The 72,089-nt window shown below is 44.7% G+C and overlaps 2 protein-coding genes across 2 annotated transcripts; both read right to left on the reverse strand.

Moving 5' to 3' along the window:
* Window positions 1-8,514: 8,514 nt before the first annotated feature.
* Window positions 8,515-49,277, reverse strand: Piwil4 (piwi like RNA-mediated gene silencing 4). Its single transcript, XM_055615601.1, has 20 exons — window positions 49,182-49,277; window positions 48,177-48,243; window positions 45,558-45,689; window positions 43,364-43,578; window positions 39,283-39,404; window positions 37,558-37,638; window positions 36,667-36,864; window positions 35,162-35,273; window positions 29,743-29,866; window positions 27,955-28,072; window positions 25,288-25,399; window positions 23,554-23,738; window positions 21,296-21,368; window positions 18,813-19,013; window positions 17,124-17,227; window positions 14,650-14,720; window positions 13,226-13,379; window positions 11,353-11,481; window positions 9,625-9,772; window positions 8,515-9,040 (listed from the first exon to the last, which is right to left on the reverse strand). The coding sequence occupies exons 1-20, from the start codon at window positions 49,266-49,268 to the stop codon at window positions 8,924-8,926; spliced, it is 2,550 nt and encodes an 849-aa protein (XP_055471576.1). The 5' UTR covers window positions 49,269-49,277; the 3' UTR covers window positions 8,515-8,923.
* A 6,627-nt stretch (window positions 49,278-55,904) lies between these two features.
* Window positions 55,905-59,637, reverse strand: Fut4 (fucosyltransferase 4). Its single transcript, XM_055615401.1, has one exon. It carries the CDS (start codon window positions 59,519-59,521, stop codon window positions 58,220-58,222), a length of 1,302 nt encoding a protein of 433 aa, XP_055471376.1. The 5' UTR covers window positions 59,522-59,637; the 3' UTR covers window positions 55,905-58,219.
* Window positions 59,638-72,089: the final 12,452 nt, after the last annotated feature.

Raw genomic sequence — 72,089 nt, forward strand, 5'->3', positions numbered from 1 at the left:
AAAGAAGGGGAGGAGGGATCAGGGCTCTTGTCAAGCTCACTGTGGCAGAGCCCGAATGGAGGCCAGCCGGCCTGCACTCTCGCTGCAGAGCTCCTGTGCTTACCTCACTCTACAGTGAGCTTTCTACTCCCTTTTCCTGACAAAGTTTTGTTACTTTCCACATTTTTTTTTACTCTACACATTCTTAAAAATTATATACCGATGTTCAAAATTTCAGAAAGATTAATAAAAGTGTTCTAGTAGTTTCACATTTTGACTCTCGCTGAACATTACGTTTTTCATTTTTATTGTGCCTCCTGTGTCTCATTAATTTACTCTTATCATTGTGTATGTGTGGGTGCGGGTGGGCGTGGCAGGGGCGTGCATGAGGAAGCAGGAGATCACTCTGTGGGGTGGTTCACTCCTTTCATCCTTCCGTGAGGTCTGGGGATCAGACTTAGGTCTTCAGGCAGTGGCAGGAGCCTCTCCCCGAAAGCCATCTTGCCTTCCCTGTGCCTGCTTTTAAAATTCACTAGTTTTGCTAAAACTTTGTTCTCCTGGTCCATCTCTTCCCCATCTATGTGGTAAGGCATTTGCGGTTAGGGAGACAAATGAAGTAAAGCACCCATATAGGAACACACAGAGCTGAGTCAGCAGGGCTCGGTGTCTGCCTTCACCTGTTTGGAAGCTTCCACAGTCAAAAATTATCACACATGCACACACAAATTGGAATTCTTGGGTCATGTTTCTGCTGGATTTAATTTTTTTTATTATTATTATTTTTCGGTAGGGTATGACTTTACCTTTATTGCTATTAAGTTTTCTCTTTTTTAATTAATTAATTTATTTATTATGTATATTCTATCCTGCCTGCATGTGTACTTGCACTCCAGACAAAGGCACCAGATCTCATTATAGATGGTTGTGAGCCACCATGTGGTTGCTGGGAATTGAACTCAGCTCCTCTGGAAGAACAACCAGCGCTCTTAACCTCTGAACCATCTCTCCAGCTCCTTTGTATGTTTTCTTAATGATTCTTTTTTTTTTTTTTCTCATTAAGTGCTTAGCTATGGGCTGGGCTTGATCAATCAATTGATTGTTCAGTGGTAGAATGCTTGCCTGGCATGCTAGGGGCCCCGAGTTCAGTTTCCAGGAGTTCCAGGAGAAAAACAGTTTAAATAACTTTCAATTTTACTTTTTAATCCACACATTTAAGGCCACACATTCCCCTGTAAATATTAATTGCACTTTAATGTTACAAACCTTACAGTGTGTAACACATATTTTAATTTTTAAGAAACTTCCAGTTGCCTACTGCTATTTCCAAAGATGTCACTATTTGCAATTAGTGGATATTAACTTTCTCCCCTCGTTAAATCATGTGGCATAATTCCTTTAAAAATTATCTCTATAGGGCCAGTGAAATGGCTCAGCTAAGCCTGAGTTCAGTCCACAGGACCTGCAAGGTGGAAGGAAAAGATCAACTTCCACAAGTTGTCTTCTGACCTCCACACACTCTCACACACACACACACACACACACACACACACACACACACACACAATGGCCTCAACAAAAATTATTTATATTATTATATATAATTTGTTTTTAAGATTTTTTTTTGGGGGGGGGAGGTGCCACAAGGATTCACACTGACACAGGCTGGCCTTGAACTCTTGATTCCCCTGTCTCAGCCTCCCAAGGCTGGAATTGCAGACACACACCACTATGCTAAGCATGATTATATCTTTTTGATCACCTTTTAAGATGCTCATGTTAAAGTCTCCCTGTTTTGCTGTGTAGGAGGAAATACTAAGCTTGCCTTTGTAATGCTGTGTGTGTGTCTTACGCTTGCATTTCAGGTCACTCTAATGCATTCATGCTTGCTCATGAGTTTTACATCATTTTTGGATTTTTTTTGTTTGATACTTTTAGAAATATGATATCCCTATTTTTGCTTTTATTTTATTTGACATTAATATACCTGCTACATATTTATTTCAGCTAATTTAAAGTATAAATTTTCTTATTTTTAAATTTATCTTTCTGAGTATGAGTGTATGCTTGTGTGAGTTTGTATGTGCCACATAAATGCAGGAGCCAGAGGAGCCCAGAAGGAGGCATCAGATCCCTTGGAACTGGATTTACAGATAGTGTAAGACACCATGTGCATGCTGGGAACCAACCGCTGAGCCATCCCTCTTTTTCTTAGAAACTTTCTGTTTTATATTTTAGATATATTACATACAGGCAACACAAAAGTTCTGTTTTTTAAAGATACAATCTCATAGCTTTAATAATAATAGCTAGCTAACTTTTTATAATGATGTCCTTCACTGTCTTTTTCCTACCTTACATGGCATTTTCTACTTACGTTCATTTTTCTTCCTCCTTTACTCTTCTTCTGCCCTCTACCAAATGGTCTGTATCCTGCTAATTAAAATACGATAAGCATTAGCCTAAACCTGTCTCTGTACTTTTGAGTTGCTGTACAATAAACCACAGCCAAAATTTTTGTAACGTAGCAGGATTTCAGCCAATTACAGATCTCTGAGCTTCAGCCAATCACAAACAGCCATTAGGGTTAGTAAGACACAGAGCTGATTGGGTAGTTGCTCTGATTCTATTTTGCCCACCACTGCTGACTGCTGAGGGGAGGTCTTGCAACCTAAGTGTGTAAGGTTGTTTTGTTCTCTTTTTCCTTCCCACTGAGTTCAACTACATAGTCTTTCTTTAAGAGATGATAGCAGGGGCTGGAGAGATGATTCAGCAGTTTCCACCCATATGGCAGCTCACCTCATCTGGTGCCCTCTTCTGGCCTCAGCACGTGCCCAGCAAGCATGCGGTACACAGAAATACATGCCAGCAAAATACCCGTGCACATCATAATAAAGTTAAAATGATAACATAAAATTAAAACTTTACCTTCTAATCATCTAATCAAGCATAGCATTACTATCTCTAGCCTCTTTCCTAACAAGAGCAAAATTTTCCTCAAATGTGCTGTTACTGTTGCTGTGTTGATAGCTAACCTTTGGTTAGGAGCTGATACAATTTAGCTTGACAAAGCGCGTACTGACTGAGATCTCTCGGTGAGCTTATTCTCTCTCCTACAGCAGCGCACTCTTTAGAAGACTTCTCAACAGCCAAGCAGCGCGCCGTTATTATACTTGAAGTTTTGAATCGCTCCTTCTTGAAAGACGAGATAGCTTCACACAGAGCACTAGCTTCGTCGATCTTTTCTCTCTGGATTTTAAAGCCGTTAGCCTTTTCACTACATAGCACGTGACCGCTTCTCTGCAGGCCTCACGTGTCTGTTTCTGTTCTAACGTCTGAGTACAGTACTCAGTAGGCTTGTGCTGCCTTGAGAACGACCCCCGCCGGCTCGAGGCTGTGTGTTCAACTCCAGATGGTGAAACTATTTAGGAAGGATTAGCAGGCCTGTAGGACTGGTGTGTCACGGGATGGGCTTTGAGCCACTCCCAGGAAGCTCTCTTTCTGCTTCCTGTTTATGGCTCAAGAGGTCAGCTTGCACCTGTCCCCACCACAGTCTCCACCTTGCTCTCATGAGCACTAACCCCTGAAACCGTAAACCAATAATTACTTCTCTTAATAAGTTGTCCTGTCTCATCACAGAGATAGAAAAAAAATTAGGCAACGCTCTATGCTATTTTTACTATGACCATACATTCCAAGAAGACTTGTAGGTATTGTATCTTTGAGCTTGTCCCACATTCGACTCATTCTCTCAAATCTCAGTGTCTAACTGACACTATCTTTGGACTGCTTTCAAGTTTTAGATTAGTTTTCATAAACTCAAAGGGATTTGTGATCATTTGAATATACAAGCTTGAAATGCAGGTAGTTTAAAAAAAGCACCATAATATTTGAAAGCACACAGAAAATAAAAAACAAAGAGTTATGGTTTTTATGAAGGCTTCGTATTAGTTGGCTTTTAAAAACAAACAAAAACATAAATGACCAATAAGCATTTTCAATTTATTTTTAGTTACTGATTCAATACACATGAAACTAATGCCAAGCAACAACAGGAATACTTTTTGGTTAGGTGGAATGTGCAAATTTTACGATAATGCCACCCTGAGAACAGAATACCAGAGATGTTTAGGGGAGAAATCGGGAATGTCTGTTAACAGCTTTTTAGGTGTTAGAAAGTTTTGGGGCTGGAGAGATGGCTCAGCAGTTGAGAGCACTGACTGCTCTTGCAAAGGCCCCCGGTTCAGTCCCAACTTTGTAATTTTCTGCAACTCCAGTTCCAGAAAATCCAATGTCCCCTTCCGGCCTCCGTGGGCACTGCACCCACATGGTGCACAGATGGGCATGCGGGTAAAACAACTCGCATATAAAAATACTAATAAAGATTATTTTTTTAAGTGTTAGAATTTTTTGGCTCAGAAATTTTTTCTTTTAGAAACCTAACCTAACGAAGCCATACCAAAACACACGGGGAGAAACTGTATGCCATGTTTTCAGAGCAGGGAACAATTTAAAACACAATAAAAACAGAGAAAGTATTTGTCACATCTACACAGTAAACTATTAGTCACTAAAACATGCCTACAGAAAAGTTATAATCAAATAGAAAAATATTCATACTATGTAACCTTATGTGGAAAATAAGGTTCCTGAAACTACATGCACAGTACCTGTAAAGGACTAAAGTGAAACATATGCAAGCTTCGGCCATGCTTACCTCTTGCTGGCACCAATATTGGTAACTTTTTTCTGTATTTTCCACATATTGTATAACGTCTATCTATAACTTTCATAATTTAAAGTTAAATATTACACAAAACAAACAAACAAAATCAATACACAGTACACGGCAAAGATCTTCATTTTCTCTTTATTTCATCCATCTCTTTACTGGAAACGAGTCTTCTCTTCACCCTTCCAGGAGCAGCTGGTGGCTTTTTCTTGGCCAGTGTGCACTGGGTCAAATCAGAATGCCAACCACGGTTAATGTGAGCAACGAAGCCCTGACGTTTGGTAACGAGCCTCAAGAGCAGTTGACATTTTGTGTTTGAGAGCCTGAAGTGTACTAAGAAGGATTACAAGTAAATTTTCCCATGGGAAATTGCTATACCAAAACCCATCATTTAAAAGATTATACACACACAGTTTCTTTTAGATTTCATGTTTTGATTGGTAGACATTTTACTAAAAGTACTTTTTATTACTAAACAGAAGTTTGGCTTCAAGAGGAGAATTGTGTTGGCTTAGGTCTCCCAAGCAGCAGACACCAAGATAGAAACAGAAGCCTAAGACTCAATGGGGTGAGGTCACAGGAAGGGGACAGGTGGAGGAGACCTTGCTCAAGTACTAAGAGTCAGCACCCACCTGCCACCACCCTGCTCAAGTACTAAGAGTCAGCACCCACCTGCCACCAGTAAAGGAGGAGTGCTAGAAAGAGCCAGAAATTCGAGCACATCCCGGAGAGAGACTTGGCCATGTTCAAGAGGAGTCAGGGTCGTGTGATGGTGGGCTATCCCTCCAGGCAGAAACAGTCCAAATTTATTGCCTCTGCTATGCTCAGCCGAAGGCAACCAACACATGGAAAGAGCCACGGTCACAAGATGCTGTTGTAGCGGATCCTGAAGCCGGAACATTGAAATGCTGTCAGTCATGTTCGTTTTTATTGGAAAATGAGACTTGACTGCTGCTCCTCCATGGCACCCACAGAAACGTGCTTAAAGTACACTTTACTCCACCTCCTTCCAGCCCCCATGAAAGTGAACCTCCCCTCCCCCAACCCTGTCCAGAAACAGCCAGTTGACTATGCCGTGGTAGGGTTTGAACTGTCCTCCACAGGCATATGCGCGTCACCCCTCCTTCCGGCTGGTGGCGCTGTTGTAAAGGGCTGTGGAACCGTTAGGAGGTGGGGCCTAGCTGAAGAAAGTGGGCCGCGGGAGAGGCAGGCTTTCCTGTCCTGCCTCTGCTTCTGATCCGTGGCTGCAGTGAACCGGAACAAACCCTCCCTCTCTTAAGTGGCTTAGCATCAAGCACTTGGTCACTGCAATGTGAAGAGAAACTGATAAATAGCTTTTCAAAAATCCAAAAGACAGGAACAAAGAAAAACAACCCCTCCCCCCCCAAAAAAAAAACCCCAAAATGGGGCACTTTAAGCAGGATTATGCGATTCAGAGTCCAGCACAGTGCCTGGCATACAAATCTGCTGATTTAAATTGTGTCATTCTGATTTAATCCACTAACGTGGTCCTCGTCATTAAAGCCAGCTGCACTAGGTTTGACATCTGTCATTCTTACAATAACTCTACAAAATGGGCATGGGAATTTTACAAGATTCCCCGATGCTTGGTATGGTTATGTACCGGAGTTTTCATAGCTACCAAGTGGTAGTTCCAGGGCTCAGCCTCAGACCCAGGACTGTACTGAAGCTGGGCTCGTGCTTTCTTTCTCTTTGTATCTGGTAGTTTTAACAAGAAGCTATTTATCGTAGGCTATAGGAGGCAGTTACAAAGCAGGAGAGAGAATGGAACTTAGATAGTCTAGGCCAACGGTCCTTAAGCCAGGAGGCATATTTGTACATGGTGTTTTTAAACATTAAACCTGGTGTTAAAAACTTTTAGCTAGCAGGCTTCGTCCATTATCAGTGAAATCACTGAGTATGGCGGGGAGGTGGGTCTGGGTCACATAGCTAAGTGGTAAAAATGTTTGCCTAACGCATTTGAGGCCCTGAATTCAACGTCAATACTGAAGGGAAAACAGCAAAAATTTGTTTCTAAGGTTAAGTTCTGTCTCCCATAGTGCTCTCCACTCCTCATGGTGTAGACAGGGTAAAAGGGCCCCAGGAGAGAAGAGAAGAGAAACCTCCATGTCGCCCAGCCTGTTGGAATCTGAATTCAAGTGAAGGTTTCTTAATCCAAGGCTGCCCTCTGGCATTGGGCCTCGCTAGGGAAATTCTGGTCAAAGGCCAGTGTATGTGCGCCCCCTGGTGAATTCAATCAGAAAGGCATCCTTGACAGGGGCCGAGCTGGTCAGACAAGGGCTGGTTAGGCAAGACCCCTGCATTGGTGAATCAAAGCGTTGGAGGCAAATTAATACAAGGCATCTGGTTAGATGGACTTCTATATCACCTTTGCTGGTTCATTCTGTCAACTGGACACAAACTAGAGTCACCTTGGAATCAGAAATCTCAATTAAGACATTACCAGATTAGCCAGCACTTTCTTGATTAATGATTGATATGAAAGTGACCAGAGAGAGAGAGAGAGAGAGAGAGAGAGAGAGAGAGAGAAAGTGACCAGCCCACCCCGGGATAATCAACTGCAAGCCGGCAGAGCCAACGGCTTGCTCAAGCTTGCTTTTTTATTCTGCTCAGGACCACCTGCCATTGAGAGCAAGCCAACAAGCTGTGTTCTTCCGTGGTTTCTGTTGAGACCATGTTTCAAGGCATAGAAGGAAGACAGTGGGAGAGGGAGGGAGAGAGAACAAAAAAGAATGTTTTCAGTTCAGCATGACAAGACTGTGTCCCTCATGTACTCAGCTCCTCCTCAGGCCTAAAGAAGACCTGCCTCCCTCCCGCTGCAGCCTTCCCCATGACCTTTCCTCTGCAGGCAGAATTTGGAAGTGATCTTTCCTTGTTTAAAATCTTTCTCTTGCCTCCATCCATATTCTTGTTCTTGGGGCATTCCACTGTGGACTGGTGAACAGGGGAAGCTCCAGCAGAGGAGGAGTGCTGGAGGAAAGGGAAGACTCAGCAGAGGGGGAGTGCTGGAGAGAAGGGGGGACTCAGCAAGGAAGAGGTGAGTGGTGACCAAGGAGAATACCAAGGGCAAATGCTGTCACGGGACTTTTGGCTGTAAACACTGTGCAAAGTGGGAGCCCACGACGATTTTGACTGAAGCAGACTTGACGTTAGTGATTGTGGTAAAATTCTTAGGTGGAGGGATTGTGCACGAGGAACACAGAGTCGATGAAGAGCAGGAAAGGAGTGGCGTAGCTGCAGAGGAAGATAGGTGGGTTCCTTCTAAGGACATGTGGGAGAACCACCTGTTTATAAGGTCAATTGGTTAGGTAGGAAAAACTGGTGATCTGGAAAGAGAGTGGAGGATCGGGGCTGGCAGGGTGGCTCCGGTGCGGAGTATAGAGCCTTCCATTAGGGCACAGAGCACCGTATTGCTAACAGGGCAGCGGAGTCGACAAGCACAGGCGCTCTTGTGTGAGGTGGATCCCATGGGCCTGCCCAGTGTGAGTGGGAAGCAAGGCTGGGCTCCAGCAGCATGGGCGCCACTACTGGATGAGATGGGAGCCTGCCACAGGACCCAGCACTGCACCGTTTCAGATACAGAAGGTCACTGGTGGAGAGGTCGAGTGGGCATGTCCGTGATACCGTTCCTTAAATCCAAGGTTCGTGTCACTCAACTTCAAATTCAAGAAACAATAACCTCACATGTGATTCTCATACTTTATTTTGCAATAATTACTTAACCCACTCTACCAAACACAATATTTAGAAAAACTCTGGTAACTCAAGAAGGAAGTCAAGTCCTGCTTATCCACCATCGAGATACCAAACATTGTTTTAGAATCCAGTTAAATGATGATATATCCCCAACACCAGTGAGGATTCACCTCACGCATTCACTTTAAAAAAAAAATACAATGATGCACAAGGATGAAGCAAACTGGCATACATGTATTTTTAAAGCCTGTTACTTTGCAGTATTTTGTTGATCTTGTTTTGTTTTTGTTTTAGACAAGGTGGCGGGGGTGGGAGGACCCAGAGATTTGTTCCTAACTGTTTCAGATGACTTTTTTTCTTTCAACATCCCCTCCCTAATACTTAAAATTAGGCTCAACCCCGTTTAGGCATCAAGAGCCTTAAGCTTTAGTCAGATTTGTACAAAACATTGCAACTGCTTTTTGGAGTCTCCATGGAGCCACGCTGTCAGCTCAGTTGTCAAAGGTAGAAGAGATTGTTAGCTAATTCCAAACTCGGTTCCTTGTGAATGCTTTGTGCCACCAGGAAAGTCAGCTTGTGTGCATACTGGCATGGAGCAGGGACACTGACTACACCCTGGAGAGAGAGAGAAAAAAAAAAAAAGAGTGATAACACTGCAGAAATAATTGTCCCTTAAAGGGCAGGCTTACCCAATGGGAACCTAAGCTCATTGGCAGGATGGGCTGGGGGTGGCGTCTCCTCACTGTGTGTAAGCTGGGAGACATGGCATACAGGCCTACTGTAAGCTTCTTGTGGTCTCATGTTCTAGTGGGGCTAAGAGCTAATCTGGGCCTTGGGCTCTTGCCTAACATACAGGCACAGGCAGCACACACCTCTTAACCTCACCAAACACGTCTGTTCTGGTTTCACATCTCTCCTATGTACCATGGAATTGATAAGACAGTGCTACCCTCAGTCTTACCTGAGGTAATGAGCATCATGAAGATCTGTGAAGACTGAATTTGGGCCTGTGGAAGGGCTTCCTGCTGTTAACATTTCTGAGATAGTGTGGGTCCCTCCTACCATGGACTTAAGGAACCATGTACCCACTCCTCTCTGTGAAGTCAGGGGTATGGACTAGATGTAGGGGAAGGACATGGAAAAGTCCCAGGTGGCAACCTTCAGTGTTATGCTTACTTCAATAAGCAGCTGTTACTTACTTGCCAGTTGTAGTAGAGATGGCACAGTTTGAAGGTCAGTCTCTGCATGTGGTCAGGCTTCAAGGCATTGTCGTCATAGATGACATTGTAGTAGGTGGGACTAACAGTTCCCCGGTTAGCAATCTGGTTGACCAAGTAGAAGTCATACCTGCAGAGAAACAGGGAGGAGTGGAGAGGAGTCACAAAGAAAGGCCAAAATGAAACAATGTACAATGCATGTGTGTGAAAATCAGTCTTCCAGGGCTGGGGAGGTTGGTCAGAGTGAAGTGGCACAGCCATATCTAATGGGAACAAGTCATAAAGCCAGCGCAGCTGCTTGACGAAGATCCCCCAGAGCTGAGCCGAGTGATGCAATCGCTGTGGCGCAGTCTCCCACTCTTTTGGCCTTGTTCTCTGAATGTTGAAAGTTTGGGGCGCTTTTATTATTTGTACAACTTTGGGGATATTGGATTGATGGAAAATTTCTTACGAATCATTTACATTTTCTCTCCAGGGTGTTCTGCTTCTAAGCTTCCCCAGGAATGTCCTTACCATAATATTCCTCCTGCTTTTAGGGAGATTCCCTTATCTGGCCCTACTTGAAGGTCTTTCTTATGTTCTGGAGGTTGTGACTCAAGTAAATATGCCAGAGACCTCAAAGATACTCTTGGCACATCTGCCCCTGCACTTACGCAGCAACAGGATAATCAGAACAAATCAAACTTTAAAAGGTAAACAATATTCGGTGGGCTAGAAAAGTTGGCAGCAGATCAAATTAAAAGCCTCTTCCTAATACTGATGGACAAAGAATGGTGTGGATAAATGATAAAAACAAAACAAAACAAAAAACATTGAGACTTCTCTTTCTTAGAAAATGTTAACTCATACAGGGCCACTATGGTAGCCTATGACCCTGAAAATAGCAATATTAGACATATAAATTCTACAAATGACAATTAGCACTCTGACTATAAAAGTTGATAATGCACCACTGCTTGGGACATGACCATCTGCCCAGGCTGCTTGGAGATTTTCCTTCTGTCTAGTGCCCTTGAAAAACTGCCAACTGCCAGCCTGAGAATGGGCTGTCCTGCTTTGGCAAAATATGCCCTTCGAAACTACAATACTGTTCAAAGTTGGGTTGTGGGGTTGATGAGGGAAAATGATCATAAAAGATAACTCTGTTCTGTCATGGTTTACCAATAATGACTAAACTTATGACCAAGCAGAAGTTAAAATGTATGTCCAGGGACAAAAATTATATGATCTATGTTTTGGAACAACATGCATCTATCCCTGACAACTAAGTTCTGTATAAATAAAGAAGCACCCAGATTGCCAGTCAGTCAGGATGTAAAACTCCTTTCCATCCTCGTGCCTGACTCATTTCTCCCTCCTCATCTCCTCAGAGGACCTGGACATAGCCTGGGCTGGCCCCCAGCTGTGAAGCACCTGCTGTGCGAATGAAGACCTGAGCCGGATCCCCCAGCATTCATGTAAATGTAAAAATGCAAACCAACCACCCGGGTGTGGCTGCCTGCCTGCAAGCAACTGTAGCTCTGCAGAAGCAGGGGCCCACCTAGCCGATCCCCGACCTCCAGACTGAGAGACCCTGGCTCAAAGCAGAAGGTGGAAGGAATCAGGAATACATCTGATATCAAACTCTGGTTTCCACATGAGCGCACACACACACACACACACACACACACACACACACACACACACAATCAGTTTTCCAGTGACACTTGCCACTCAGGGCGTGTTGCTTCTGAGTCCACGACAGTGCCAAGTGGGGGGTTCTGTACAGTGCGGCCTGTCTCCATGAAAAGGCGCAGCAGACATCTCTTCCTGACCACGACCACTGACAGCCTGCTGCTCCTGCAACAGAAAAGGCGCGAGATGAGCACACAGAGGCTGAGCCAAACAGCTTGCCTGTTTTGTTTTGTTTTTGGTGGTTGTGGAGGTTGGTTGGTTTGTTGCTGTTTGGTCAGGTTAAAGAAAGAAATAGAAATTCATTCTAAAAATACCACAAAACAATGAAAAAAAAATCATCCGTGAATCCTCCTCCTCTAGTCAGGCATACAATTATTTTAATTAAGGTCTATTTGGATTTGCAACAGAAGTTTATACCGTTTAAGAGGACAAAGAATGGTGCAAAACTTCAACTGTTTTTTCTTTCAGAACTGGGGATGAAGCCAAGGGGCTCCAAAGCCCCGTGTTCTGCCACTGAGGTTTTCAAACAAGGTCTCACTAAGCTGCTCGGACTGGAACTGCAGTCCTGTCTCTCCCAGGTTTTCTGAGGAATCTTAAGGAAAGAGCTTCCAGATTATCTCTACAGGAGACTTCCCCTATATTAGCAACTGTCACCCTCTTTCCACCTTCACTGAGGGGCCAAGGAGAACTCTGGTCCCTCCTGCTCCTCAGACAATCATGTACAACCCATGTTTGGGTTGGTGTGTGAAAGGATGGGTAAGCAGACAGATGGACAGGGAGGGAAGGAAAAATAGACCAAATGCTGACTGGCCGGGTGCTAAGTGTATTTCACAACACCAAGGCCAAATCCCAGCTGGAAGGTATGTGGGGAGCAAGAGTCAGCATGAAGCTTCACTTCAGGCAGTTTGGGGATGTGAAGTCTTCTAAGCTACGGGCTGTGCTCACAGTACAAGAATGCCCTCCTGTAGTGTATAGTAAATTATTCTCCCTAAAAACGAGTACGAATAAGCAGTTACAAATGTCTCCTATACTGAAACTTAAGATGTTAGCTCCTTAGCACTGTTGCTGCTAGATTCACCCACGCCCACCGATGACATCATTTTCATTTTTAATCGTTCAACTGAGACACAGCCAACGGATGCCTGCTGAGGAGATTTCCCTCTGCTACCTGGGTTACAGCTGGGAGTCGCATTGCCAGCTGCCTGGCTTTCCCACCTTTTTACTACAAAAAGCCTGAGGCCAAGACCATTCCTCTGTGGCTGGTGACTGGGGCTTTGGTTGATTGCAATGGGAGTGTGTCCAGACTCAGATCTGCACTGCCTGGTGAAAAGATGACCCCTAAGAATGTCAAGACACCGATTTGAGAGTATGGTCCTTGCTTACTTTCCCATTCTAGGCTCCTCTTGCAGCTGGTCTTCCACAGAATCACTGAAGAAAACTACCCATGGCAACATGGGATCTAGAACTAAAAAATGACTTTGGAACTCACTGTGTAGCAATGAGTCTCCTCCACCCTATTCATACTCTTGCCTGTGCACGGGTAATTGTAACTGGAGGCTCTGTGTGGTGACTTGGGACTCTGATTGTAAACCTCCCACCCCAGCAGAGTATTGATAAGTGTACAGTGTCTTTGATATTCTGACCCCTGCTAGCTCTCCGAAAGACTCCCAGCTATTCAGAAAAATGCTTGCTCCCTCTAGGTGCCTTACAGCACCAGGGTTATTTATATTGTAACATCTGAACTATACCCCAGTCTCAGGAAAATCCATCCAAGCTGGGCACGACACAAAAACACAGCAAAGCTTCATGGCCTAAAAAAGAAAAGCCATGTCCACAAACCATACATGCGGGACTGCAGATGTGTATGTTGTCCCAGAAGCATCAGAAGGGACCAGAATGCCCGGAATACCTGGCATCTGAGCCGCACTCCATCACACTGCTCAGCAGCTGTGGGACTTCATATTCCAAAACTGCCTTTAGCTGGCCGTCCCCCACGCCATCTCGGTATGCGACTATCCGAGCCGGCAAATCATGGTTGTACTTGTACCATTTGTTGAGAGCGCCTGGAGAATGTGACGGTAATGAGAAAAGAGTCATAGGTCCACGGCCACCAAAAAGAACATTCCCACGGGTTCTCACGGGTGAGTAACTTTGCTTTTTCAGACCACAGTACAATGCCACTTAGTTTGGGTTATATCCACAATGATAATAATAATAACAATAAATGACAAACTGGGACTGTTTCTTCATCTCTGCCATTTGAGCAACCACAAGGGTTTCTGTGGCATAATATGCTCTTAAATGAAACACATTTCTTTAGCCAAATTCGAATATTTAAGTGACAAATCAAAATTTAATTCACGCAACAGACAAATGCCTAAAGCTAAATTAACACTAATTCAACTTCAAGTCTTTGAATCTGCTCTAGACAGACTGGATGTGTTTGCCATGTCCTTCCTTAATGAGAATAAATATAAAAACACAAGGAAGTGTTCCAGATTCCTCTCAAAACAGTTCCTTGCACTGACTCTCAATCTGAGTCTAGGCCTCACACATGGCATGGAGCCTGGAAACATTTCCACCCACTCTAACTATAAACTGCCTCAGAGGAGGCTCCAGACGGCAGTTCCACCATGAGGGAGACTTTTAGTGGGAACGGCTAAAACATTGGCTAGGTTTTTAAATGAGAAGAAAGCAGTAAAGATGCTACAATTCCTTTTTGTGGTCATATTATATAATTTCTTTCAGGAGTGTTTATGGCCTAGGAAATTTGGTTTCCTAGAGGAGAATCATACTTCTACGAGCACAGCTAACAGGGATCATCAAGCTCACTTAAAAAAACATCCCGACTCCTCATGTTTGTAGACTGGAAACTACACATGGGAACAAGGAAGGTATGCACACGGCTCATATGATAAAGCTAAAGTGGGCTGGGGCTGTGAACAGAGCTCCCCTCATTTCCCATCTCCCGTGCCTTTCTCTCCCGCACTGAACTCTATCTCCCAGCATCCCCGCCCTCCAGGTGAGAGGCCGGACTTCTGTGTGCAAATTTAAAGCTGCCCTGTCCTTGTCCTCATTTCTCCGGCGCAGGCTTCTACTACCCTCAACCTGCTTGCTGGGGCCACCTGGGTAGCCACACATGGTCTTCCCTATTGGCTTTGTGCTCAGCACACACAGTGACAGAAGCACTATGCAGTCTGCTAGCCTGTTGGTCAACCCACAGACATGGGGATCTCCGACTGGGTGAGGGCTGATAGGTTTGGGTGTTTGCTCCCCTCAGTCTGTGGGTTTGGGGTGTGAAGGAGCAATCCGCAGAACCCACTCCATTAGTACCAGTCATGCAGACTTTTAGGCAATCTGCAATGTCAGCTGCCGTTCTCTGAAGGACGCAGCGGGAAAACCACCTGAAATAAACAATTGCCAAAATGAAGCATAACTTCCAGATACCTGCTATAAACATATGCCGTTAAGTTAGCAACAGGTGCAAGCAGCCAAAACCAGGGCTCCTGACTTTATCTATGCTGGCTATCACAATCATGCTAAAGGGTCCTCTTCCCTTGAAATCACCCTTCAGTGTTGCCATCTAGATTCAAACTTTGACCAGAAAGTCCAGCAGCCATGTGGCCTTGACATAGACCCAAACTTAAACTTCTATATCTATACCAGGAAAGCTTAAAGGAAGGTAGTTAGTATCTCCTAAAGTAGTAAGAATTAACTGAATAACACACATAAAATATTTGTTGAATGGAACCTGGTGCACAGTGAGTGCTAATTCTCTCTAGCAGATCTTCTGCTTGAAAAATTCTTTAACCCAATTCCAGGGGCGACTCTTCCAGAGTTACTGTCTCTACAAGATTAAGCCATCAAGACTTGAAAAGTAATCCTTAGAGTTGTTAATTAAAGGTACATGGAAAACAAAGGGCTTAATATGTGTTAGGACATGAGTATGAAGGGTCCCCACAAAAGGCCTGTACATTGGAGGCCTCCTCTTCAGCTTGTGGGGCTATGGAGAAGTGACAATATCAGGGTACCAACTGGGTCAGATTAATTTAGAGAACTGAGTTGTATCTGCTGGAGGAAAGAGGCTTTGCGGGAGGCAGGTCACTGGGGGCATGCCTTTGAAGGGTGTGTCTTTCTCCCCAGACCTATTCCCCATGCCTCTTTCTGTTTCTATCTCCTGGCTGCTCCTGGGTGGGTAGCTGTGCTCAGCACAGACTCTAGTATTTGGCCTTATCTCAGGCCCAGAGGAATGGGGTCTAACACCTCCGAGACTGTGAGCCAAATCAGTCTTTCCTCCCTTAAGAGTTCCTCTCACAGCAACAGGAAGTGACTAACACGTTTTGCCACCATTACCTCAATTCCCTGACTATCTGCAATTACAAATGCTTCTAACAAACCAGGAGTCTTCAGTGACATCAAGATGACAGAGCAGGCACTAAGATAAACTTGATAAATGAGCTAATATTTGTAACGGAATCATACACAAGCAGGAATGGTTCTTCCTGTATCTTGAAAGCCCAGATATATACCTAACACTGATTCAATGGACTAAAACAGCTGAGACCAAGGAACAAACATTTTGCAATTGGCTGCTATGGCCTCAAAATACATTATTTAATTGCAAATCTTGAAGCAATTGTAAGACAAAAATATGACAAGCACCAGGAGCCTATTCAAGGCATTTCTAGCTTTGTCTCCTTTTGTCAGCCTTTCACATACCCTGCAAGAGTTGACAAGAAAAATAACTGTGCCTACTGAGGCATTCATTGCAGGTTGCAGTGTTTGGAGCAATCTGACGTAACCTCCACGAAAGCCTTATAACACGGTCACTGTCACTCTCTCTATTTTATGGGTAACCATAGAACACATAGCAAAATTAAACAATTGTGCCTCAGCTGCAAAAGCAGACCAAGTACAACTGCAAGCAATCTGCTTTCAAAGCTAATATGCTTTGCATAATATATGCAAGTGCCTAATTCACAGCTTGCTTCTCACAGACTTTGGAACATAACAAACTGCACAAGAAACCCATGCATTCATGATCCAGGGATTCAGCTGGAGTACAAGCAATAACTCACTCCAGTGAATGTGTGAAAACGGTTTTAAACTAAAATGGTTTTAGTCCAACAGTACCAGTCACATCATAATATGTAATTCATGACCTTAACTGTTGATGTTTAAAATATGAGTAAATAATATAGACAGGTATATATGTATGTAAAGAACGTATGTCAGTACAGTCTTTAGAATACAATTTAAAATCTGGTAGGGGAAAGGTGCTCAGAAGGAAAAGACACCCAACACCAAGGCTGATGACCTGAGTTCAATCTGCAAGTACAAAGAGAGAACCAACTGTTGTCCCCAACTGCAAGCTGTCTTCACACGCACACACGCAAGCTCACGCATGCCATGGCACATATGTGTTCATACAAATACACAAATAAATAAAATATTTTAAAAACATAACAGAACAATAATGGGGTAGACTGATCAAAATACTTTCTTACAGGTTTGAAAATATAATGAAACTCATTGTCTATATGATAAATACGTACAACTTTAAAGCATATTCTAACAGTAAGTTTTAACCTTTATTTACATGTATTTTTTGAGAACTTTATGCTATATCCTTAGATGAAGACCTACATACAGATAATAGATGGCTACTGAGAAGGGGGGAGAATCAGTGTTCTCAGGGTATAAGGCCCTGAGAGGTTTCCCAGTCCAAAGCTGCAATCCCTAACCATACCTTCATATAAACAATCCTAAAGGCTAAGGATAGGAGGGCCAAGAGGGGTTTAATGTACCTGGTGATCCTGGAGTTAATGCTGGCTACAAAGCCGACGACCACCACATCCTTGTTGAGAGCATCTCTACAGATATCAATACCCACCACCATCAGGGACTTCAACTGTTAAAGCAAGTTAATCATGATTAAATGTTGGTATAATGTTCTTTTGAAATGTATACACCTTACCCTTGTTCATTCAAATGCTGATTTCTCCCCCAATCCCCACTCTCTGGTTTCAATACAGATAATGCATTGTGATACTTATTCTAAGCATCTTGTCTCAACTTTGTGTAAACAGGCCAAAATAAAGCAACTAGCCACAATGTTGAGCAATGGGAGGAGCCAGAGGACAGAAAAGAGGAGAGGAGCCAGAGGGCAGGAAATGAGTGGGAGGAGAAAGGGCGAGGCAGAGAGGAGAGAGCAGAACTGAAAGAAAGATCTTGGGACATGGAGAGATGGACTGGACCTAATGTATCACTAAAAGAAAGTATAATGTGGGAAATCTAAATATTAGGAAACTATGAGGGCTTGGAGGTTTAGGAGGGAGTAACATTGCCCAGCATTGTGTTCTAGGTTAACTAAATAAACCCAGTCTCTGTGTGGTGATTTGGTTATACAGCTGTTTAGGATTAACAGCAGCATTACTAAAAGATAATTATTAGTAAATATTAATCGTCACCTACAACAATGGAATGACCATATTTCTCTCAAATGATGACATTTTAAAAAACTTTCTGGTTACCACATTTTCAAGTTAAGCTGCGTGACAAAGAAATGGAGTTGCAGATGGGACAGATGATTGAACCAGAAACTAAAGAATGAAAGATGGAGGAAGACTGTGATAGAAACTTTGCTGAAGAGCCTAACTGACCATCAGCCTCAGGGGTGGAGGTGGGCAAAGAGGTGGCCAATCCCTTTACCCTCTGCCTGGCCAGAAAGATCTGAGGATGAACCCCACTCCCATTTTTCTGACTGAGCGCTGAGAATTCTCACTATGCTGGGGTGGTGGATACATGACCATATCGCCATGGCTGAGGAGGTACAGCCAATACTGCCACTTCTCATTTTCCTTATTTCCTCACAGGATAGCAGCTGATGAGCCCCACCTCAGGTGGGAGGTTTAGGTAGCAGGCTGTGTTCCCTCAAGGTGCGCAGCCACTCTTGAGAAGGCACACGGCTGGGCCCAGGTTCAGATAAAAGGCTGTCTTCCCTCTGAAAAGGCGTACTCCGCTGGACACAGCTACAGGTGGAGGCCATGACACAGGATTTAAAATGGCAGCCAGGAGAATCCAAATCAAGCCACCCCCACTCTGTGATACCCAAGAGTGTCATCCATAAAGAAGCCTATCAGCACCTAAGCAGAGGCTCCTTGAGAGGAGGGGCTGTGCCTCACCCACTTCTGGAATCTCTCTGCAATGGTTTGTGTGGTGCCACCACCCAGGGGTTCCAGAGGGTCACAGGATTACACGCTCTTCATATTAGCAGGTAAAAGCCATCTGGCGCTGACTGAAGGCACCAGTTAATTATAGAAGGAAGCTGAGCATCTGAAGATCTGGGTATCTCATCTTTAGGGGGTCTTAGAACCAGCCCCCCTCCTCCACCAGAGGCACCAAGGGGCAACTGAGACACTGGGATCACATGATACTATCTCTAACTGATCTGTAGACTGACTGGTCATGAAAAAGCAAAGTGTGACAGTCCTCACAGGAATCTCCACAGCCCACAGTTCTCCGCCAAGTTTGCAGGTCATCTGCATGGCAATCTTGGTGGCCACACTCATCATCATTCCTTGCTTATTCAAGGTCCGGGTCAGCACACACTGGCTTGGGACTGGGCAGTCAGAACTCAAGTACTTTTTAATGGAGTCATAACAGTTCTTCTGATTAGAAGGCAGGATGCACATCACCTAAAAGCAAGATGACAGCACAGGATCAAATACAGCTGCTTACACTTGTGAACAGCTATGGGCAACGTGAAAGTGTGGATGCTCCAAACATCCTGATCTTTGGGGATGTTCGAAGATTCTCTGAACGGGCCTAGGAGAAGAGTCCACATGAAATCATGGGTTCTTTAGGGTCCCATGTTCCCAAGAAGCAAAAGTGAACGTGGCTGTGGGTCCCTTAAGTGGCCTTGGGGCCCCTGACCACCTTAAATGCCAGTTTGCCCAGCCAGCTTCCTTCTAATGTACCCATCACGATAGCAAGTGTTCGAGCTACTTGGACACGTCCATGATTCCTCCTCATCCCTCTCCTGAATTCACCTTAGTCTCCTCAAATCCCCTTCCTGCTTGCTCTTTCTCTCATAGCTGGCCACCCTGTGGTTCTGTAGTAGAGTGGCTTTGTTTTTAGGACATTTGTATCAAGAGTAGTCAAGAGTAAAGGGTACCATGCAGTGTACCCTCAGAGGGTTCCAGAAAAATGATAGGCCGTGCCAGGAGCTCTGAGTTCTGAGAAAGAACATGTCTGTATATGCTTGTACTTTTCATTTTCATCGAATGTAATTTCCTTAGAGTGAGAATTTTTCTCTTCATTTAAGATAATATCCATTGAATAGTGTGTGTGTGTGTATGTGTGTGTGTGTCTGTCTGTCTGTCTGTTTGTCACTACAGTGATCTGCAGGGGGAACTGAACAGGCACATGAGCAACTGCATGGCTCAGCTGTACGGCCCAGGCCTTGGTAACTGAGTAAACTACAAATTTGTAGGTAAGTAGAAAGCTTTCTTCTTCTTCTTCTTTTTTAAACAAAGTTTTTTTTTTTTTTCAAATTTATTTATTTATTTACTTAGTTACCTAGACAGCATTTTGCCTGCATGTGTGCCTACACACCAGAAGAGGGCACCAGATCTCACTAGATGGTTGTGAGCCACCATGTGGTTGCTGGGAATTGAACTCAGGACCTTTGGAAGAAAGGCCAATGTTCTTAATCTCCAAGCCATTTCTCCAGCCCAACTAGAAAGCTTTCTGGTAGCACTACTGCCGACCTTAACTTTCCTGGGGTGTGGTAAAATCATGCTTAGGCTCCAGTCTGCACAGTCAGTTATACATATATGCAAAGCAGGAATGGGGGCACACACACATTCATGCACCCACATATATATACACAGGCAAACAGGCGCACAAGCACACACACGGGTATGTATGTAGGTATATACATACAAGTGAGTAGGCATGTGCACATAAGCACGCACACATACAGGCAAGCATGAATACATACTATATACACATGGGTGTACGCACACGCGCACGCGCACACACACACACACACACACCACTTGGGCAAGCAGCCACGAGTGGCACACATATGTGCTCACATTACTGTTCTGTGAAATTAGGTAGCTGCAGATGCCCCACAGAGTCAAACATCAAAGATATAGCCCTTGCAGAAGATGAAACCAACAGGAGGTGGAGAGGACCCAGGGGACCTCGGAGCTAGAGGCAGCTGAGACCTGGGAGCTGGCAAGAACCTCCTGTACTACTGTGAAGACCACAAGTACCCTAACACGACAGGATGGGGTGGGCATTGTCTCTTAAATCATATGTAAACGACGACCCCAGAACTTACGTAGATTATGGGGACACGAATGAGGCTTAGAGAGCAGTAGCAAGTATTTAAAGGTTGTTAGCATTAGGAAAATCAAATATTGATTTAAAAGATACTGGCATTCATACATTGAGTATTTTGAGGGACGCACAGAAGAACCTGAAAACGTGATCATGAGACACTGTGCTGGCTGGTTTTATGTCAACTTAGCCAAAGCCATCTGACTCGAGAGGAACTCAGTTGAGAAAATGCCTCAGCAGATGGGGCTGTTTTGTAAACCTGTAGGGCATTTTCTTCATCAGTGATGGATGGGGGCAGGCTCAGCCCACTGTGGGTGCGATATCCAGATGGGTGGTCCTAGATTCTATAAGAAAGGCCCACGGGGAGCAGGTCAGTAAGCAGCACCCCTCCATGGCTTCTGCATCAGCTCCTGTCCTGGCTTCCTTCAGTGATGGACAGCTATAAGAGCTTAAGCCAAATAAACCCTTTCCACCTCAGGGTGCTTTAGTTATGGCGGTTCATCACAGCCATAGTAACCCTGACTAAGACAGACAGTATGTTGAGAACTTTTTTTTTTTTTTAAGACTTCAGACATAAAGAAAAGATAAAAATTACACATCTAAATCCCAGAACACACCCCACACTTACCAACTGAACATCAGGGTCGACGTGCAGCTGGATGGCTCGAAGGAATGCTGCTGGTCTTTCATCTACTTTTATGCTACAGGAAAAGATTATTTAATTGTTTTTTTTTTTTTTTGGTAGCAATTGCTCATATGGTATTTAAAAAAAAAAAGTACATACAGGCTCTTCAACAGACCAGTCATTTCTCAAAAGAAAAAAAAAAATCCTTAGAGAAAAACAAAAACCTCTAACATTGTCTTTCCAATACATGATTTGCCAAAATACTCAATAAACATTCTGTTAGCATATAAAAATTGGTAAAAATACAACTTTCCCAGTTGTACAAAATCCCCTCAGTTTTGCTATTCAAAATTGGGCTAAAAGTGAACTTCTGAAATTACAAACCCACAATTTCAAATATCTAAACTGGGAATGAGATTTCCAAAATGCTTCAGGAATCATTAATTGATGACAGAGGTTTGACTAATCTGCATGAGTCATGGGTGGTGTTTGCTCTTATGTAGGAGCTTGTTTGGAGCTCACACTAATCAGACTTAATCAGTCTATCAGTCGGCAACTATTTGTCAGTTACATAATAGTATTGGAGCCAGAGGCTGCAGAAGTGATTCCTACATACAGGCATTTCCAATCTAGTCTACACAGGAAATGAAATTACCTACTCCCCACGAGGTGGGGTGGGGAGGGAAATAGATAGACAGGGTGGGGGTGGGAGTCTCAGTGTCTAGCTGTGTTTTTAAATACAGCTGCCCAGCAGGTGGCAGGACTTCCTGCCTCTTCTGACAGCCACCTGAAGGACTGCAAGCACTGCTTTAGTGCTTCTGTAGGTCTGACTTTTCCAACCCTCATACTCCAGCTCAGACACACTTATGTTCACCAGATGGGCAGTTTAGATGAAAAAGCCAAGCATGTACATCTAGCGGGCAAATGGATACTTCATGGATCAGAGGAAGTGGAATAAAGGCTTTCATAAAAAATAAAAACAAAAGAACAAAACAGTCCAAAGACTATCCACAGGCTTGCTCCCTGAAGCAAGCCCAAGGACTGACTGTGTGGCCCAGGACTGTCCTACCAGCCAGGTCTGCTGAATGTGACTTCTACCATCCTTCCCTGCTGCATTAACTCCTAGCTTAGAGACACTAGAGTAAGGGAAACTCAAACCAGACAATTTGTCAGCAGATTCGATGGTAAGAGTAGAATTCTAAATGTGGTGTATGGAAAATGAGACTTTGGGGAAAGCTGTGGTTTTGGACAGTGCATATGCTGCTGATGTAATTGATTAGTTGCTGTCTATTTAAGGAATATAACTTCCACAAGACGTATGAACAGGTGAGCCTTGCTCTTTACAAATATATCAAGTTCATATGAGATGTGGACAATTCATGGCAAACTAGGTTTAGAGCCTTGACTGTGTCTGCAATCATGAAGGACATTTGCCAAGTCCTTATCTTCTTCATTCCTGGCTCTGCAATGTTTACTTTTTAATATCATGTTTGCTGTTAAGTTTTATAAGTAACTGACCCGAAAGGTTAAAAGTAGAAATGGCACCACATGGACTTATCCAGGATGTATAACCAACTGACAGTAAAAGATTCTGAGGGAATGAGACATGCCTAGGAAAACTATAAAACAGACTTTTAAAAAGATAAAATAAAATGTACAGTAGGGTTCTTTAAGATCTACTTATTCTTGTTTTTTGTATATGAATGTTTTGCCTGCATGAATGTCCGGGCACCACATGTGTGCCAGGTGCCTTACAGTCAAGAAAAAGTTTTCAGATCCCCTGGAACTTGAGTTACATAATTGTAAGCTGCCACGTGGGTACTGGGAATTGAGCCTGGTCCTCCGGAAGATTGTCCAGTTCTTTATATATTTTCATTTTACAAAGCAATTTAATAAATAAAAGTCTAACTTCTTGTGACTATTTTTGACCTTTCAAGAAATATTTCTGATGGCCTGGACACATAGTTCAGAAGTTAAGAGCATATATTTTTCTTGCAGAGTACTGAGATTCATTTCCTAGCACCCACAGTGGGTAACTCAAAACCAGTTTTAATTCCAGCTCTGGAGGATCTGAAGTCTCTGCCCTCCATGGCCATTCCCACCCACGGGGTTATAGCTGTACACATTCATACATATCAGTTTATAAAATAAATCTTTTTTAAAAAGGACATTATAAAAATGAGCATTTTGTAGATATGCCAGGCAGTCTTTCCAACTTTCAAACAAAATTAATATATTAAAAAAATTGACTATGTACTCACATTTTTGGGTAGTCCACATTAAAGCCCATGGAGCTCCCAACTCTCCTCAAGCAGCTCAGAAAGGCTTCAATTGAGTGCTCAGCCCGGGTACAGCATAAGATCAACCACCTAGTCAAAGGCTGAGAACTCAACACCTTGCAAGTTCGCATCTCTCTGGACCAGTCAGCAGCAGATGCAGGTTGGCACTGAGAAAAACCAAGATGATGAAAGGACCGAGCAAAGTCATTCAGAGAGTGATTTAAAACATTCATCACAACACAACAACTGAAAGACAAACGAGGCTTTGTTCCTCTTAACAGAGCACATGGGTTTCCCAGGAGGAGAGGCATTGGGAGGCTGTGAGGGCTGATGGGCCCTGGCTGGGGACCCTAGGATGGGACATGTACGTTCCTGGTGCCTGGCTGAGAGGCCTTGGGGTTCCCCCTTACCTCTAACTGTTGATCCTTTCATTTGGACGTTCAGGCATGCAGACTATCCTTTTTAGAGTCCCTAAGGCATTCAACGTAATGACTACTGACACCCTACATGCTGTAGTGAATTAAGCCTGTTTTAGTGAGGAACAGTCTCATGTCCATGTTTACCTACATGGAAGATTAACAATGACGCCAAAAGTGGTTTCGTGTGTGTATTTGTAGGCATTGTATTTGTGTGCACGTGCTTTTGTGTTCATGTGTGCTCAAAGGCCACAACTCAAAGACTGAAAGCCCTAGGGATCCCCCTGCCTCTGAGTCCTGGCATTAGGATTGCAGGTGCAAGCTGCTGCATCTAGCTTTACATGGGTGCTAGACACCTGAGCTCAGGTCCAACTGAACCATCGCCCCAGCACTGAGGCCATTCGTGTTGCAGGAGCAATGTGATGCTTCTCACAGTTTTACAGACTCAAAAACACCCGGCTAGTGGAGAGAGGTGCTGACAGCCAGGTGGTTGCAAGGACAAGTTTGGAATGCCAGTGGCTTTGTCACAGCCAAGGGACTTTATCAAGCACTGAGTTCTAGCCACTGCCACCTGCATGAGGTATATGGCTGGGAGACCTTAACACACCAACAGAAAGGAAGGCTGGCCTCTAAGTGATTCCACTGGGGACCAAGTTCATTCCAGTGTGCAGAACTGCCCACTTACCTCACTGCTGCTGTCATCCCGTGGTGACCAAGGCCTAGGACAAAGTGCCTACACTACCTTTAGTTCACTTGGTCCCTAGGGTCTGGCCTTAGAAAAGCATGGGTCAAGAAGCTGACACTGAAGTCAAGTGGCCTCTCCATTTTGATACCCGTTTCATTTCCTCGACCAAAGCCTGGATAGAGGGTGATTTTTCTCTTCATATCTCAGCGCACTTCTGTCCAAGCACTGTGTCAAGGATGAGGTCTATATGACTCGCATAGCTTTTATGTGAAACTGGCCAGTGCTAGCTATGGTCACCCTTTACCAGATCATGCTTGCTTGTTTGCTTTTAGTTTTGTAAGAGTGACAGCTGGTCATAGGCAGGCATGTGTAACTTGCAATGTGTGACTCTGAAATACCAATCACAAACAGTCCTAAACCATGCCCACTGGATGCCCTTAAGTCCACACAACTAAACTGACATCAAAGAGAAAATCAAAAGAAACATGAAGTCTTAGGACAAAGGCAGGGCATGGCCTAACAAGGTGATGACAAGCCCATCCATCACCTTGGCGAGTAAACAAATGTACACATATTCAAGCAAACACTGTCAAATGAAGAGAGAAGGCAGCTCACTGTGTGGTCCTGCAGCAGTATTTTTTCAGCAGGAACCACCCGGCCGTTCAAGGATATCTGGCTTCCCAAACGCAATCCCCAGGTCTCAAGCTCAAATCGGGCCCCTTGGTTCCTGTAAACAGAGTCATGCAGAGTGTGTCTGCTAAAGGTTTTTAAATATCAGAGATAATAGTGACTTGCTGAATTATTCAAGGTGATGGTCTATCCTAATTTTCATGATATATGTTATATATATGTAGATGTGTGTGTGTAGATGGACAGACAGACACACAGATAATCTGGCAGCTCAAAAGAATTATGTCAACCAGTGTCTCCAAAGAACAGGAAGGAGGGGAGGCTTGCATAGGACACAGGGGTTCCTAGGGGGAAAGGGTCACTCACAGTGAGGCAGGGGTTCCAAGGAAAACCCAGCTTCACTTTGTATCTACCCTTCAGTAACAGATGCCCTGGAGAAAAACTGTTACTATTTTTCAAATGCCTTGGCTTCCTGGCAGGCAAAGTGTGGATATTGTTTCACACACCTGTAAACATTAAAAAATGGCAAGATTTGAAAATGCCTTACCACAGGGCTGCCTGCGGTTGCCAATAGAGGTAAGATACCATCCTAGAACAAACTGGAGTTTGTTTGGAGTCTGAATATGCAGATATTCAGAGAATATGCAGATTCTCTTCTAATGTGTTGGCTTGGGAGCAGATGGGGAACGACAGAAAATGGGAAGGTCGGAACTGAGCTTTATCTTCCAGACAAGACTGAGCTGTTGTACCCATGACGTCACTGCAGGGGTGGGCCCAAGACTGGGCCATCAGCATGGGTGGGCGAGGAGCTCAGGGGACTTCGTCCTCCTCCTGGAGCTTTGGGTAGTTAATGGCTGCTGGACAAGGGAGACTCATATTCCTCGGTGGTGTAGACTGAGGTTAAATCATCCTTGCTCAAATAACCCCGCTTTTTGTAGGCAACCCCAATTAAATGCAATGGGACATCAAAAGGGCATGGAAGTGTGGGGGGAGGACTTCATGAGAAGATACGGTTGCATGGCAGAGGAAAAGACAACAAACAACAGGGACTACGATCAAAGAACATTACACGTGTATACTTTTCACAGACACGGAAGTATTAAATACTAAACATTTTAATACAAAAATTTAGCTCCAGAAAATTCCTAGGACACACTTGTTGGGAAGAGGACTGAGGAAGCTAATCTTATCAATACTGATTACTAACCTTCCTATAATCTCCGAATTTTTGACACAGGAGGCTTTAATTGTAGTTTACGGCTCAGTGGGATCATGATAGGGTGTGTTTCACAGAGCCACACAGAGCCACAATCAGCCAGAGGCCTACAGGATGCTGCTGAGTGCTGTGGAAAGCCCCACCCCATTCCTTGGAAAGCATAAACCTCTCCCAGCTGTCCCTCCTCAACAGGGCAACTTTTCAATAAGCTAAGGCTGTGCTCACATCTATTCTTTCAGCTGCTACTTTGTTTCTGATGTTGTTGGCCCAGGATGGGTGAGGCCATCACTGGCCAGGACACGATGAACAGGAGGCATGCAGTAACATGTCAGGGAACTAATTCACAGCCCAGTTTAAGGAGCCAAACAGTATCTCTTTTGTATGACGCAGGCATTCATCAGGTGATATCCACAAGATGTGGGAAAAATTGTATCCACAATGGAGGAACCACAAAGCCAGGAGTGTAATACAGATGTGCATTTATCAGACAAAAACCTCTAAATGAGTGATATTAGAAAATGTGTCTACTATGTCATTTTCTTGAAGTAATGGCATTAGACCCTATCAATTTGTAATATCTGCAAAGTATATTATTCACTGAAATATCATTTTTCAAAACATATTATTCACTGGACTATGATCATTAATTAAAATATATTTACTAGAATATGATCATTCGCTGTTAGATATTAGACTACTCTCTACCTTTTCTCTTTTTTATTTTGTTTACATTGTTTTTCAAATTTCTCCCTGCCCTAATATTACTTAAAAACATCTTTAAAGAAAAACGACCCACAGAAATTTAAAACCAAGCAGCAAATTCAATTTAAAATTTTCTAGCAGCCGCATTAACAGTTAAGAAGTGATTTTTTTAAAATTACTTTTGCCTAATCTCACATCTTCAAAATGTTACCAGCTTAAAATGTGTCAACAGGAACATTTCAGTGCCCCTCAGCACACAGGGTCACAGTGCCTAACAGCACAGCTTTAGGGAGAAGGGAGAAGAACTCGCAGAGACTAGCTGAGGAGAACAGAGCTTGAACTTCAGAGATTGTGTTCATCTGGATTTCTGAAATTCTCATCAGGATCTGAGCTTCCCTCACCTCAAGTTAAATGTTCTTTGGTTGTTTTTGTTTCTATTTCCTGTTTTTAATATGACCAATACTCATTTTCTTCATCCAAAATTGTCACCCAGAGTGCAATGCGCTCTCTAGAACAGAACTGTGCCTGTTCAAATCCTATCAGCTATGACTGCCGAGATCTTGGCTGGACCTCTGGGCTCTGGACTTGGATGTTTCAAGCCCACAATGCCTTACTCTGAGTTGGCAAGATTAGACATTTTCATCAACCAATGAGCAGAATATCATCAGAAGCATCCAGCCCTACGTACTCAGCCCCAAACTGGGCACACACGGTTTCAACAGGCGGCCCTGTACCTCTGGATGTCATCCACAAGTCGGGCCAGCTGCTGCTGTCTTCCCATAGGACTGAGCCGAGTTTCTTCAGCTACTGCCTTCATCAGGTGGAAGTCCGAGGTTGCCTGGCTAGTCAGGCCTGGGAGAGGCAAAAACAATGTAGAGAATGAACACAGACAAAGGGCCCACTTGCAGAGCACTGAGAAGTAGAGAGGCAAGCCCCAGGAGTCATTAACACAGTGGTTCTCACCCTTCCTAATTAGGCTGGGACCTTTTAAATTATTTGGTGTTACTTCATAAGTGTAATTTTGCTACTGTTATGAATTGTAATGTGAACATCTGATATTCAGGCTATCTGATATGTGACCCCACAGACTGAGAACCATGGCAACAGTTTCTAATAGCTGAGTGTGGTGGCACACACCTATAATCCCAGCATTCAGTTGTTCTAGGCCAGCCTACTCATAGTGAAACTATCTTTTTTTTTTTTTTTTTTTATGACGAAGTTTTGGGCTGCAGACATGGCTGAGTGGTTAAGAGCACTTGTTGCTCTTCCAGAAGACCCAGGATTAATTTACAGCACACACATAGCTCACAACCATATGTAACTCCAATTTTAAAGGATTCAATACCCTCATCTGCCTTCCCTGGACACCAGAAACACATGTGATGCACACAGGTGAAACACTTGTATACATAAAATAATAAAATAAATAAATCTTGAGGCTAGAGAGATGGCTCAGCAGTTAAGAGCACTGGCTGCTCTTCCAGAGGACCTGAGTTCAAGTCCTAGCACCCGCAGGTGGCTAACAACAGTCTATAACTCCAGCTCCAGGGCATCTAACACCATCACACAGACAAACATGCAGGCAAAATACCAATGCACTTACATATAAATGAATAAATAGGTAGAGAGAGATGCATAAATCTTAAGTCTAAAATAAATTTTCTAGTAGTCAACTTTCTAAAAAAGGTGAAATGAAGTTTATGAAATTATTTAAAGGAGTATTACTTAATCCAGTGTATTAAACATATCAATATTTTAAAATGGAATAGATATAAACAATTATTATCCAGTTAATATTTTTAATACTAAGTCTTCAGGATTTGGCCTGTGTGTTTTCATTCATATTATTTCCCTTTATTGGGAGAAGGATCTAGTATTATGGCCAGGGACTACATGTCAGTTAGATCTGCAGAACCTCCAAAAAAAAAAACAACAACAACAACAAAAAAAAACCACTAAGAATGAACACCCCTCCTTTCAGACACTGTATTCCATTACTGTCTGTCCACAAAATATTTATGTCATAAGGAATTCAAGCAACACAGGCTGTTAATCACATGAGTGCTGCTAACAGCACAGCAGACACTCAGGCAGGCTCTACTATAGAGTGTGATCTGACAGGCAGCCTCTGCTACACACTGAATGACCCTCAGGCAGGCTCTACTATAGAGTGAGAATTGCTTTTTGGAAACTGGTACATGAAGAAACTAAGGGTTATTCTGATTCACCCTGACAAAATAGCCTATTTGTTTGTTTTTTAAATGTCATCTTATGATTTCCTCTACTATTAAGCTTAAAAAAAAAAACAGTTCAGCCTCCAGAAATTACCCAGACGCAGATCTGACATCAGGGTTTCAAGGAGAATGTATGAAAGAAAAGAGACTCCAAAGGTCACTTCACTCACTCTCTTGGCTGAACTATTGCCCCAAGCTACTTGAAGGGCCCCTTGCCTCTTAGTTACAGGAACACTTTAGTGTTTAGCTAACTAAGGCAGGCAGTGAAGTTTGACACCTAAGCCTTACCTGTGAGAAAGCAGAGCTCCGGGATCAGGTGGACCATCTGAGGCTCAGCATTATCATTTCTCTTTCTTTTCAACAGACTAACAAGCACTGGCTGATTTAGGTCAGATAAAGTGATATCATATTGCTATAAAATAGAAGATTAATGAGGGGACAACAAATGTGGATACAGAGCAGCGGCATTCTTGGTTACAAGCAGCACAAACCCCCAAATGAGTCACTAAGTAAATCTTTTTACACACCATACAACTTTCTTTCCAGGACTCATCTTTTTATACCTTTAATTATCCTTTATTTTTAGTTACATTTTAATTTAGTGTAGTGTGTGTGTGTGTGTGTGTGTGTGTGTGTGTGTGTAAATGTGTCTGTCATGACACAACTGTGGAGTCTGTTGTCTCCTTCCATTATTTGAATCCTACAAATTCAAATTCAAATCAGTCAGGCTTGGCAGAGAGTCTTTACTGTTGAGATATCTCACTGGCCCTTTATTAGTCTTTATATTGCAGCACCAGTTTTAAGACTTAATTCCTCTGCTTCCTCTGGTTTTCTTCCAGATTCAGAACAGCATTGAACTGTCTGTGTACATACTATAGACGACTGAAGCACATGTTTAAATAACTGGCTCAAACTATCTTAACTCAACTTAACACTGCCCATACACAAGTTGTAGGCATAGGCTATACTGTGCTCAGTTTTCCAAAGGAACAAAAGAGTCTTTGATACCCAGGATGGCACTGTGTATCAGGGAAAGAGAAGCAGCTCAGAACTGACAAGGAAGAATTTGATACCCAGCTCTTCTGTCCAATTTTCTTCTTCTATGAAATGAGGGTGACAGCAGTTCACAAGTATCTCAGTGTGTGGTTTATGATGGATCCTCAGTACTGTCTGGTCATACTCCACTCCTTCCCCTTCCTAAACTTGAATTTCCCCTTGCCAGAAATTCATTTCTATAGGCAAATCATAACTAATACTAGCTTCCAGTACAACTAGTGATAGGACCAGAATTATAAAATCATCGTCTAAAAAATACTAACTATTATAATTATAATTAAGGACTTAAGATGTAAACTTGTCTCTAGTCCAATAAGGCCTTTTTTGTTTGTTTTGTTTGTTTTTTGTTTTTCAAGACAGGATTTCTGTGTGTAGCCTTTGGCTCAATAACAATTTTTATTTTATAAAATAAAAAACAATTCAGGAATACAAGGATACAGTTATGGGAATGCTGTGGGAAAATGCTCAGAGAAGCCTTTATCAATAGAGTCTATACGAAACTTCATTAATTCAGTATAGGAGGCTGGAGCACTTTCTTCCTCTCAGGAACTGAGGTGGACACAGAAATAGAAGAAAAACAGTCCCTGGTAACCACATTATCTACATAGCAAAGCCACCCACAACAGACCACACCAACAGCACAGACCCAAGCATGGTTCCTCACAACCAAAGCAGTGAGGAATCAGACAGGTTCCTGAAGGCTCCACAGCTGCAGATCTGGGATTTAACCTGTAACTACGGGGTGCGATGCTTGAGCTGGTAAGTCAGGGGAGCTTTATGAAGGAGGCAGAGTCCAAGACTGGAGAACAGCCAAGAGTAATAGCATCCTACAGAACAAGTCTCCAAACCCAGTCCACTTCAAAAAAAACGGAGAGAGGGCAGGACTGAGAGGTGATGGGGGAGGGGATACAAAGTAAATAAATTGTAATAAATAAAAAATTAAAAAGAAGAAAAGAGGGTCTCTACTCACAAAGCAGGGGCAAGCGTTCCAGAAGTGGCCATCCTAAGGTAGATTTCACCTTCTCCCTGGCCCCAATTTTCTAGGAGTTTTCAAATATTTTTTTCATAAGATGCTGTTTTCTACTTTGAAAGCTGATTACATAGAAACTTAGTGTACATCTCCCAGTTCAGATAGGAGGACGTTTTGCAATCTGATATGATTTTGTTTCCTTTCCTCCCTAACTACATAGAGCATGCCAACTTACTACAAAAGTGGACCGACCGGGTCCTCCGATTTTGCCCCTTTTAGGAAATGACAGGGCCTAAAATACATCTGTTCAATTTACTGATGCAGTGCAGAAGCCCAACCACTAAACAAGGTACAGGTTTAATGCACACACTCAAGAGCGCACACTGTGCACAAGATGGCTTACGAGCGACTGTGCAGCCAGGATTCCCAAGGCCATCTCTGCTCCAAGGAAATGTGCCTAGGGACAATGTGATACCCTGGGCAGGCAGGTGCTTGCTCTCCTTTTGCTCTAGTGAAAGAAAGTAAAGCCTGAAAATTTGTAATAGACAAGGTAACAGCTGATCCTGAAGCTACCATCTGTCCTAGAGAGAGGGGAAAGGCACAGTTTGGCTCCATGCAGCTATCCAGGGAACATGCATGAAGACTAGGCCAGTTATGACTAGCTAGTAGACAGGGATACAGATGGAGAGATTAAGTGAGGAGAGAGGAATGCTGAGGGAGATGAGGCCAAGAGGTGGGATGAGTCAAGCTGTGATTCTAGACATGGCGAAGAGGAGGGCGGCAAGGCTCTCCACCACCTGCCTGGCTCACGCCTTGCAGGCATTAGGCTAAAGGCCCGGAGTTACTGGCTCATTGAGTACACTACTCCACAAAGGCAGATGGCCCTGTGACAGTGAGCTTAGTTAGGCCCCTCACTGAGCTCTGATTTTAGTGCTTTGCCTAATCTACACAGCTAGAGCCATGCCTTTCTCACTTCAAAACTTATGTCCTTAACCATATCACTGGGCGATATTCACAGAATGCTCTCTCCAATGGCAGAGACAGTGAGGATAGAGGCAAAGCCAGGAGACCATAGTATTGACCACATTACCTACCCGAGTGGGGTCCCACCCTAATGCAGTGGGCTAAGGCAGGTGCTCTAGAGAGAATGTGATGCTTAGTGTAGACAGCACATCTGGGATGACAGCTGAATGAGGAGGTGAGGGCAAGAGGAGAAGGAAAAAAAGTGAAAAAAATTTCCAGCCCAGACTCACAATCCTAAGGAGGAATGGGGGAGTAAAAGATAGCTGACTGAGACAGCCACAGGTCACTCAGGCAGAAAATATGTTTAAGAAATGGAAGTGAGTGTGTAATGCGAGAATAAGGGTATGCTGGCTAGTCTTTTCTTTCTTCTTTTTTTTTTTGTGGGGTGTTTTCTTTGTTTCTTTCTTTGTTTTTTTGTTTGTTTGTTTTGAGACAGGGTTTCTCTGTGTAGCCCTGGCTATCCTGGACTCGGTTTGTAGACCAGGCTGGCCTCAAATTCACAGAGATCTTCCTGCCTCTGCCTGCCAGAATACTGGGATTTCAGGCATATGCCAGCACACCTGACAAGCTGGCTTGACCTAATGACAACCTAACACACAAGCTTGAGTTATCTGAAGGATGGAACCTCAACTGAGAAAATGCTTCCATATAGCTGTTGGGCATTTTCTTATTTAGTGATTGATGGGGGAGGACCCAGCCCATTGTGGGTAGTCCCATCCCTGGGCTGGTGGTCCTGGGTTCCATAAGAAAGCAGGCTGTGCGAGCCAGAGAAAGCAAGCCAGTAAGCAGCACCCCTACATGGCATCTGCACCAGCTCCTGCCTCAAGGCTCCAGCCCTGTTTGAGTTCCTGCCCTGACTTCCTTTGGTGATGAAAAGCAATATGGAAGTAAAATCCAAATAAATCCTTTCCTGCACAACTTGCTTTTTCGTCATGATGTTTAAATGCAGCAAGAGAAAGCCTGACTAAGACAGGGAGCAAAGCAAAATTTCTGGGTCTGAGTCTCAAACTACAATGGAGAGAGCAGCCTTGTAGAAGCCATAGTGAATGATGGTTCTTGAGGAGAAGGAAATTAAAAAAAAAATGTCAAAAGAGACTAACACAGATCAACATGAAAATTCAAGAGGAGAACCACAAAGGATGTGACCCAGCAGTAAGGAAGGAAGGAAGGGATCAGTTCAGATGGGTGGACAGGTTCACAGAGATCTGATGTCATTGTAATGTACAATACAGTACTGTAAACTCTAGTCAGCCTTCCCCGTAGTATGGAATAGCAGAATGCATTCCTCCTGTCTGCCTGAGACTTTCTCCAACAGCTAGTCTCTGTCACACCTCCCCCACTCTGCCCTCTATGGCTTCCGGCAACCTGATCCACTGGCTAAGTCAATAAGCCCAAGTGTTTCAGATCCCAAAGAAAAACTGTATAGTGTGTGTCTTTCTGTGTCTCAAATATACATCATGGAGATGTGTAATTATCTACACATGAAGAAAGAAAATAATTACTGCTAAAGAAAAAAGAAAGCCACTGAAAGCCACTTAGGCTAAGAAAGGTTGTGTGATTTCTGACCTTCATGGAGCTATTTCTGTAACAGCAAAGCCAGTTGCATGGCCAATAATACCTCTGAAAAGAAGAACTAAGGAGGACTTGGAACCACCACAGCCATTTTCCAAAAGTGGCTAAGGAGAAAGAGAACTTTTCCAAAAGATATGTGAAGATCAAGGATACGAGTCTCATTTTGCTTTTGAATTCCTCTGTGAGACTTGAGAGGTCTGAATGACTACAGAGAAGACACCTCTGCCAGATGCCTGCAAAGCAAGGGCCATGGAACTGTGGTAAATGAACACAGAACTTCCAGAGGCAGCTAAACACTCTGCCAAAATTGCTCCTACGTGTCTGCTATGAGATGGGACTGATAACCCAAGGTGAACTGCCCCCCCCCGCACCCAAAAGAGTTCAAAGCATAACTTGAGGAGACAAATGTCTCCCTCCTTGGGGAGGGCAGTCTGTCATGCCCTACCCCCAACAATGAGGCTAAATTCAGGGATCAGATACCTCCTGCATCTATACCATAGGTTCCCAGAGGACATGCTGCCTGGCTGAGAACAGAAGGTTGGTCAGGGCTTGTCTGGCTTAAAGGACTATCCAGGAAAAGGAAGCAATGTGCATGAGCATGCAAGGAGAGAAACTGAGTCAAGAGCCATAAAAGGCCAGAACTTCCGAGCACAAGGAATGGGGATGGAAGATGGAGGCAGAGATAGAGGTGTGTGTGTGTGTGTGTATGTGTGTGTGACTGCAAAGGCCAGACCAGAACTCCATGAGGAAGCTTACAACTGACTCCTAAGACAATGAAGTTATGGAAATATTAAAGCTTGGGTGTAACATGATCAGATACGGTTTTAAGGCCAGAAGGAAGAAAGAAAATAGGAGCGGAGTAAGGGTCTTAGCCAAACCAGAGACAATGAGGGTGAAAAGGGATAAGCAAGAGAATGGGTTACATCGGAGACAGACTCGCCCTGACAGTTCAGGGAATTCTCTGGAAGGAGGAGTGTTGTCTGAGAGGTCGTAACCACAAGAAAAGTAGCTAAAACAGTAAAAAAAAAAAAAAAAAAAAAATGCTATCTATAGGCAACGAGGAAAAGAGACAGGAGGAACTCCTACCTGCTTGTAGTAATCCACATACGTGACCTCAGAGCCATCCCGCTTCTGAAAGGCATGTGTGGGCTTCACAGACCAGTCAATGTCATCAATACGGTATGTTTTGTTGTTGTATCTGGTGAAGTTGAGACACTCTGAAACACTTTGCCAAATCAACTTGGGTGCACGGGGCTACCATACCACAATCTTGAGTTAATTCAAAATACAAAACCCACTCCTGAGATTGTGCAAGACACTACTATAAACAGAGTCACAGGCTTGTGCTATGTGATCAGTTCTCAGCTGAGAAGAGTGTGAACTCTTCAGTACTCAGGACAATCTCCACGTTCCAACAGACGTTTGTGGCGAGTCATACCCCACAGTGTTTGTCTCATGGACAGACTCTGGCTTCTGGTAAGTCATTCTGTTTCCATGTTCTCCCTGGCCTCACTGTCAACTCCCAGGTAGTCTTTATGATAAAAAAAAAAAATACCGATGCAGCAGGCCATTCACACAATTCTGGCATCTTATGTTAAGTTAATCTGTGTCCTTGAACTGACCCTCAAGCAACACTTAGGAACCAGTGGGCTACGCCATTCCAAACACCTTTCTCCCTTTAGTACTATGCTCTTTGGTGCCCTGGCCTGCAAAAGAGACCTCAAGACAGTTTTCCAGAGCTCCAGGGACCTTATAAGGCATCTCTGAAATAGTGTGGTAAGCTAATGAATCAAGGGCAGACAGGAGGAGCTTTTCTGTGTCTGGTAAAGTGACACCTGGCTGGGCTGCCCTGCTCCCGTCCAGCCCAGGAAACCAGCTCTAAGATGAAAGTTCAGACCAGGCTAGTCACTGGGGCGGTCCAGAAAGGAACCAGCCTTTGACAAGCTTGTAGAACCCAGGAAGACTCCTCAGCTACCAGTGTTTGATCTGGTCATTGTTCACTGAGGGTAAATCACAGTGATAAACCTAAAAGGAGTGAAGCCTGCCCTTTGTCTAAATGGCCTTGGAATCTCAAAGGGACCACAGTGGAATACACACTGGTCTTGTAGCACAACAAAATGGACATGAAATGGTGGCCCTAAGCAAAACACTACAGGGCGTGGCCAGAGGAGGGTGGATGGTTCTTACAGAGTGGAAAGTGGGCCACTGGGAACTCTAGAGTGAGGGTTGAGGAGGTAGAGATCTGAAAGGGGAACTAGACACTGGGAACCAGGCAGAGATTCTAGAACAGCACAGTGCAGGCCACTGAGGGCCAGGTGAAAGAGAACACATACAGCCATGTTGACTTGGGATGATCCAGAGTCAGTTCTGACAACAGGGGACAGATAAGCCTTCCACATGGCCAAACCAAGTCGCAGTCTCTCTCTCTCTCTCTCACACACACACACACACACACACACACACACACACACACACACACAAACGTGTACAATTGTCAAGCCAAGTTCTCTGCCAATCTGACAGTGACATTCTGGATCCCAAACACTCCTAAAAATGTCCATTCTAGATAACAGTCAGGGGCCAGCTATTACCTGGTAAGGACAACAAGCCCCACTAGCTGTTTCTGGCATGCCTCAGTGAAGGAGGACATGCCGGTTCTGAAGCAGAGATCAGTCATGAATTCCAAAACAGTCTCATTTCGGAGGACTTTGTAGCTTACGTCAGCATTGAACAGAAGTCTGCTTTCAAAGCGGGACACAGAGATGGCAAACCCAGGCCATAGGGACAATCTTCAAAAAATAACAATGGAAACAATATTTTTAATATTTAAAATATAAAACCAGAAAAACCTATAAGGACTCTTAACACGGTGAGTTTTCATGCTAATTCTCTGGAGGTCATGTTTTTCTGTTTTTGTTTTCTCTTTTGTGTCATTTATTCCAGTTACTGACTGAAAACATTAGCGTTTTTTTCAGCTGGAGTTTCTTTAAACATAGATTTAGAACAAAATTCCTGTGACTCAGAATTTCAAGCCGAGCTCTGGCACGTTGGACCCTGTATTTCTCGCAGGAGCTGTCCTGGAGGTTGTAGGATGCTCACCAGACCCTGTCAGCCACCCTAGCTGTGCTAACATCCATCCAGTGAGGGCACAGGGTACCAGATGTGTTCCAGCACAAAATGTTCTGCTTTGGTTGCTGGCTACCCACAGACAATTGGGTTCTGAATCCCTTCTGGAATTTTATGACATAGCACACTAACCAAAGAACACAAACTTTGTCTAGCTTCACATTCGGGTTCACTGTTCCCAGAAACAAAGCAAAACAAAACACAACACTTGAAAAGTACAAACCCCATTGCATTCCATATTCCAGATACCCCACACCCCACACCCCACAGGAGGCCCAGCAGCGGGGTACAGTCTCATAAATCATGCCACTTATATCTAACCATTTCACAGGAACAGAAACTACAAGCAAACCTACTTGTATTGGGGGATCTCCATTGGTTCTGAAGGTTTATAGAAGTTCCGTCCAATTTGGTACATACTCAACTTTTTAAAGATCCTGGAAGCACAGTTTTGGATTCCTTAGTAAATGGTCATAACAGTGTAATTCAACTTTGGGGGCCGGGAGATAGTTCAGTGAATCAAGTGACTGTCACATAAAGGTCTGTCTGAGCCTGGATCTCCAAAGCCATGGAAAGCAGGACACAGCAGCATACATCTGTAACCCCAGTCCTCCAATGGGGAGATGGGAAGAAGACACAGAGCCCTTTAAAGCTCACGGGCCAGCCAGACTGGCATAAGTAGCACCCAGTAATAATGAGAATCATACAAAGCACCAACAGAGAAGGCTGTCCTCTGACCTACACACAAACCAGGGCAAGCGTGTGTACACAAATACACACACAAAACACACACAACTAGAATACTACATATATGAGTATATCTCTGTAGTAACTATAATTTCATACTTTAAAATAATGTAGTTGCCACTTTCATACACTTAATTGAAGTAATACCGTCAATTCTGTATAATTAGAATTCTAGGTTACTTTAACAATAAGGCAAGCCATGTATGGGGCTCTTTTGACTCCCTCCCTATTTCAGGGGGAGGCCATTTTTTGATAAACTACTCCAGTTCCCTGGGTGCCCCACAGCATAGTGACACTATCAGCAGCCTTCTATTCTGGTCACCTCTGGGAAGGGGTGTTGCCTATGGGGAAATGTGCACAGCCTGAGTCAGAACACAGGAGCACCAGCTCTGGCGATCTGGCTGCTGCTGTTACAGAGGCCAGTCTCCCATATAAAGTCTGTGTAACAATGCCTGCTCCAGGGAGCAAGGGACAGTATGGTAAAACTCTGTGGAAAGCACCTTCCACATGCCAGCTGATGTAGAATAGTCCCCTCACTAGGGCACAGAGGGTCAAACATTAAGAAATAGCATATTGTAGAAGAAGGAAGTTATTTTCTGGGCCCAAATATTCTGGAAAGCCCCACACTTCCTGGCCTCCTCCCCCTCAGTCTGCTGTTAGGCAAAAGGGTGGCATCTCTGCAACAAGGGACCAAACACATCATCCTGACACACAAAAAATGCTATGTGCGACGATTCACTTGTCACCAGGGAGGCTTTGCTCAGTTTTTGTTTCTTCACCTCCAGACCCTACCAATGGAAAAGCTGTTAAGTAAAGAGAGGGCCCAGGGATTCTGTATTTGGTCAAATCCCTACATTCCCATGGTAACTGTGTACCACATGTTCCCCAGTCCATTCTAAAGGACATCAAAAGCACACACCACTCCCCTTCCCCTACTCATGCTGTGAAGAAAGCTATGGGGCTTGAGAAGGAGCCAGAGCAGAACACAGCTAGTGACTGACTTCTATGTCCCAAGCCAGCCAGCTAGTGGAGAACCAAATTTGTCATCTGGCGAATTCCTACTCAGTAAATTGAGTCTAGGGTCAGAGTGGGGCAGTGCACAGGAAATGAAGGAAAGGCTAAAAACAATGTGGACTAACTTTGGGGGAAGGCTGGATAATGAGGATTTGGGCCAAAGAGTGGCCGAGATGTGTCCCATCTTACTGCCAGAGTACATCCGTTCATCGTCTGGGAAACATCATCCCAGAGAGGCTGCTGCTGGCCCATCAGCCACCCAGCACAGAAGGTGATCACACCAAAACCCAGGTTGTATGCCGAAAGGCCAAGCAACTTACTTTCTGAAGATGACATTGAAGAACTGAATGCACACAGGAGAGCTTGAGAACAGCTCGCTCGTTAGAGTGACAGTTATCTTTACAGTCTCGCCTCTTTGAGTTTCACATGTCAGTTCTGTGACCTGGGGAGAGGGGGTGGGCAAAAGGCATAGCTCATCCTCAAGTGGGCGGAACACAAATACTATAAAGAAGTCACACATGCATTAACAACAGTGTTGCTACAGGTGTTAGCGTGTGGAATAATCTAATCTACATCTAGGGATCAATTTACATCAGAAGTCTGATACATACATTCCCTCAAGAACATCCAATGTACATATACACAGAGAAGCCATGTACATATTTTTATGAGGCAGCAGACTGTCTGGCCCCTTCCAATTCCCTCATGAATTCCTGAAAAATTCCTCCAAAAGCTTATTCACAAAGCAGAAAAGCTGGGGAGGGGAAGTGCTCAAGGGAAAAGGGTCAGACAGGAGGAAGAGAAAGACAAGGGGAGAAGAGAAAATGTGGGTGCTGGGATGGGAAATTTCATTCTATTAATAAAACGTTTACAAAGGGCCAGTGAAAGCCTGGGGCTCCCCTAGAAACTCTTTTAGGGACACAATGAACACAAGGATAGGCTCTATATAAGTTCCCCAACTGAAAAAAAACAAACAAAACCCTTAAGGCACCAAGGGCTGGAGAGCTGACTTTGAAGTCACCCTGTTCTTGCAGAGGATCACGGTTGGTTTTTAGCACCCACCCTGGGCTGCCCACAACCACCTGTAAGTCCTGCTCCACAGGATCTGATGCCCTCTTCTGGACTGAGAACACTTGCATCCACAACAACAAAAACTACCTCTAAGCCAGGCATGGTTCAGTATAGATTTTTAAAATACATTCACAAATCAGTCAATAAAAATCAATCATTGATCAGGGGTTTTTCAAAGCGTAAAGAATTAGCAGTCAGCTCATTAACAAACATCTGCATAGTCTCACACAACTTCTTCTAGTTATAGTGTCAGTTTTTACAGCAGGAACTGGACTGCAGAGGTGCAAAGAGAAACTCATCCCTCTGCATGGGGTGGGATATTGCACTGGGGAAGATTCCTGGCCTCAGATGACTCGTACAGAAATGGCAACAGCTACAGAGACTTCACCAAGGTCGAGGTAAGTACCAGCCACAGGAGCAGAAGGGACATCCTGTCCCCAGCCCCTCAGGGATTGCAGACAGAGGATGTATAGAACAATGGATGTGAGGTGGAGAGCTGAAGGGAGTTGGCAACAGGCAGCCTTAGAAACTATTTCTCAGCAGCCTCCCAAGATCAAACACTTCAGACCCCTTGATCCCCTCTCACCAAACACCAACAGCTCCAGCACTTCCTGCATCTGCCCCTGACCTGCCCCATCCAGTCCCCAGGCTGTTAACCTCCCAGTGCACATTTCTTCTGCCCCTCCACCCCCAACCCCCGACCAGAGCAACCCACAGGTGTCCTGCCTCTACACAGCAATGCCTCTCAGTGATTTCGGCTGTTCTGATGCTGCCACAGCGCGGTGCTTAGAGAGACCCTGGCGGCTGCCTCTTACAGGCTACTGTGCCACCTGAGGAAGCTGCCTCCATGCTTGAAGCTTCTCCTGCATCTTTACAGTGTGTGTGTGTGTGTGTGGGGGGGTGAATCCAGCTGAAGTTACAGGATTGTGAAGATAAATAGGACACTCCGGATCTTATCTTCATGCAGAGCACAGGCGCCCACAAAGGTCAAATAAAGAACAACGCTTTGGATCTGTATTCAAGCCCTTTTGACACACTGCCCAGGCTCTTCCATTACTCCTCCCACCCTTTTCAGGAAACTTCAAAAGGATGTGACTGCGAGACTCTCTTGTGGTGTTTCACCACTGAGAAACGAGAACCTCTCCTCCCTACCCTGAGTTCAAGAGGACATTCAAAGTTCTCCGTCCCCCGGGGCCACTTCCACACCTTGCTAAGTAAACCTCTCACTTCTGTCATTCAGCCTCGGCCCTTCACCACTGTCCACCTCTCTGAACCCAAGAGCTTTCCTAAGACACTAATTCCCTCAAAGTGTCCTGCTAGGGAATGATTCTGCTTCTCATCGTGCTCTGAGATCTGACTTTGGAGTAAGCTCCTCCAGTGCTATGAGCTCCAGGAGTGATATGAGGGTTAATGCACCTAGCATCATTATAAGCCTGGCAGGGCACACGGTCAACACGTGGAGTCTCATAGACATAACAGCCACACACAGGACAATCTTGTGAGGCTGAAGCATAGAACTCTATGCTTAGTAAGTAAATGTAGCATAATAAAAATACAAATTCAGTGCTCATTCTTACTAAGCACCCATGCCATTCTACCTCACACTGTGTTTAACTGTAAATCTGACGTTAACCTGAAAGCCTTTAAATGAAAAGACCCCTGTTGTTTATTTCCTCCATAGTGCTAACCCCCTACTAAGTATACAGTCGGCTCTTTATAAGCGCACCAAGGTGGCAAAGAGATGTGAATGATGGTGCTTCCCAGAAGACCGAGTATGGAGAGTACTGGAAGGCCAGGAGGCAACTGGAAGGCTGCTGCCAAAAGTATGGACAGGAACAGAATGTACCGCAAAGAGACTCTTCAAACCCAAATAAGTGCAATAGAAATGTGGAGGTTGGCAGGACAGAGGTGGAGGAGTATGCCCGAGTCCAATGAAAGGGGAGCAGAGAGCAGTGTCATCGTTAGGATGCTCACTGAACAGGGACAGGACATAAACCAAACAAGGACCACATCAATCTTGTGTCTGCACCCAGCATCACCTGATCTGGGAATAAGGCTAACAGCCCCATGCTCTGTCTTAGAGCCTATCATGTCCCCTGTCTCCTCCCTCACTGGACTCTGTCCCCAGCATGGAAATATGTGGACACCTGTGACCTGCTAGTCCTCAACTGAAGTGGCCAATGCTAATATCTTCCTGGAACATACAGAACAGAATTTTTCTACCAGACCACTCCAGTGACACACGAGTGACTTCTAACACCACCGAAGCCACTCAGCTACTGCTATGAAAGTCCCTCTGAGAACAAGATTTAATCCTGACAAGACACCGGAAATACAGTATGTAAACATAAGAAGACGCGTTGCATGCTACCCCTGTGTCACCAGGCGAAGGACTTGAAGGGAAACAAAAACATTTTTAAATGCACAGCTCAGCTGCTCTGAGCCATCAGACCTCACCATTTTTCAAGCATTTCAAGGTCCTAAGAAGGATAAGGAAATACTCAGAGACTCGTTTCTGACCTGGGTAGGATCACAGAGATCTTATATCAATTTTTACCTATATTATTGGCACCATAGTGTCTGAGGATGTTGAGTCCGTTGACTAAGCTTTCTGACTGGAATTATCAAAGATCTAATTCTGTGTTCTAGTGTAACTTTTTAAAACCTGATTCTTTTTTTTCTCATAGTAATTCTAATCTTGCTTTAAAGTAGAATATGGAGAGAACTATGCATACTGATATCTATTCGAGGACTGACAATGTTGAACATCTGGGGAAAATGGGTTAAGAGAAAAGCAACTGAACTACTTCGATGGTGTCATTTTGCAAACACTCTTAGACTTGGCATCAGTCACTCATCTTGCCTATGACCGAGTGATGAAAGAAATGATGGTCCTATATTCAGAAACTGATGTGAAGTTATCTGGCCACACAGATACCCTGCGCAGGGGAAGAGGACTGAGTAGCTCCAAAGCCATGGAAATGGTGATTGTGCAGGTCTCACCTGCTTGGGGAAGGTTTCCAAGGACATCTGTCTTAGGAATCTGCAGCTCCTGAATGTTTAGCTGCTGGAGCATCAGTTTCACCTATGATATCAATGGCTGACGATGCCTTAGGAAACCTCTGAGCTCAAGCCAGGGAGCAGAAAAGAGCTAAGAAGCGATGGAAACACTCCTTTAGGTTGTCATGAAAACCAATGATATTCTCTACATACATGTAATAAGCAAATACACCCATCCAAGCATGCATGCACATGCATGCCTGCGTGTACACACACACACACACACACACACACACACACACACACGCTGAAATACTAACCACATTGTACCTTTTGGTCCAGCTTTTCTGAGAGGAAAAGGCTGGTGCCATCAAATGCTTTTGCCTTGTCCAGGATTATTCTGTGATTATAAAGCAAAGCAGTCTTCAGCCTCCTAGAGGCTAAATCTGGGCTGTACGTGACATTGTACTGGTACAGCTGCCAATCCTGGGGCAAATCTAAACCAAAGAGATTCGTGACCAGCCGCACAGGTATCCCACTAGAACCTGAGGAGGAGGAAAAATGTCTTTCACCAGAAGAACACATCATGTTAACATTAATCCTATTTTAAAATTTTGACATGGCAGTGACTGACACAAAGCAGGGGCTTCCAATCACTTTCAACCAGGCAATAATGCCACTGGGAGTTACTATGTGCAGAGCAGGTCTCCGGAAGCAGAGGGAAGGATGTGACCTTCCAACCTCTGGGGAAGAGAAGCGTCTGAACGCAACTGCCCTGACACCTTCCAGATGTGATTCCATCTGCATGTGATTCTATGATTCCAATCAGCTTGACGGTCTCAGGTGCTGTCAGTTTTCGCTGCTGACATCACAGCCACAAGAAAAATAAAAGCCAATCCCACTCTCACCGTGAACGGTTTAACTCCCCAGCCTCCGGGAAATCCAGATAATCAGAGTTTCACCAGGAGTTAGAAAGTTCTGACAAAGTTCCATCCATGGTTGGACCACTGTGGAAGTCCCCCAAAGGGGCCAACAGGGCCTCTGAGAAGGATCAGGGACTCCTATATAGAAGCAGGATGACTTGGGTCTCTATTTTTATGGGCACATGGAGCCCATATGTGCTTCTTGGAATTCCTTCCCCTATAGACATTTTTACTCAGAGCTTGAAATTCTACAGGGCAAAATCAGCGCCGGCTGCACAGAGGATGCCACAAGCTCCTCCCCAGGACAGAATCTAAGAGAGTAAAAACGGCTTCTTTTTCTGGCCTGTCTTCACAGAAAAAAACCCAATTTGTATCTTTCTACACTGCACACACTAGTTTTCTTTTTAGAGAAAGTGGAAATGCAAGTCCCCAAGGGTATAAGAAATAAACAGTGCTTGTATGCCGTAGCGCTTCCTCAGCCTTGGCCCTTGACACGTCTCTGGCAGAGGCAAGAGACAATCATGTCGTTTTTGCTTAAAAAAAAAAAAAAGTAGTCCTCTCAGATTCTGAGTGAACGGCATCACATTCCAGCCTGTCATTACACGGGCTGAGAGAAATCAATGTATACCGTCGGAACTGGCAGGACTTGGAAATTACTGCGCCAGCACCTTCAAACTGCAGCAAGCCCCATCCGTGCTGGGGTTGGGAAGGTTCGTGAGTCCGTGGGTTTTACTGTGTGTGTTGGGGGGGGGGGGTTTAAAAAGACTTCTTCTCTTTATTATCTTCTGTGCGTGCAGGTGCCCATGGAAGCTAGAAGGGCGTGAAACTCCTTGGACCTGGAGTCTCAGGTGTTTGTGAGCTGCCTAATATGAGCAGCTGGAACTTCAATCCTGATACCGTTGTATATGTTCCTAACCACCCATCCATCTCTCCACCCCAACAACAGCATAAAAAAAAACCAAAAAAAACCAAAAAAAACCAAAAAAAAAAACAGCGAGGTATGCACCGTTGGGGAAACTTTGGCTTCAGTTGTGCATCTGCTTGTTAGATAATAACGTCTATTTCTAATGGTTCTGCATATATGTGCATATATATTTGACATACACATATATATGTGATCTATATATGTATATATATCAAACACAGAATTTCCATCAGTGGGGAGGGATCCTCAAAGCCTCCTGCAAATCCAAAGAAAACAAACTTCCCAGAAGATACATCAGCCCACAACTATGTACACAATTTCAAAAGGAGCCTGGAGTCTGAATGAAGACGTGTCCTCACTGGCTGTGATTTCCTTTCTACAGTTAAAATCCCCACAGGCTAATCCTCCACATAGGATAAGGGTTGGGAAAGAGAATCTTTCTATGCCCCCAAGTGAGAAGAAGATGGCTTTTCTAAAAGTGAGATGTGGATTGAAAAAGAAAATAGTTTTGTGTTTCTGACAATAAAGCCGACACACTTAGAATGCCTTCCACACACAGATGCTCAGTCAACGCCTATCAGGTTGATTAACAAACTTACCTATTTCAGAACTAGAAATTTAAATTCCATAGCAACACTTGATGGTCTTTAAAAAGTAACAAGAAGGGGCTGGCTACCTGTTTTACAATCTTTTACATGGGCCAACTTCTCTCTGGTACAGACACCCAAATCTACAAAGTCCCGTCTGTCTTTGCCTCTCATTTCCCTGAACGTACGTCCACCATCACCGGAAGAGACACCAGCCTCATCTGAAACAAGAAGATAACACAGTGACAGACTGCATGCACCCTCTACATCAGGACCACACTGACAGTCAGAACTCAGGTTTTCACTAAAACGTGCCTGCACTGTTCACACGTTCCTGCCTGTACCAAGGACTTTATCTCAACACTGAAAAGTCTAGAGAAGGCCTGGAATGTTTAATTAGAAATGAGATTAAGCGTTAGCTTTTACCATACCACAGATGTCCTCTTCTTGGCTCAGGAGACAGCTGCACTGTGTGCCCCAGTTCCACGTGTTAACAAGTGACAGTCACTCCTCCTTTAGCTGTTGGGTGGCTACACTCTGAAGAAACTCAGGCTAGGACAACCTACGCTGACCTCTGCACAGAGGGCCGAGTCTCTAGACTTCCGCATGTGAATAGAGAAACCACGCAGGCACAGCCACCAACAATCACCCTAGGTTATTCCTTAAGAAGGGAAGACAGAGTCCACCTCAGTGTCTACCATTTACATTCGGCAAGCCTGTTTCCTTCTAAGTGACTTCCGTTTAAGTGAACACAGAAGACGGTAGCTTTTAAACAGCTTCAGCACTTGGAAGGTAACTTCAAACCATCAAAATCCGGGCCTTTACTGCAAAACAACATGGCTACCAGTGTGCTGACCCTCTGGGCTCTGGTTTCATCTGTCCTGTGATGTAGCTACTGCATGCTGTCCCCAAATGCCCCTACCACCTGCTCCAAACTTCCTCCTGGATCCTTCTCCATGGAAATGGACTCTTTCAGAGATTGATTTTAACTGACCATCTAGCTCTCTCACTGCTCCAGATTTCAGGTGATTTTTAGATAGTTTAGAATTTTAAACTACCAGGGCCTGGGTAAAAGCTCAGTGGTTAAGAACGCTTTCGGAGAAGCAGAGTTTCACTCCTAGAACCCACATCAAGCGGCTCCCAATTACTCCAGGGGAATCCAATGCCTCTGGCCTCGCCCACAGACACACAAAATACACATCATTAAACATAAAATCAAAATTTATTTTTTAAAAAAGTTCAAACTAGGTGGGGAGGTGGTGGCACCAGGAGAGGCAGGCAGATCTCTGAGCTCACAGCCAGCCTGGTCTACATAGAGTGTTCCAGGACCATCAGGGATACACAGAGAAACCCTGTTTTGGAAAAAACAACAACAGCAAAAACAAGAACAAAAACAAAAAAACAAAACAAAACAAAAAAGTTCAAACTACAATAGAATGGCAATTCTCAGAAACTGGATGGATGGGAAATGGGAAGTTATTTTTAACAAATAGTAAATGTCAGTTTTACAACACAAAAGAGTTCCAGAGATAGATGCCAGTGGTAACTATACAATATAAGTGGTCTTAAAAGGCCAGGACTCTACACTTAAGGAAAAAATTTAGGTTATAGGTATATTTAGGTTATATGTATATGTATAATTTAGGAAAATCAACAAAAATTCAGTCTGTCTTCAAAGAATGGACTGTTTTTATCCTGGAAACAGCGATAATGATAATGCTTGGGTGACAATGTTTGGCCCACAGGCTGCCTCTCAGAGCAGGCCTCTGTGTCCATGCAGTACATTCTCATTACAGTTCAGATCACTATGCACATGGACCTGGAAAGCTCCCACCCAGACAGACAGCTACATGGGAGATGGACTCGGAGAGTCTGTGGGCTTACAGACTCACTCACCAATGACTTCATTCCACGGTCAGAATTAGAGACATGGTAGACAGGTTTCATGTCAGGGATATGAAATGAACTCTGTTCTCCTCAGGTTCATTTCAACCCCTTGGCATTAGGAAAAAACAAAAGTCTCTTATTTAAGCCCCTCAGTCAATGGTACTTCCTTGCGGCAGCCCAAGGAAAATCTAATACACCTGGCATGTCAACTCAGGCTGTGTGGTCAAGAGTGGACAAGAATCCCGAGGCTGAACCTGGCTTTGCTAGGAGGCCTGATGTATCCCCCAGGTATGAGGGAAAATGAACCAGAGGTGTATGCTGGTTTCTCCCATCCAGGAAGATAGGAGCTTTGGCATTTCTGCTCTGTATTTTTGGAATTTTTTTTTTCAAGGGCTGGGAATGTAACTCATTTGGCTTGTTTAGGACAAATGAGACCCTGACTCCAATCCCAGAACCACAAAAAATGGTGTGGTGGGTGTACACCTGTAATCCCAGGACTGAAGGGTTGGGGAGGGCAGAGGCAGGAGAATCAGAAGTTCAAGGTCATCTTCGGGAATACAGTAGTTTGAGGCTGGCTGGGATCTGAGACTCTGTGTCAAGGTGGGTGGGTTTCAAAATTACTCACTGAGCAGAAAGAATCAGACCAGCTTCCCCATATGGATTCCCATGTCCCAGGCACCCCCAGGAAGCCCAGAGAATCCACAACGAACATGAAAAGGGGAGCAGAGCTGTGGTGGCTGTCTGATGTCTCAGGGATTGATGGGTCCCTCTGCTCTGCTTAGGCTGAAGGAGGTCAGGGAAGCAGAACCGGTGGCACTTACGTGGCTGTGAAATGCTGCTGGCTCCTCTGCTGGAGGCCTGACTCTCCCCAGGACTGGCAAAGGTGGCCTACAAAGCAGGCAGAAAGTGTGGTCAGATTTAAACCAACTCACAAGCCACAAGGCTATCAGAAAAATGGTGTCTGATATCGTAGATTACCATGATCCAGAGGTAGAAACTCTTGAGGGACAAGAGGGAGGGTGGCCATGCTCCACAGAAGGCTAAGGAGAAGCTGGAGGGCCTCCCTTTCCAAGAGCTATTAGCCTGAGTCATGCTAGCATCTGAGCACGAACCAGGTAACCATGCTGGTCCCCAGAGGTCTCAGATGTGGAAGTGGGACCCCGAGCATGGGATGAACCCTGGAAGTGCACTGAACCAAAACCAGTTCACAAGACAGTTAAGGACAGAGCTGTTAGGCAGAAAACTCCTCCTTGCCCAAGAAATTATTGTATCTTGCCTGTTTAAAAAGAGAAAATAAAGAAAGACAGAAAAGAGAGAGACAGACAGAGAGAGTGAAAGTCAAGAGAACTCCACTCAATGATAACAAGGGCAAAATGATCACAAACCACCAGTTCTGGTCTGAGACTAAAAGGTTCTTCAAAAGCGGATGTACAACTGTTATTCAGGATTGGTTCTGTCACCCAGCAAACAGCCAAACTCCGAATGTTTGCGCAACCAACAGCAGCTGATCTAAGCCACGTACATCTGAATCTGAGACGATTTCTGCCACCTGTTATCAGGAACAACTGGAGCACACCGAAAGAGGGGGAGGCTTAATTCATGTTTTGTCTGTCTTTCTTTCGTTTATTCTCCCTTTTTTCCTACTTTCCAATCAACTGAACTAAAGCTAAGAAAGGAGAAGGCAGCTACATACCTCCTAGCTACAGTGCTTTTCTGCACTTCCGGATCTTAATAGTATATATACACTTGCAAGAAAAAAGGTGGGAGAGGCTGGGAGAGGAAAGCATTGCCCAGGATGGACACAGAAAGTAGAGCCAAACACTCACGGTGCCGACTCCTGGGGCGCACCCCACTTCCCTGCGGCTGTGGCCTGGGGTGATGCCTCGCGCCCTTACTCGGGCTCGTCCACTCATGTTCCTGGGTGTCCGAGGCTTTATAGAGCCGGTGAGTCTCGGCACAGGTGTTTCCTCTGGGAAGAAGATGGTGAAGCTGTGCTGAGGAGATTTAAAGTAGTCAGTTTCCTGAGATGGTGTGGCAAACAGCAACCCGAGCGTGGGTGGGCTTGTACTCCCAGAATGCGCAAGAGCATGTGGGGCGGGGCCAGGCGGGGCTGGGCCTCGAGTAACCTCGCGGGAATCTCTCCATCTCTGTCTCTGTCTCCTTTTGACACTTTTTTTTTAGGCGCCCCTCATTTGCTATAAACACCCAGCTGGCAGTCTTTATCATTTTGAGGATGTCTCTCTCTGCTACTGGTTTTTGGAAATTACCCAAGTATAAACATATGTGAGAGTTGCATCACACACCACTCTGGACCTGAGAGGAAGCTTGTGTCACTGTTATCTGAGTGTTGTTAGGGTTGCACCCCGAGAAGGGGTGAGAGGAGGTGAAAGTGTGGGCGGTTAATAGATGGACCATTAGACAAACGTTTGGAACGGTGTCCTAGAGAGGGAGTTAGCAACGTGAGTCAATCTTAAAAGAAATTAGGTTGGGGGCCCAGGGAGACCTTAGTGGTTAAGAGTATTCTTGTTGCTACTTCAGAGGACCAGGGTTTGGCTCTCAGTACCCACATAGTGATTCACAACCATCTGGAGCTCCAGTTTCAGAGGACCCAACACCCTCTTCTGGCCTCCTGGGGCCCCTGCATGCTCCTGACGCTCAGACAAACACACAAATAATAATGTGTTTTAAAAGTATAATTCAGGCGAAGTGTGTAGAGTCTTGAAAACTCTTAAGAGACACAAGATGAGGGGGAGCTTCGAGGACGACTTAGTTGGGAACAAAGCTGCTTGTGTGGCTCTGGAGGAGTCACCACATGCTCTGTCTCAGTCAGGGAAGAGCGGTATTGTAGCAGAGACCTGCAGGTACTGTTGTCAGTGCTCCGCTGTGGGCCTCCTAGCAGGAGATGCAACCGGTGTGGTTTGGGAGGGAAGCTCCAATTGCCCAATCAACAGCATTCGGATAATAACGTTGGATTATCAGGAAGGATGTGAAATACCAGGGGAGGTGAAACATTCCGTCCTGCAGGCAAACTCTTCCAGTCAGGAAATAAACAACTCAAAGGCTTCACCAAGTCCCTAAAGCTGACCAGATACACTTAGCAGCTCCATTCCCAATCCTATAGAAGCTATAAAGGAGAGCTGAGAGACGCTGGCAGACAAGAGGAGCCCTTTAGAAGAGGGTCACACCAACTCAACTGCCCAAGCCTATTGAGCTGCCTCACTGTTTCGCAGTGAGCTCCAGGTTTCCAGTCTTCATCAGTGGTCACCCATGCTAGGGTGGACCTTTCGGTGATACAGCTGTCATTCTGTCATTTCTATTCCTGTAAGTAACCGAGAATCCATATTCCTGTAAGTAACCCCCAAAAAACCCAAGTTGGGCTTTGTTGGTATCCTTACTTTGGTCTGTTATTGCTCCCATATCATGTTCCCCCAGGACTATAGTGTCAGTGAACACTGACCCAAAAGATAGGAAGTCTGGAACTGCACCCAGCAAAGCTGCTGGGGGTGCCAGCCATTTCAACTTCTTGGATAAGAGCAGTCTGATCCATTTCCTTCCAGCAACAGGAAAGCACAGCCAGGTGTCTAAACAACAAGGGAAAAGGATGTGGGAAGCAGGGATTAAGAGCAGCAGCAGCAAAAAAAATTAATTCCTCCTTGTTTCTTAGAATATTCAAAAGCTGGGATGATAAAGTCAAGTGGTAAACAGTTTAAAGCATAAATGTAACAAATGAGAACTCTCATAATACACTGAATATGACATATGGCTATCTAGACTAAAGCCCAGAGTATGAAAAATGACGGTTATTACTATTTAAGGAAAATCATGTGCATACAGGCTTCATGTCTTATGTCCCAGGGAAAGAAAGGGAAAGGGAAGAAAGAGGAGGGAGAAATGAGAGGAGAGGGATAGAGGGGCAGAAAGGTGGAGGGAGAGAAAAAGGAGAAGAGGAAGGAAGGGAGGAAGGGAATGATAGGAATGTGTTGAAGCAGAAACACACCTCTCAGTTCCAGAGCTAGTTTATTCTGGAACCAAACTATCAATGACTATGGCCTGAGAACATGGGGCTAGGTTACCGTAGGTTCCAGGTTCCAATATGGAAGCAGGTTCATGTAGTTTTTCTGGTAACGGAACAAAGAAAGTTATAAACTACTGAACTTTTAGAATAAATTGGTCGGAACATCCGGGATGCAGGTTACTTACTGAAGGATGGAGGAGTCACCACTGCAGGCCTCAGATGCTACACTTTAATCACCGTTTGCGGACACAGATCTTTTTTCAGTTCTCATTCACAAAAGAACCAATAGCAGATAGGCAGGCAGCAAAAACACAGGAAAAAAGACGGAAGGGGTGGACACAAAGCCCAGGCTTTACAATCCAGTCTGAGAAAATCAGCCATCACTTCTCTTGGCCACTCATGGTTAGTGGTGGGTCACCCAAACACGACCAGACTCTCAGAGGGCGATCACATGACTGTGGATATTAGGAGACCAAGATTAATGGATGTCACTGGCCCACTGTCTTTCACTGAAGGCTAATGATCAGAGGCAGTTTGAGCTTAAACTGTATGGACCAGGAGCTTTGCAAGGAACAATTCTTAGTCAGCTACAGCCTCTGGCAGATAGCATCCGTTCAAAAGCTGTGTCTTTGTTCTTCCCCAAGAAGTCTCGACAAACCATGAGGGCTTCTGGCATTATCTTGAGGCATCACTGCTTGATAGCCAAGATAGCGAGCAGACTTGGAGCCTTCTTAAATGTTGACTTAACCTCGGGAGAGCCAGAAAACCAGAGGGTATGGCAGGTGTGCCTAGTTGCTAGGAGAGCGCAATCCCCTATGGGGATTAGTCATTTTGAAGGTGCTACTTGAGCTCAGCTCCCGTTTTTAACTGCACTGTTAGCGACAATGATCAGGTAGAATGTCCCGTGGCCAGAGGCTGCAGCACTGGCATTTTTCTGTATAGCATCAGAGGAACTTAGTTTGTGCTGGGGGGACACTTCCCTGAATTTCAGGGCTCTGATGCTTCCAGGGCTCCTATGAGGACTTTAGGCTATGGTTCCATACTTGCTCTTACATCTCCTCCTTTAACAGACATTTATTGTGGCAATAGCATATGTTGGAGTTCTTTGTTGTTGACACAAAGGCTACAAGATCTCATCTTAAATAGAAATAAGGGATAGTTTATCCAGGAGCCATTTTGGGTGACCACGGCCCAGGAACACAGGCTTAGGTTATCTGAAATTCCAGGTTCCAATATGGAAGCAGTTTCAGAGTTTTAAAGAACAGAAAGTTATAAATAGAGTTTACTTTAAAAAGCACTGGTGAGTACATCAGAGAAGCAGGACAAAAAAGCATCCTATAGGCTCAGGATGCTACCTAATGACATTTTTTAGCTTTTAGATTGATAGAAGCTGGTTGCCTGGTAAATTAATAGATTCTGAAAGGTTTTCTTTATCTACTGTCACAAGCTGTTAGTTCTGACACAGAGTGCAAGAAATGGTTGTTCTGGAAAGCCAGAAGAACTTAGCCCAAGGGAAGGCAATTAGCCCTTGGACCTGCAACTTTCCAGTCTCCCACAGTACTGAAATTCAGATCAGCCAATCCGCCCCCGCAGATTCCTGCCAGGGGTTTTGCAGCTTCGTCTCAGGGGTTTTCATTCACATTGTCTGCATATCCACTTCCGCGGTGAGAACACACACACCGGAGTGCAGTGTCCTCGCCTTCATCTTATTTACATCTCGAAGTCCTAGCGCAGAGCATGCGCACAGGAGGCACTCCAGATACATGGGTTAATTATTAGCATTCTACGTCTCCGCCTTTGAAAAGATCCTTTACAGGCTACATTCTCTTTACCGTAGTATTAGATGAGACTCGGCGATTTTAAATTGCACTCGTTTCTTCATCTATTGTATCCGTATGTGTCTGCGTGTGGGCATGAATGTGCCGTACACACAATAGAAGTCACAGGTAATTTGGGGGAGTCAGTTTGCTCCTTGCACCATGTGGGGCCTGAAGATCAAACTCCGGTCATCAGGCCAGTGCTTCATCCACTGAGCCATCCCCTTGCGCCGAGTTACAGTAGTTTAAAAGATACTAAAGATCTCTAAATGAATCTCATAAAAATCCAATTCTTTAAATCTTACTTTAAGTAGTTTTACAAGGCTTTACAGGCAATGAAAATGTGCTTTATATTCTTCACACACACACACACACACACACACACACACACACACCCTCATTTTCATTAAAAAAAAAAAAAAATGTTGGCGGTTGTTTCCAAAAGTCAATTTCTTTAAAAAGTGGATATTGAGAACCAGTGAAATATGTTAACTGGGATTAAATGAAGGGCAATAAATAAATGTTTTCCCAGATTTTAAAAAAGTGACATTCATTAAGCATTCAAGAATCTGCTATAATGAATCTGGTTTTTATGTTTATTTCTTGTTCAGCAAGTTCATGCTTTGATTTCACTCCCATCTGCCCACAGAGGCTGTTTCAAGCTGCACAAAGGTTTCTTCTCAGCAAAAGGCATGATGGATGGTGCTCTTTAACCTGGCCTTCATTCTGGTGCACACATCCCACTTTCTTCTGCCTCGTTTGGCCTTCAATCCTCATGCTTTCCCTCTCTCCTCTTCTCCCCGCTCTCCCTTTATTTAGGCTCACCTTGTCGGGTTCTCTTCCCTTGGTCTCACAGACTCCATGTCTATTTCACTTTTTGCTCTCCAACCAACTTCACACTTTTTTTTTAAAGATTTTTTTAAACACTTAAAAAAAAAGATTTATTTATTATTTATACAACATTCTGCCTGCACACCAGATCTCACTATAGATGGTTATGAGCCACCATGTGGTTGACTGGGAATTGAACTCAGACCTTTGGAAGAATAGTGAATGTTCTTAACCTCTGAGCCATCTCTCCAGCCCCAACTTAACACTTTTAACTCATATGTTATTGAATCTTCTTCCCTGAGAGTCCTGGTCCTATTAGTTGGCCATGGTGACTTTTTATTTGGTACTAAGTTAGTATATCACGTGTATGGCTGGAGAGGACAAGAGAGAAGAGAATCCCTACTATTTGTTGCAACTTGATGTTTTCCTCTGTCAGCGATTCTTGTGTCCTCCCAAAGAGAAAAAACTTACCTTTTCTGTTCTTGGCCCACCACTCCACCCTTAGGTTTGCAATCTTTGTTCTATCCCAAATTGACATTACTTAATGTGGTGGACTGAACTCTACTGTTGAGAACACAGGAGCATTTGGGGAAACAAGCCCAGCTGGAATCCAAGGTTGTGCCCTTGCAAACAAGTCACTATAAATTGAAAAAGGGAAGTGAAAAAGAGAAAGGGCAAGCTGAGCTGGGCCGGGTGCAGTTCCACACCAGTGTAGAACCATTGAACTCACAGACTCTACCCACCAACAGAAAGATGCCTACGGGTCAGGCCCCTTATTTTGCAGTTCAGGTGACAGTGCTCAAGGGACACATACATACACACACACACACACACACACACACACACACACACACGGCATATTACTGTCACTTTAGTTAAGTCCTTTCAAAGGTCTGGACCTCGGACCTCCCTCAGGAGGTGATCTTAGCAACTGTTTCTAGGCACATCCTCAGGGCCAGGACTAAGTCAAGGGTCTTACTTCAACCCCTCTGTACCCCCATACATGATTACCTTCAATTAGAGATGAGACTGCCAAAATACAGAAAGCGTCAATAATTTGCCCCAGATCAGACAACTAAGGAATGTTGCAAAGCTGGTCTAGGAGCCCAGCAACACCCCCCCCCCAGAATTCTTAAATCCTAATTATTAAATCCCTTTCAAGAGATGCCCATCAAGTTATACTTTTTAAAAAATTGAATTCCCCAAACGTTTTACGTCATCTGTGGACACCCAGCACTGAGTTGGTGAACTCTGACCCAAGGACTGAAGTTAGCAAGCATGCCTGCTGGGTTCTGCATCCTCCTGCCTGCTCCTGCACCCTCACAGCAGAGGTCCAGCCTGCAAAGCTTGAAATATATTCACTCTGTCCCCAAGCAGAAAATGTTTCCTAACCTGTGGTCCAGAGCCTTCAAAGACTGGATTCTGTAAGGCATAGCACCTCACAACGGACAAAATGCCCGGGCACACAACATTCTTCAGGATCCTTTCCTGTGGCTTTCACACGGTACAACGGAAGCTACAATTTAAATCAGTTGCCTGACTTAGGCCACAGATGCAGAAGGCGGCCAAGCCACTGTGTCAGGTTCTGGCTCCCAACTGCAAGCTCTTTCCTGAAGCCACCCTGGCACCCAAACTGTCTTCCTCTTACTGTCAGGGAAGGGTTTGGGAACACAAAAGAATCTTAAGTACTGCCAGCAAGTTCTTCTGAGAATATCCTTCCAGACGTGCACATGGAATGAGGGTCATCCAGAGGTAAAAAGGTTACATTTGTGATCAACTTGAAAGGAGAACTTAAAGCCGTGACAATCACAGGAAATACACAGCACACTCAGAAGCATTCTTTCTCATAATAAGCATTCCATAAACAAAGGCTAGTTTTACGTGGATTTAATGAGAAATGTATAGGTGAAGCAATCCATATTATTTTAATTTACATAGCTTTATCAAAACACATGTACTTCTAATCTGAAAATACAAGCTTAATAGAAATTGTATGGTCCTAAAATATGGCTCAGCTTTAAGGATTTATTTGGAAAACGCAATATATGACTCACCTTCCTAGTTTAGATTTGTTCTGTAACAGATCCTAAAATTTAATTTCAGATGTAAAATGCATATGAGGATATCCTAAACTCCCTACAAAGTAAGAAGGAAATATGCTTATGGATACATACATATTGAGCCAGCTTTTACTTCCCACAGGAAATTGTCAGGTGTTTTCCCACAGGTCACAAAAGAGGGACTCTATGCCTGGGTCACTCCTCAGCCAGGTGTCCCCCAGCTGGAAGGCAAAGCTGACCCACATTAGCAAATCTTAACCCCCCTCCCACTGCCCAGTGTAGATCCCCCAAAACACTGAGACCCCTAGCCAATATCGCATCAATACTCACTTTTAAAAACAGAACTTTTAAGTTGGGCATGGTGATATACACCTTTAATCCCAGCCCAAGAGAGGCAGAGGCAGGTGGGTCTCTGAGTTCAAGCCCAGCCTGGTGTACAAAGAGAGTTCCAGGACGACACAGAGAAAACCTGTCTTGAAAACCAAACCAACCAAACAAAACCCCCAAAACTTTTGTTTGTCTTTGTTGGACAGCTGGTATTCTATAGTTGCGCTTCTGCCCACACTGTAAAGCTTTAATGAGGCAATGTTATTCACAGCTTTTAATTACTCCTTTTATGAAAGACAGAATAGAAACACCTGGGCCTAAGTGAGCCTTTCAAGCCTACTCGTAACAAGAGCTCTAGGAGGTGAACCTGATCTAAGACTCAGGTAACTGTCCTGAGCAAACAGGGGCAGAACTCTGTACACAGCAAATAAATCTCGGACCCTGCCCATGTCAGTGACTAAGGGGCCTAGCTTAATAGCTTGAGGACTTCAGTCAACTGGCTGATTTATGAACGACACTTTGTGTGACCCAAATCCCTATTCCCCTGCGGCAGTGGTAGACTATAGTTGCCCCACAGAGAAGGCACCTGCTCATACCTCTCTATACCTTCCCTGAGGACCCAAGCCCAGTAATTTGGCACAAGCAGGCATGCCCTGACATCTGTTGAACTTGGAAAAATCAATGAGTGTATTTCCAAGATTGGCCCCACAGCTAGACTCAAAGGCACTGGAATCAGTGTACTGAGATGCAGATTCAGAGGAGAATCTGTAGATCTTAGCACTTAACAAAGAACAGACCATTCATTGTAGGCACTTGTTCAGTTCCATTTAACAAAAAATGGACAGAAACCAAACAACCATATACAAACACAAGTTGTTTTTTTTCCCCCTTTTGCACAAACCCATAGTTCAGTGAAATCTTTTACAGTTCTCTCTGCACAGCACTGCTGAAGGACTAACATTCCAGTTTGAATTTCAGGTCCAGCAGAGACAGAATAAACACATTTGTGGATATGACGTCATTTATGTTTCTTCCATTTGTAAACACTGGTTAGGAAAAGGACAAGAATGTTTTTTCTCATATCTCTATTTTGAATGTTTTCCTGATCCAGGTTATAGGGAACTTTAAAGACAGAATAATCAAGAGAGGGTCATTCACATTGCAAAGGGACTTTCCACTTATTTCTATTAAATACTGCACTCCCATAGGGCCCTGAATTGGGGTGTCACTCTAATGCAGCTTTTCGGGACTAGGTTACTAGTATGAACTGAGGCACACCCATGTCTTCATCATAATTTTCCTCAGAGGATAATCTTGCCTCTGGCTTCTATTCCAGGGCTGGGGATATAAACAGCTGGTGAAGGGAATCAATGGCTTCTTATCTTTTCCAGGGTCAGAGTGTTTGAGGAATCCAAACGCCAAAGAAAAACCCGGGTAGAGTTCTTCTACTTTCTCATACCCACCGGCTTTCAAAATCCAGTGCTCTGCTCTCGTTGGTCCAAGCAGACATGGATCAGAGAACAAATATGTCTCAATTTTAGAGTGCACATAGACCCCCGATGAGGCCTGTGCCCAAAAGGAAAAGCCACTTCTTCACATGGGGAACAGGTAAAGAAGGGCCTCCTTCCTCACCCAGAGCTCCAAAGTCCCTTAACAGCCAGCGCAGATCTCCGTAAAAAAGCCGTGAGGACCTGGGAATTTTCCCATCCTTGTGCTAAACAATAAAACTGGTAGGCTTATCTTTTTCCCATCAAGCATGCTGGGTATTTAGAAAACTCAGCCAAGGAGACTAGTCAGTTCACAGCAGAATGGCCTCATCGCTCGAACCAGCCTGCCAAGTTTCGGATGCTCTTGGGCTGGTCCCCGGAGGTCTGCACAGCTTGGCATGTCCGGCACCATGGCTCATCCCAGAAAGAGGTAATGTGCACCGCATAGCTCCGGCGCCAGTGGAAGTAGCGGCGATAGACAGCCACGTTTCGGTCGAGAAAGTGTAGGTAGGCAGCCAGGGAGGCCGCACTAGGGAAGTCGTCCACGTGGATGAAGGCGCCACGAGGCACGAAGCGCTCATAGTTGGCTCGGTCCGGGCCTAGCACCACTGGCACAGCCCCAGCCAGAAAGGCATTCCGCCACAGCTTCTCTGTGATGTAATCCACGTGCTGTGAATTCTCAAAGGCCAGGTAAAACTTGTAGCGGGCCACAGTGTGCAGCAGCCCGCTGGCTGGCAGTGGTTGCCCGGGTCCCGCCCGGCCAAACACGTCCACAGACACGTGCTGACTCAGCTGGTGGTAGTAACGGACCCGTGCCATGCGCTCGTTCCAGTGGCTCACAACCCAGGCCACCAGTCCCCGCTTGCGGGCCAGCGGGGGACCCAGGCCTGGCGGCTGGTCAGCTGGATGGCTCCTGGGATAGAGGAAGCCATAGGGCACGAAGACATCAGAGTCTGTCCGGTAGGACAGTGTCCAGTTGAAGAGGTCCCTCGCCAAGCCCCGCAGCCCCGGGGTATGGGAGGGTGATTCGAAGTTCATCCACACCCAGCGCTGACCCGGGGGTCTAGAGCCTGCGGTCTCCAGGGCTTCGCGGGCTAGCATCACCGCTCCCTCCTGGTCGTCGAACACGCGTAGCTCCAGCGCCTCATCCGTGCGTCCTTGGGCTCCCCAGGGCGGGGGCCAGTCGGGGGGTCCCTTCACCAGGTCGCGGTGGTGGAACAGCACTGCCTGAGCCTCCCCGTAGGCCGCGCGGTCGGTGAGCAAGCGGCAGCCGCTGATGTTGAAGCGCAGGTTGCAATCAGGCGGAGGCCTGGGGTGGACACGGCGCCCCTCGAAGGGTTCCCACCAGAGCAGCACGCCCACCGGGCGTGGCGGGGCTGGAGATGCCCAGGGCAGCTGCGGCAGCTGTCTCCAGCAGATGCAGGCGGTCAACGCGGTGCACAGCAGCCCCGCTATGGCGAGCGCAGGGGAGCTCGGGGGAAGTCCCCAGCCTCCGCGCCGTGCGCGTCGCCGGGCCCCCGGTGTCCCCATGCAGCGTCCACGATCGGCGGCCGCGGCTCGCCACGCGTCCACCGGCCGTGAGGGGCGGCACCGGCTCTCATGCTGCCGCTCTCGCCCTGCCAGGGCCATGGAGGGGGCGGGCGGGGCATCCACAGGCCCACGGGAGGTGCCTCGCCCCTCCCAGGTCCAGGACGAGGTGAGCAGGGCGGGCAGCCTTGGCCCGGCGCCACCCTGTCCCTCCCAGACACTGCTCCCTGAGCCCTGCGGGCCGGGCCCGGGGCGTTTCCTGCTGCGCCTGCGCTGGCTCCCTTGCCCTGCGGGGCTCCTAAATTGCGCCCAGCTGGCGCCTCCCCGGGGGTCGTGGCCTCCTGAAGCGAGTTCTCCTTTCCCTCTTCTAGGCAAGCCGCAGTCTCGAGACCTCCTCAGAAGCCTCAAAGAGGAGGCGAGGTGGGAGATGCGACCCCCTGCAGAACTCAGCAAAATCAGCTTCCTTCCGTTTCTCCCGGTGCCTGGCCAATGACGACCCGGGGAAGGAGGGAGAACACAAGCCCTAAAACAACTGGAACGTAGTCCAGATCTTGTGGGCTTGCAAAACAGGCCAGCTGTGGAGTCAGGCACCACTAGGGCAGTGTGACTGGTCCTAAGAACATTTCAAAAGGTACCTGCGGGCCCAGGACAGGACAGAAGACAGAAGTGTTATCTGAGATATGGAAGCACATACTCTCCTTGATTCCCCACGAAAAAAAAGAAGAGAGAAGAGAGAGAGAAAGAAGAAAAGAAAGAGAGAGAGAGAGAGAAAGAAAGAAAGAAAGAAAGAAAGAAAGAAAGAAAGAAAGAAAGAAAGAAAGAAAGAAAGGGAAGAGTTTTAAAACTTATTTCACAGGAACTTATAATACACACGACTTTACCCAAAAAAGGCAGTCTAAATTTGCTTCAGTTTCTCCAGCCTGCAGTTTTTTGTTTTTAATTTTAGATTTCTCCAGCTTACAGTTTTGTTTTTTTTTTTTTTAAATTTTAGATTTGTTGATTGTATTTTATGTATATGGATGTTTCGGAGGTCAGAAGGGGGCATGGGATTGTGAGTCACCATAGAGCGCTGAGAACTCTGAGAGGGCAACAAGTACCCTTAAGCACTGAGCCCTCCATCTCTGCAGCCTCCAAACAGCTGGTTTCTGAACATGAATGTAACCATACCACAGCATGAATATTCAGTGTAATCATGTTATGTGAGAACTTCTTAATGCAAACAGACAGGGCATACACAGGCTTGTGGACCACTCTGCCACAGGGGCATATAGTCCCAGTTTGGTTAATTCTAATTTCACTTGTACTCTGATTTTCATAAGCAATTTGATGCCTACTAATGTTGAGTGTTGCTAAATGCCTCTTATATAACCCTTTAGTTATATAACTTCTAACACAAGTCTCTGGTGCAAAACTGGAAGCTATAGGAGCAAGGTTCCTGTCCCCCCACAAATACACCTGGCCCATAGCATTCCTTGTACTACACGGCTGAGGAGGCATAATCCGTGAATGACCACTGAGGCCCTTGTGTCTCAAGAACATTCTGCTCTTACTTGAGTGGATGAGGATCACTATTTTTAAGCACTTACGAAACAAGTTCTCCTCCCAGGAAGGTTGTGCAGAATACGTGAGACTACAGAATGATGGATCAGATAAATATCCTTGTGCCCAAGTAAAGGCTGTGTCAATTCATCAGGTGTCTCCCTGAGGCCACAACGAGGCATTCACATTTGCAGTCACTTGGGAAGCTTTGGCCCAGAGCTACACTGTGAATTCCTGGGCTGGACCCTCTCTTATTAAGGTACTCAACTGTTGATAAGTGGGATTCTAAAGGGGGAGAGCTGATTTAAGGTGAGGAGGCAATTGAGAAAGGTTCTAGAAGATTCCTGTTGTACAACCAACGGCTCCACACCTACCGTGTGGTACCCATATAAGATGGTAGGGAGAAGATGTAGGCAGGGCCCTTCTCACCAGCACAGAAAATACACCTGTGTTGGGAGGTGGTCTGTACACTGTATTCAGATGCTGAATTCTGTGCCCCGAGATCTGGTTACAGTCCGGATACTGACATTGTCATTTCCATGAAGAATCTCCTATATCAATGTTGTGCAAACACTGCTCCCCGGTTATCTCTGATTAGTTAATAAAAAAGCTGAGAACCTACAGCTGAGCAAGAGAGGAGAGGAGGCTCAATTTTCATTCCCAGTTGAGGGGTCTCAGGGAGAGACAGAGGAGGAGAAGGAAGAATAGGTAGAGAAAGGACCTGGCCGTGATGACTGACCAGATGGAGCAGAAGCAGCCCAGGCAGGACAAATATAGCATGTAATTAGGGGCACGTGGCTGGGAAGTAGCCAGATGAGCATAGAGGGTTAGAATAGATGGATATCTGCCCAGCTCTAGTGTCTTAAAGCTTGATGAGTAAGACTAATAGGTCTCCATTTCATTTTTTGGGGGGCTAGAATGGTTGATTGGAAAAGGCTCCCAAATTATACATTATCATTAGATACCTGGCTTGCCATTTGGATGCATTTTCATTGATCTGTTTTAATTTTTAAAAATGTTTATTATATTTTTATTCGTTTCTTCTGTGTGAGTGCAGGGGAAGGGATGCCCGAATACCACGGCATGCAGTGGGGATTAGAGGACAGCTTGCAGAAACTGAGTCTCTCCTTCGGCCGTGGGGTCCTGGGAAATCAAGAGTAGAATGTTGAAGCTTCGACACATGTTTTCTGGTGGCACTTTGCACCAGCACTCAGCAACCAAGTGGGAACTCCTTGAAGAGTTCCGGACTCTCTGTTTAGACTCATCTGTCTAGCAGTTTTCTCCTCCCACACCCTACAACATTTTATAGTGTTCCTATAGTTTTTAATTGGAAAAAATAGAAATAAAAAAATTTGAAAATAGAACTTTCAGTAATTTCCCACTGTTTTTGTTTGAGTCAAGGCCTCTTGTAGCCTAGGCTGCCCTTGATCTAATTATATAGCTAGATGTTGGCCTTGAATTTGTGGTCTTCCTGCCTTCACTTCCTAAATCCTGGGATTTCAGCCATGTACCACTAGGCCTGGCTTGCTTTTGGTTTTTATTAACATAAGAGCTATAAAGGCACAAGCACCATGTTTCAATCAAAAGAAGGCTTTCCTTTTATGAGACAGACAGTTGGGAGGGGATGGATCGCTGGACTGGGAAAGAGGCTTACTTGGAAAATTAGGAATAGTTAACATGAGGGGAGAAGAGAGCTGAGATGTTTGTCCAGAAGTATGTCCAACATGGAGTTAGGAAAGTGACACAATAAGATTAAGATCTGAAAGTGAAAATTTTGTGATAACCGGGGGTAAGTATATGGACATCAGTTCCTGCTAGGCTGGCCTGCTCACAAAGCGCTAGTGAATAGGTGGTTGGTTAAGGAAATACAACAGGCTTTTTTTTTTTTTCTTCAGAGGTTCTTTTATATATTCCTAGAAAAACCATGATACCACCAGTAAAGGATGAGTTGAGTGAACTGGAGTGGAAGGGAGGGGACAGGCTTAGCAGGAACTCTGAGAGCATGGGCCTATCCTTTAGCCCAGATCCCATAGCCTCAAGTCAGGCCACAGCTGTCTCTGGAAGAGACTTAAGAAGTTTTCAGTAATCAAAGAGCAGACCAATCAGTTCATGTCAGAGACAGTCCCTGTTCCCATTACTATGGAACCTGCTTGGACCCTGAACTGCCATGGACTACATCTGTGCAAGGGTTCTAGGTTATCTCCATGGATAGCCCTTGGTTGGAGTATCAGTCCCAGAAAAGACCCCTGTGCCCAGATTTTTTGGTTCTGTTGCTCTCCTTGTGGAACTCCTGTCTTCTCCAGGTCTTGTTCACCTCCCCCTGAGGAGGGAGCAGCCTTGCTAGGACACAGAGGAAGACAATGCAGCCACTCCTGATGAGACCTGATAGACTAGGATCAGAAGGAAGGGGAGGAAGACCTCCCCTATCAGTGGACTGGGGGAGGGGCATGGGTGGAGAAGGGGGAGGGAAGGTGGGGTCGGGAGGGGAGGAGGAAGGGAGCTATGGAGGGATACAAAGTGAATAAATTGTAGTTAATAAAAAATTTTAAAAATTAAAAAAAAGAAATTTTCACTGTATGGTATCCGGCTCTTCTGTGCTGTTTTCATGTATTCTATATTGAAGTAATTCCTGTTGTGATGTGAAGCTTCCTGGCAGCACCACCTGTGAAACTTGTAAAAGTCTGGTATTTATTTTGTTGCTCTCTGGAGAGGCTCCTCAGGCTGCCTCCATCACCTTCTCATGGCAGTGTATCCCTCCCCTCTCAAGGAAGCTCCTTTCTGGAAGCCTCAACCCCCATATATTATTGTATTGCCTCTGTCTAATGTTCTTCCTGCCACCTTGAGGCTTGATCATGGCCTCGGGGCCATTTCTCTTGCTGAACAGCATCTTTAGAGGAGAATTATGTGTCAGCTGCCTTTCTAGACCAACCACTGCTAGTCTCCATTCTATCTTTTCAACAAAAACTACTATGGTAATTCACATGTGACTCGAAGGCCTAAGCCATGGCAATAGCTGTGAGGATGAGGAAGAACATTAGAGAAGGTACCTAAGTGGTACCCTAGGTACTTCTTGGGAAACCTTTCTAGATAACCCCCACATACCTGTCCACTGTAAATTGAAAAATAGGTGGCTGTGCCTATGTGTATGCTGTATCATGGGGAGGGGATTGTGACTGCTTCTATCATAACTCCATCTCTAGCACCGAAGCGGTCATCCAGCAGTTCTTATCTCAGTGACTACCCACTGGATGAACAGATGAATGAATGAGGGCTCTAGTGCACTGCTGAAATGATCTGTCAGTATCTGTCCTGTAGGAGAAAGTGGCTGGATGTTAGAGACGGTCACTGTGGGAACAGCTTACTGTGACGGTAAGGCAGCCCAGAAGCTTTCAGTGGAAAGCAGTAGACATGTGTTCATTAGAATTCAAACTCCACCAAATTAGGTCACTAAGGTTGATATAGCCTGAACCAGCTGTACATTTATACAGCAATGGCCAAGAGAGGTATGGGCTGTTTTTAGAACCTTCTCATGACTGAAGAGATAGAAATGACCCATCTAGCTGGATGCATACAGTGGCACATGCATGTAATCCCAGCCCTAAGGGAAGCAAAGGCAAGGGGATCTCTGTGAGTTCGAAGCCAGCCTGGTCTACAAAGTGAGTCCAGGAAGCCAAGAAATGACCCATCTAAATTTCGTGGGATAAAAATGGAAAGTAAGTAGTTCCTTAAAAGATAATGAGGCACTACTACCTAAAGAACAGGGAAGGGACCTGAGTTTGGCAAAACTGTTCCTCCTCCCATATATGAGGAGATATTACTGGAAGATGAAGAGGCTGGACTAAATGAGCTCTCAATCTCTGTGGGAATGGCTCTAATTTAGTAACAAGGAGCAATTTGTATAGTTAGAGGCCTCCCAGTTTTCACAGAACATTGCTCAGGGGAACCAGCTTTCAAATGTCTGCATGAAGGTAACAGCCAAGTCAGCTACAAAGGAAGGGCATTTGGGTGCTGAGGTTTGCATAGAGAAATGCTTTATAATTCCTGGGCCAATGGTCAAGTGCAGGAAATCAGTTCACAATATGCAAAGGCTGCTGTTTGCCTCCATTGTCTCCGGTTCATATAGGACCAGGCTTGGTGGGAAAGGGAGCCAGGACACTCTAATTCCTAAACGCAAACTCATTCTTTGTTTTTTTGTTTTTTTCTCCATGCAAATAGTTCATTTGACTTTCTGCTTTGTTTGTTTAATATTTTGAAGTAGGGTTCCCATTGAGCCCAGGCTGACCTTAAATTCACTGGGTAGTCAAGGCTGATTCTCCTGCCTCCACCTCCCAGTGCTGGGGTTACAGGTATATGCCACCCTGCCCCGTGGGAGATAATTTGAACTATGACCACACCAGTCCTTCCTAATCGTACCTTGGTGTTACTCAAAAGAGATAGTTGGTATTTTCTAGGAAAGCCTAAGAATATGTTCTGATGGCTTCAGTCTGTACCTAGACTCTGGGAGAGTCTGGCTGTTGTCAAAGGGGCTGATTATTTTGCTGGTTGGATGTAAGGTTTCTGGAGTGGTATGCAGACCTTTCAAGCGTACTTTCACTTGCTTTCCTGGAAGAGAGCCGCAGTTCAAAGTCCAGTTTTATGTTAGCAAGTTACGTGCTTATCCTTCAGGGAATGGGCAGGTGAGCAGGTGTGGCAGGAAAGGCAAATGGGCAGGGCAGTTTTCTTTGTTAGCCACAAGATTTTATCTGTGTCACTGGAGAAATAGGTACGGAAAGAACAATTAATCAAAAGTTGTTAGAAATTGCTTAAGATTAAAGCAACTCACAGCTTACTCTCCTGTGCCATGTTATAGTCTCTATTGCTGCTGCTGGTGGTGATTGTGGTGTGTGTTTGTGTGTGATGTGTGCATATACACATGGTGTGTGTGTGTGTGTGTGTGTGTGTGTGTGTGTGTGTGTATGCGCGAACATGCATGCATACGAAAGGGACAGCCCTGAGTACAGGCCTCTGATTTCTACCTTGTTTGAGGCAAATTCTTTTGTTACCTGAGGCAAGCTGACCTGGGATTCCTGTCTACCATCATACGTGCTGGGATTAAAGATACAGGGACTGCTGTATTTGGCTCTACATAACTCCTGTAATCCTATGTCGCAATCTGAGCTTTGCATACTTGAATAGCAAGCCCTTATCCACTTATCCATCTAGTCCCTGCCCCATTAAATTCTTGATAGAAAAATAAAATGAACACACGTACTTTTCTTTTTTGCTCAAACAAACCACTTCACTGACCCTAAGAGTGTTGCAGTCATTGTAAGAATTATTATTATAAGACTATGTTGCGTTTACTTTACAGTTTTAGCCTGTATGCACACATTTTCTACCCGTACATTTCTTTGATTAAAGAGAGATTGCAAGAATTTTGAGTTTTCAGGAAAGTGAACATAGGGAAATTTGGGATAAAATCAGAAATGTCTGCACATTCCAGCCATTTGCCTCTGTATTCTTTCACACAGCTCTTTCCTGAAGCGCTGGCCATTTGCAACCACTTATCAAAGTGATGGGATGTGGAATACAAGACTAACTCAAAACAAAGTTGTTCTGACTGGGAAGGGAGCTGAAGCCCAGCCCCCTTGAGGAAGTCCTGGTAAGGTTTTGGTCTGGGCACCCAGGCAGAGATGCAGTTGAGGTTCTCCCTGGACTCAGCCAGGTGAGCCTGTGCTTGCTCATGCCTGGGGTGTACATCCACAAGCTCAGTGACCGTAGGGCAAGGAGGAAAGGGTTGTTTATCTTCCACATCAGTGCAGTTTGGTGGGAATTCGGCTCTACCTCCAAAGCTGATCATTACTGCGTGTATTACTTACTTTACTGTTGCTCTGAAAAAACACCGTGACCAAGGCAACCTTAAAAAGAAGGGGTTTATAGGATTTAGGGTTCCAGGCGGATAATTAGTCACCGGGGCATCAGGTAATAGGTGTGGCAGCAGGAGTGAAAGCTGAGAGCACAATCGTGAAGCAGAGAGAGCAAACTGGAAAGGGCCTTTAAAAATCTCAAAGCCACCTCCAGTGACACACTTCTCCAACAAGTCACACCTCCGGAACCTTCCCAAACAGTGTCACCAACTGGGAACCAAGTGTTCAAATACATGAGCCTATAGGGACAGTCTCATCCAAACCATCTCACCATGTATATACAAGGACTTGGAGAATAATGATTAAGAGGCAATTTTTCTGACCGTTGGAAAAGGAATTCTACTATGAGCATCTACCCCCGCTAGGCAGCTGTAACATATGTTATGTAGTATGTAACGTGTCATGAAATTCTTAATAAAAAAGAAAGGCAGTCTAGCATTATAAACACCTGGCTTGTACCTAATGAATACTTATCATGTAAATGAATGTGCATGACTTCATGAAGTATTTGTTAAGTGAATTCGGTTTCTGCAGGAATTCAGATTGAATTCAAAAGGCTTTAAACTATTAGGTGAGGACTACAATTACACAGCGTGCCTTCTCCTAAGCATTGGGTGAAAATGATAATGACTGACCAAATCTAGTCAACAGCGTTCCCTTCAACCCATGTTTACTTGAGTTAGCACAAATTCTGGGCAGTTTCAAGAGCCCAGACCAACCTGGTCCAGCTTGGTGCCTGCCGCTTAGTGGAGTTTCTACTTTGTTCCAGAAGATGGCTAACCCTACTGTGGACAGCCACCTACCAGGGGCTCTTACAGGTCGGGGTTTGGGCCTTGGCTAGCCTCCCCCTCTTGCTGGCAGACCTCCATTTCCCCACAGACCCGGAGCATACCTCAGGGATAAAAATAGAAAGACATGTTTCTCAGATCAGGTAATGAGACGGATACAACCCTCTCAAGGAGGCTTGACTGGGCGCCCTCACACTGTTCCTGTGATCCTTCCTCCAAGAGGGGCCTGGAAACATTAACAAGTGCTTTTTGGATTGTGAACAAGATGACAGACCTATAAATTATGACACAGAAAATAGCAAAATAAATGCAGGCTGCTCCTTGCCAAGGGTGAAAATGTTTTCTGAACATTCAGCTTACGAGTTTGCCAAAGCCAGGTAGGTGCCAGGCACAGGGGGTGTAACTAAACAAACAGAAATCTCTGCCCTCACAGGACACAGTGTCACATTCACACCTTCCTTTAGAGTACAGATTCAGGAAGTGAGTCTAAAGGTTGACGTTAGAAGCTTGAGTGGCTTATCCTCCAGTAACTGCTATTTTGGACCACATTTCCTTGATTGCCTTGACTCTTTTATTACTTTTACATTGATGAATATTGTTTTGGTTTGTTGTCTGAACTTAATTTGAAATCAGGTATTTTTCTGTTGTTGCACATTTTGTCTTGAACTCTAGGCCCACACCATCCTCTCATTTTGGCCTCCTGAAAAGCAGGGGTACAGGCATGCCATTGTGCCAGGTTAGATAGTCTATTAGGCACCTACCTCTACATGTGCACACCTTCCTTTACAGACTGCTTGGCAAGGGTTGCCAGATGGTCAAGTAAAACTTCCGGGTCAAAAGGAAGCAAGTTCAGATTCAGGAGACCGATAGACCAGAGTCATCTTTTCTCTGCTTTAGCTACAGAGATGAAATGAGGAATTATGTATTCCAAGGAAGCTCTTTAGCCATACAAGTGTTCTAAGTAAGAACTATAATTAAAACACAATTATAATTAAGGCACAATTAAAGGTGACTGAGGAGTGCTTTGGTTTCAAAAGGGAAGCCCACCGGCCAGCAAGCCCTGTCCATAAACAGTGAAGTTGATTCGGAATTTTAGTCCCTTGTGATTTTAATTCAAGTTTATTTTCTTGTGGTAAGAACAACTGACAGGAGGTACGCACTTGTACTAGGGTTTTAAGTATATGAGACAATAATGCTGTATATAGCGCAAAACTAACTCATCCCGCACCTGACGGCTTATAAATTTGTTGCTGGTGGTGTCGGTGAAGTGTCTATAACCTGTGCATGTGTTATGTGTGTGCAGGGCACATTTGTATGTGTACAGAGGCCAGAGGTACATAGCAAGTATCTTCTTCACCTTTGAAACTGGGTCTCTCCGTGAACTTAGGAACTCATAGATTAGCTAGACCGGCTAGCTAGTGAAGCCCTGGAATCCACCTGTCTCCATTAGTGTTTTAGACATATACTGGTTTTCTTAGCATTTGAACTTGGATCCTCATGCCTACAAAGCAAACAGTTTGCTGTCTAAGTCATACCCCCTGTCCCTATGCTTGCTGATTAGTTAGGTTCCCCTCATACTTCCACCCAGCATTCGACTCTCTTCTTCTGCATTTGACTGTTTAAATTATTAATAAAACTAGAATTCTGAAATATTGCTCATTCCATGAATAGACTTGCTTCATGTACCATTATGTCTGCTAGGTTTATTTTTGTTGACCTCCAATTCCCTGAGGTGTGTGTGTGTGTGTGTGTGTGTGTGTGTGTGTGTGTGTGTGTGCAGAAACCAGCCTGCAACAATCTGAGAACTAAAGAGTTGGAGGTTGTTGTGATAACCAGTCTTTCCTTGCAACCTAATTCTTTGTCTTCAAAGTTCTTCTAGTTTATCCCTTCCAAAGTATGAACCCCTGAAGAAAATCTAAGGGATTTCCCTAGGTAAAAGGCCCTTCAGGCGAGACATGGTTATACAAGGTAAAGCCATATCATTCATATAACATAGAATGGAAGGATGGATGGGTAGATAGGTAGATAGATAGATAGATAGAATAGATGTATATATATATATATATATATATATATATAATCACAATTATATCAGCGAGGGAAATGGTCATAATGAATAGCTATGTGGGAAAAAAGTGTGAGCTATAAAATGTGTGCAATGTATATTTTATAAATACAAAGTCCCAAGTCTCTTCATATAACTTCCTTCTCTAAAAACATTCCAGTTGTGAAATGAAGGTAGCAATTTCTTAAACCCGAGGGCAGAGTACAGAACACTTTCAAAGCAAGGTACAAAGTTGGTTTCTCAAAAGGTAATCGGCCCAGATGAGACTGATTACTTTTGTGGTTTTGGTTTTATGATTTTACTTCTAATATTTAATCTGTGTGGCTCTTGGCTAACCTGGGAGACAGCCTTTAGGAGGCAGGTGTATCCTTGGGCTTGGGTAACGCTCCGATAGAAACTGAGGAGGCTCAGAAGGGCCAACAAGGATGGAACATGACAAATCAGAGGACAACATTTAGAGTATGTTCTTACCTTGTTTTGAGGCAGGGTCTCTCGTTTCTGCTACTTTAAGAAGAAACCAAACTGAAGCCATTTTGAATAAAACTTCCATTTTTGAATTGGGATCAAATAAAGTTTAAGTTCCTAGGACCTTTCTGGGTAACTGACAGAATCTGAGTCACAGACTCTAGGCAAGGCTCCCCACCACAGTTGAATAACCCAACCAATGGGAACAGGATAAGTGTACCACAAAGACATATTCCTAAGCAAGTCCACTATCCCTAAATCCTGATTGGTGGGATAATTTGACATAGATGTTTGTGGATTTTGGGCTTAAAAACTGTGACACACTGGCTTGGGTCGCAGTTCAGCTCCCAACTCTTTTCTGTGGCCCTGCTCAATCAATAGTGGCCTGAGTACAGTAAGATTTTGGCATCTGCTTAAATAATTCAAAGATGCAATCAACTCGTCGGTCTATGCTGCTGTCTTTGGTCAGCTTTTGCTGCCTAATTCAATAAAGATCTTGCTCTGCTGGACTCTTGTGTCTGCTTGGGTTGTTTTGGATTTTCAGACCCTGGCACTACTCTGCTCCATTCTCCGAGCTACCTGGCCCACAGGCTTCTTAGATAGTCTCTTGTTGCCACCGCCCACCTCACCGTAAGATTGCAGGCATTACAGATAGTACCACATCTGCTTTACACAAGTTCTAGGAGTCAAATTCAGATCTTCATGGTTTTAACCAAGTGCTTTACACACTGAGCCATCACTGTGACCCATGTTTTGTTTTTAAATGTTTATCTAAAATGCAACACCAACGTATTACATCACATTATAATTCTCAGAATCACCCATGTGCTGGATATTGAGGTGCCTTATGACATTGTAAATGGTGCTGGCAGAAAAGCCTCTGCATACTTGTGCTTGGGAAGTGAGGCAGTGGCATACACACAATATTTAACTGCAAAAACAGCCTGACCCTGGAGCAGTAAGCACAGAAAGCAGGAGGCAATGCCTGGGGCTCTGGGCTTGCCAGCATTAGAGGCTGGTCAGAACAGGGCAGAGCAGAGCAGGCAGCAAACCTGGAAAGTCATGGAGTCACTGTGGGGTGGCTTGTTTATTAGTGAATGTGTAGTGAGAAGGGAAATCTCTGAGCACCTTTCTAAGGTCACAATGGGAATCCAAGTAGGAGCAGGGTGTCATTCCTCCTGGGTTATTTTAAGTTAGGAGTTATCACTGTCTTCCCTCTGCATATACACACTCACAGAAGGGGAATAGATGGTAAGTTAGACGCCTGAGATCCAGATGATTCGTCAGTGTTTCACCCTAACTCTAAGCAGTTCTTGATGTTTCTTGCCTAAGAAGATAGAGTCTGTGGGTGTCAGCTTTTGGCTCACAGTTCTGCTTTTGAAGTGACCAGTGATGGAAGGGTTCCAGAATACGTCAGGGCTGGACACACGCCCATACCCACCCCTTGTCACACACACACACACACACACACACACCTCACCTCATTCAGGGTGTGCTTTAATGACATGGAAAATTTTGTACTAAAACTGGAAAAGTTTGGATCTTGCCTCAAGACACTGTTGCAGAGCGAGTGTTTTTAAGCAGGGGCAAGACATACCAGTGAGCAAATCTCTGTTCGCATATTCCATTAGAAACAGATCTGAACTTGAGAATGGGGAGCTGAGTGGGCTTACGCTCCGGAGGAGGGAGGACACAACAGCTCAAACTGGAAAACAAGGAGACAGACTCTTTACTGTTAGGTATGCCACAGCTGATACGAGGCTTAAAGAACTGTTGAAGTCCAAATACCCAGCAAGCAGACTAATCCATGAATAAATTAGGTGCAGTTTGTTGTCGTCTTCAGAGTTTTCCCTCTGTAGCTGGGCTGACCTAGAACTCACTGTACGGCCTAAGCTAGCCTCAAACTC

The sequence above is a fragment of the Psammomys obesus genome, unplaced genomic scaffold (assembly GCF_907164565.1).
Source record: "Psammomys obesus unplaced genomic scaffold, mPsaObe1.curated_primary_1811, whole genome shotgun sequence".
Lineage (NCBI taxonomy): Eukaryota > Metazoa > Chordata > Mammalia > Rodentia > Muridae > Psammomys > Psammomys obesus.

What these genes read in the sequence shown, in the direction of transcription:
- Piwil4 (XM_055615601.1), bottom strand. Translation starts at nt 49,268, where the DNA reads ATGAGTGGACGAGCCCGAGTAAGGGCGCGAGGCATCACCCCAGGCCAC. An exon ending in ATGGAGATCCCCCAATACAA is followed by an intron (nt 36,865 to 37,557) that starts GTAGGTTTGCTT and finishes TATTTTTTGAAG; the next exon opens with ATTGTCCCTATGGCCTGGGT. An exon ending in GGGCTTGTTGTCCTTACCAG is followed by an intron (nt 35,274 to 36,666) that starts GTAATAGCTGGC and finishes CAACTTCACCAG; the next exon opens with ATACAACAACAAAACATACC.
- Fut4 (XM_055615401.1), bottom strand. Translation starts at nt 59,521, where the DNA reads ATGGCCCTGGCAGGGCGAGAGCGGCAGCATGAGAGCCGGTGCCGCCCC.